General features: G+C 35.3%; 1 long non-coding RNA gene across 1 annotated transcript; it reads right to left on the bottom strand.

Moving 5' to 3' along the window:
* Window positions 1-41,330: 41,330 nt before the first annotated feature.
* Window positions 41,331-53,445, bottom strand: LOC131062706 (uncharacterized). Its single transcript, XR_009110932.2, has 3 exons — window positions 53,005-53,445; window positions 46,673-46,880; window positions 41,331-41,644 (listed from the first exon to the last, which is right to left on the bottom strand). It is a non-coding gene; the product is annotated as an uncharacterized LOC131062706 (long non-coding RNA).
* Between the last annotated feature and the right edge of the window lie 18,644 nt (window positions 53,446-72,089).

The following is a 72,089-nucleotide window of genomic DNA, read 5'->3' as shown; positions in this document are numbered from 1 at the left end:
TGACTCTGATGACTCAGACAGGAGCTCTATTTATAACAACTATTCAACAACACATTATGACTACTCTGTCATGAATGATGAGATACTGTCTACTGTCACACCATGGTATGTAGTCCAGTCTGAAGTAGGTGACGATGCTAGAAGTAGGTTAGTTGGGTTAGGTCCAATAAATACTAACATGAATTTTGATAATCGTGTCGTGACTCTTCCTAGTATCGAGACACATACGTAGGGTAGTCTTCTGGAACTCGACTGGTCGGTCCGAAGTCATGATGATAGTACTGTGCACTCCCTTGAGCCTGTTCCAACCTTATCTTTAATACATCTAGAACTGATTGATTGTTCTCTTTATAATCAACCCTTGAATGTCCCTACCTTTTCCAATGACTATACATTAGCCTACTATCTTAATGTTGTCAACCCATGTACTCTTCCACCAGCAAACAGAATGAAAACATGACTGAAGCAGATATCAGGTATCTTAGTCACAAAAACAAGAAAAATAAGAATAAAAAATCCGATGGCGAAAACCACATTGTGGAGGTGTCAGACACTAAAAAAGAGAAAATAAAGGAAGTACCTAAAGGTGAAAACCTCTCTGAGGCACTTGAAGATGAGATACTTTATATACTACCGAGTCACTTCTAGGAGAGATCTTCCATATTGATCGAGCCAACTCAGCCAGTGAACATTGGGAGTCAAGAGACACCACATATCATTCATTTAGCTCAATCACTCTCAGCAAAAGACTTAAAAGATTTCAGCAACCTTTTTCTAGAAAAGAAGATCAACTTTGCATGGACATACTCAGATATGCCAGGACTCGATCCTGATCTCATCATGCATCATCTCTCTATTACACCAGGTGTTAAACCAGTCAAGCAAAAAGTCTGAAAGATGCATCCCCATGTGGCACTGCTAGTCAAGGCTGAACTAGAGAAGGTGCTAAAAGTTGGGTTTATCAGAGCTATAGATTACGTAGAATGGATATCAAATATAGTACCTGTATCAAAAGCAGACAAATCTATTAGAGTTTGTATAGATTTCAGGGATCTCAACAAGGCATGTCCGAAAGATGATTTTCCATTGCCCAACATTGACATGATAGTAGATATGACTGCTGGATATGAGATGTATTCATTAATGGATGGATTCTTTGGTTACAATCAAATCAAGATAGCCCCTAAAGATCAGGAAAAGATAGCTTTCACATGTGCATGGGGAACCTTCTGCTGGAATGTTATGTCGTTTGGTCTAAAGAATGCAGGCACGACTTACCAAAGAGTAGTAACCACTATCTTCCATGATATGATGCATAAAAACATGGGAGATTATGTTGATTACACCCTAGTAAAGACTATGAAGAGATCTACACATATTCAAGAGCTCAACCTCATACTAGATAGAATGGAAAGATTCAAGCTCCGATTAAATCTTAAAAAGTGTGCATTTGGAGTCACATCAAGAAAATTGCTTGGTTACATAATTTCAAAAAAAGGAATTGAGGTTGATCCTGAAAAGGTCCAAGTTATAATGGACATGCCTCCACCCAAGAATATCAGCCAGATTAGAAGTCTACAAGGCTGTCTTCAGTCCATAAGGCATTTTATATCTCAGCTAGCTAACAAGGCTCAACCATTCACGAAGGTATTAAGGAAAGGGATTCAATACAACTGGGATAAAGATTGTGAACGACACTTACAACAGATCAAAGAATATCTCTCTAATCCACCCATATTAATGCCATCAATTCAAGGTAAGCCATTGATCCTGTACATATCAACTACAGATACTTCACTGGGGGCACTTCTAGCACAACAGGATGACGATAAAAAGGAACAAACTATCTATTACATCAGCAGAACATTGGTGTCGTATGAAATGAACTACACTATAATAGAGAAAGCATGCCTAGCATTGGTCTTTGCATCACAAAAATTAAGGCACTATATGTTGGCACACTCTATTAAGTTGGTAGCCAAGATCAATCCACTCAAATATCTTCTCAGTAAAGCAATGCTTACAGGAAGACTGACCAAATGGGTCATGGTTTTTACAGAATTTGACATTGAATATGTGGAACGTAAAGCCATCAAAGGACAAGTTATTGTAGACCAACTCGCTGATACTCCACTTGAAGACAATCAACCCCTGCATATAGAATTCCCAGATGAATCGATCATGCACCTTACTGAAAAATCATGGAAGATGTTCTTTGATGGGTCCTTCACTCAACATGGTTCTGGCGTCGGGATACTTTTTATTACTCCCCAAAAATACTCAATTCCAAAAGCTTGCAAGATTCTCTTCCCTTGTACAAACAGCATTGCAAAATATGAAGCTTTGGTAAACGGGATCAAGCTGGCCATCGAATGGAAGATTGTTGAATTACACATCTATGGAGATTCGCAACTCATCATCAACCAAATCAATGACCTATATCAGACAAGAGATGAGAAACTGATGCCTTATAAGAGAATGGTGGATGATCTCAAGAAATATTTTGCCTCTGTATCACTTCAGCAGATCCTTAGAACAGCAAATAGAGCAGCAGATGCAATAGCCACTTTGACATCTATACCATAGCTACAGGAGTCTAATTTTCATTTTGAATTCCTGATGGAAGAGTTACATTACCCTGCCTATGATTCTCCTGAGTCCCAGGTAGTTTGTTCTATTATTGGACATGACTCATCTCGTTATAGCCACATTTACTCTTACCTACGTGACCAAGTTGTCCCTGCCAATCTTTCCCGAAATGAAAAACGGAACCTAATACGAAATGTGTCATGGTACGTCATCATTGCTAACAACCTATTCAGGCAAGGTTTAGATAATACTTTGCTTAGATGTCTAGAAACTGAAGAGTCCCAACTTGCACTATCTAAGGTTCATGAAGGTGTTTGTGGATCCCATTCAAACGGTCTAACTTTAGCACGAAAACTACTAAGGGTTGGCTACTACTGGCCAGACATGGAGAAAGACGCTATAAAATTTGCTAAAACCTATGAAAAGTGTCAACTACATGGGCACCTTATTCATGCTCCAGCAAGGGATCTCATACCCTTTGTGACACATTGGCCCTTTCAGCAGTGGGTGTTTGATCTAATTGGTCAAATATATCCTGCATCATCTAACGGCCACAAATTCATTATCACTGCCACTGAATACTTCACTAAGTGGGTAGAAGCGATTCCGCTCATCAAAGCCATGGGCAAACAAGTAGGTCTCTTTATTCTTAATTATATCATCTGCAGGTATGGTATACCTTCATCCATCATAACTGACAATGGAGGACAATTCAAGAACAAAGATCTAGACAACCTCTGTGAGAAATTTAAAATCAAACAACATCGGTCTTTAGTATATTACCCTCAAGGTAATGGACAAGCAGAGGCATCTAACAAAAACCTACTGACTATCTTGCACAGAACAGTGAACAAATCCGGGAAGGATTGGCATCTGCACCTCAATCCTGCACTGTGGGATTATAGAACAAGTATCAGAACACCTACTAGAGCTACACCTTTCTCATTGGTGTATGGATCCGAAGCAGTACTACCTATTGAAGTGGAAATACCATCTCTAAGAGTTTCATTGCAAGGTCTTGTTACTGATGAAGACTATAGAATATCTAGATTGCAAGAGCTCGAATTGCTAGATGAGTGTCAGCAAGTGGCATTTGATCATCTCAGAGTGTATCAAAAGAGAATGTCTAGAGGATATAGCAAGAAAGTTCGACATCGCAAATTTCAGGTTGGTGACTTAGTTCTAAGAGAGAATCCTAAAAGTCAACAGTTTCGAGATAACAAAGGGAAGTTTGAACCCAAGTGGTTGGGTCCCTATATCATTACTGCATCTTTTGGCTCTGGTGCCTGTCAACTCTCAACATCGGAAGGAGAGCAACTTCGCGAGCTGATCAACACCATACATCTAAAGAAATTCTTCACCTAAATATTCTTTGCTCCAACAGCCTATACGGCGAAAATGTCCTGAAGAAATCCTAAAAATCATAAAAAGTCTTGAAGAAATCATAAAAAATCAGAAAATGTCCTAAAGAAATCCTAAAAATTAGAAAAAGTCCTGAAGAAATTCAAAAAAAAAGAGAAAAAGAAAAACAGAAGAAAAAAAAGGGAAAAAGAGAGAAAATGCCCTGGTGAAAACCTGGTAAACAGGTGCCTTGGTAAAAAAAAAAAAAAAAAAAATTGAATCTCTGCCAAGTAGGTGAAAACCTGGTAAATAGGCGCCTCTTGTACTCAAGCACTCCATCTATCAACGCAATGTTGGCATTCCCACTTTCCTACATATTTTCTTTCGCTTGTACATATTTCAATCACTTTTGTAACATCCTGGTTCGTTGGAACCCTCGTGACTTGAAACTGATCAACGTCCTAGTCTTAGGTTAATCGACAAAGCACATTACATGTCCTAAGCAGTATCAACCAAGTCAACCTTACGTCAGTGAAACCTGGTCGTCCACTCTGAGTCAGTCACCTGTCTCCTAACTACTGAAGAGTTTTATCACTGAGTAAACAAGCAAAACAACAAAACGGAAAACAATCACTAAACAATTTGAGCTGTGCATGGAAATTTTCTTTGTGTGTTGTCTTTTATATTGGCTTTTGATTATTATCCCTCTGAGTAACTCGAGGAAGTCTATCTTGACTAAGAGGAGCAAGGATTGGGGGCATAATATTTTCTTGTTTGCTGCTTGTAGGAATGATCCCAATGATCTGGAAATATCTAAATTAGCTGGGTGTCTGTGATAAGGGCCTTCACATCAAGGTGGAATCACCTCACATACCTCGACTCCGCTTATTTGAATGCTACAGGGAGGTCCATATCATTTCTTTGTCTGTTTTGAGGGGATTTCTTTATTGTGCAAAACACGTCCATGCGTAATCTGTCCAAGGATATGAAGAAAACAAGGGTCATTGCAGACAAGATAATTAATATTGCACATGAAAAGAAAGGAACTCTACTCTGCTTGCTATAATTGTAAAACGCTCAATGATGAAAATTAAGCTTTTCAAAATCCAGTGACTAGGTTTAGGTTGCATCTCATTTTGCATTCCATTCTGTATCTTGTGAATTTAGAGTGATTTCGATATGGTAACAATGCGTTCTTTATCTTCTGAATGAGAGTTGGAGCGTCATCAATTCTTTGCTAAGTGGCCTCTTTTCATCATTTCTCCGATTGAGTACTTGTGTTTTGAGATGTTAGCTGCATACATGGACATATTAATATAGATTCATACATTCATTATTACTCATTTATATTCATCTTATTGCATAGAAAAAATGAAAACATTGCATTATTCATATTGCTCATTTGCATTATCATTTATGTGGATATGAAAAGAAACAAAAATAGACATCAATAATCACTTGCATCCATTCATCCATGCTGAAAAAGAAATGCATACATATAGAATAAAGCATATAGAACAACATCTCATAACCAATCAACACAAGTACGATGAAGTCAAATTAGATCTCGTATATATATCATGTCAAGTGACATATACAAACCCCCATCGGAGTAAGAATTGTATAGGCTACAAAAAAATGGGTGTGTTTACAAAAAAATATCCGAGCTACAAAAAAAGGAATAGTCTAGCTCGCACCCTCTCCCTCATTGCTTGGTGCCCGGGAGCCTGTCGAGGTGCTCGTGCTCCCTCTGATCGGGCCATATACTGCGAATAGGGTTGCACCTGTTGTGTAACAGTAACTATAGCACTATACACTACTACGTAATAAGCTGCCCTACTACTCTAGAGAAGGACCTCCTATCGTAGAGCCTCTATCTCTGCTCTTGACTCTGCTCTCAATGTTGTTATCTGGCGATCACGCTCAACCCTCACCTCAGCCAGCTATCGGTCTCGCTCTGCCAGCTGAGTTTGCACCACTATCAACTGTGACTGCAGCTCTGCAAGATGTGCCCTCATCGACCGTCCAGCGTTTGTCCCCTGCCCTCTCGCAGGCCCCCCATCTCCACCACCATCTCCACCCCCACCGCCCCCTCCACCCTTCTCCTCTCTCCTCTGTCGAACCTGTCTAGGAGCTGCTCACTCCTCCTCAGTCCCACCCACTCGCCCTAGGGATCCACCCTCACCCCTCTACTACCCACCCTCAACTGGTACCCTGCTACTGCTAGCATCTGGATCACCACTACCTCGTCGTGGAGCCTCCGCTCTCTATGCCTAACCCTTCCTCTGGCCTTGTCTCTGGCCCTGTCCCTATGCCGGTGCAGGGGCATCCTCCTCAACATCCTCAATATGAGGAACCTGCTCACCTGGATCTGTAAAACATGGGAACGGATGCTGCTGAAAATGATCCCTATACTGCGGCAATACCCCCGCATCTGCTACATCATCTAAGTCATTACACCTCAGGTGATGTAACCCTGTCAACTCTTGCATCGCCAAAGCGTATGATAACCATGGAGACCATCCCTGTCTCTCCTTATCTGCATATCGAGCATAAGTTGTATACTCCTACAAGATCCCCTGAGGCCGGCCATACTGCCTCATCACTCGCAAAATGACGAATCGCTCCACAACAGTCTGTGACCTCCCGATCAGTGGGCGGGTAACAAACAAGTCCCTGCAAACTAGCTGCCAGTCATCCCACGGCTTTAAATCTCTGTATGGTCTCCATATGAAAGCTATCAGGTCATCGAGTTGCCGTCTCAAGAAGTTTGTCTTTCCCAGATGGGGCTATGTGATATATCTGGCATACCTATAAATGATCGACTGCCCAAACTCTCTATTGTTCGCTACTATCGGCCGACAAACGGGAAGGTGCTCCCAAGCTCACACCTGCAAAATATATACCCCAACGGCCATGCTCCGCCCATCTCTGTAGACGATCTCATGCATCTCCCGATACATGTGGGCCAATAAACAAGTGCCCCAACCAAGTCTCTGAGGAGTCTCTATCAACCTCTCTAGCATCTAGCCCCATCCGCTCTGGAAACCCTGCTGCCCTCTGTCCGGCATCAAAAAACAACCGATGAACCCTACTAGAACACATGCCAAGGGATACTCCTCACTATACCTGCTCATAAGTATGTCCCAACTCATGGAACGAGTCAAAATGTCAAGATCACCAAAGACGTGCCTCACTGCTTGCAGTCCAGGTAACAACGCGGTATCGTAATCCACCTTATCCCCAGCAAAAGGGATACAATGGATCCTGTACACATCCTCGGGAGTGATAGTCAACTCCCCAACTGAAAAATGAAAGGTATTATGCTCTAAATGAAACCGCTCTACCAACGTCGTGAGCATCCCGTGGTTCACACGGATATCAGGTAATCTCAACAAATGAGTCAAGCCGCACATATCAACATGAGCCTGCTCAACCTCAGATAAATCTCGAACTAATGCCATAGTGGGAGGATAAATGCATCTAAAGAGCACAGGAGGTAAACGCACCTGCAACAATCCAACAAGGAAGCATCAGAAAACATTCCAAATGAACCTACACGAGAAGTAAAACACCACACAAATCCAACTAAGTCAAATGCAAAATCAAATTTTCACATTTACACCTTCAAAAATGTTCATTGTTTCCCGAACGACAAAACATGGAGAAGAAGAATCTCATATGAGTCAAGAATGGGTGTAGTACGACAAAACAAGCTTAAACGACAATTTATTAGACCCCGCATGACAAAATGGTCTTTTTACAGACCTGTCGTACGACACATGGGTGCCCCTCGAACGACAAAACTAATGGGCTCAAACGACAAAAGATTTTTTACCAGTTTCTCGTACGAGACAGGATCCTATCTTGCACGATAAACCGAGACACCCGACCCAAAACACGTGGAAAACTTGAAAAATGCATTAAAAATTCAAAATTGAAAACATAAACAGGCTTAAGATCAAACACTTACCGTTGGCTCATAGTTTTGGGGTCGATTATGTCTTCTATGGCACTCGAATCGATGCTGACAAGTAGGGACCACCATTTTCTTCGTAGAAGGCTTTTTGAATTTTTAAACTTGGAGGGTTAAAATGAATTGAAAATGACACTTTTGTCCCATATATAGCCAAAAACCTAATTTTTCAACTTGCTCCGATGGACACGAAAATTGTACCCTTAGCTAATTTGACCGTCCTGAGTCCATTTTCGGGATCAAAATCGAAATTCGAGATCATTTTGCTAGTCAATTTCAGAATTTGGACCACTTAGCACTCTTTTTCATCCAAAGCTCATTCTTTCTTCTAAATTGCGCTCAATTTCTTGCGAATCAATGCTGAATCTCAATTTAATTTCTACAAATCAACTTTGCACTCAATTTCTTAACAATCAACGCAAAATTTTCAAAAATTCCTCTGAATCAATTTGTGCTCAAAACAACTTATTATTGCTCAAAATTGCCTATCATCATGTACCCTCGCTATCTTTCGATTTTGCTCCCGAGGGGGCATACTCGTGACCTTATGATCTGACATTCTTCAAATATCGAGAAAAGTTTCAAATCTTCATCAAAAGTCGAGCAAAATCTTTTCAACTAAAGAAAATCAATCAATCAAATCCTTATTGTTAAGGGGCATCTCATCTTCATCGCTATATATCAAGTTGAGATCTCTCGATCATCTGAATCAATCGCTAGGGTCATATCAGTTTCATCGCTTCATATCAAGCTGATATTTGTCTTTTATCTGAATCAATCTCTTAACGTTAATCAGTTTCATCACTTTTCATCAAGCTAATTATTCGTTTAAACTCAATCAAGGGTTTAAAGAGTTTCTTTAATCACACTCAATCTAAGTAGGTGTTCAGTATTCGTTTCTTGATCAAGCTGAACAGTTTATCTTCATCGTATCTTGATCAATCAAGTTCAAGATTGATTTTTATCATCACTCACTGTGTCTAGATCAATCAAGTTCTAGATCAGTAAGATCCGCTTCTTGATCAATCAAGTTCAAGTTCGGTATCTTTTGTTTTCTATCGTTCCTAATTCAATCAAGTTTGGGATCGGTATCGCTTTAATCAAACTTCATTCAGCTTTGTTGCTTCGAATCAAGCTAAACACCTTGCTTTCATCTAGTTCGTGATCAATCAAGTTCAGAACTGGCATGTCCTAGACATCAACTATTCTTTGAACCAATGCGCTGCTCACACATTAATTCAAAGAGGAGAAAATGTAATACCCTAAAAATGGTCATCTAAACCATGAGCCCCTAATCTCGACAACATCACCAAGGTGCTAACCAAAGGCAATTAAATCAATCTTGAGCACACAATTAATTCCTAAAAATCATCAAATGTCACATGGCAAAATCAATCACTCAATATTAATTAAATATTTATTTAATTAATTGATCATTCCAAGTAAATCATTTTTAAACAATTATCCTATTTATTTTAATTGATTATCCTTACATATTTAATTAAATAAATCAATTTGCCACAAATCTTCAAAAAAGAGGAATTAATTTAATTGAATAAATCAATTATGAGCACAAATCTTCAAAAAAGGGAATTAATTGACCAAGAAAGAATTAAAAATTGAGAAAAGAAATCAATTGGGAAACAATCTTGAAAAACAAATTAAAAATTTATAAATAATCTCAAAGAAAGCAATAAAACAATTAAATCCCAAAATTGAATGAAATAGAAAATAAATCAATTTTTTTCGGATTTTATCTTATTTTTAGTTCAAATTCCTTTAAAACTGATAAAAGCATCCAATCACATCAATTTACCTAGATTGTACTTCCTCTTGGAAAATCTTGACCGCTCATCATCATTTGATCTTAGTCGTTGGTTTCTTTCTGAATTTTCTATAAATTCATGCTCATCTCTCATTCAAAAAAAAGGTGGCTGGAGAATACATCGTTATTATACTGTTTTTGCTCTAGGTTTATTGAATATTGTATATTAATTATTTCATATTGATTTAAATCATTTAGCTTAATATTGCTTAAATCTTGTTAGATTAATATTGCATCCATCTAGCATTCATCATGCTTATATAGATTAAATCCTTCGTCTTGATGTTGTCTAGTCACTGGTATTGCTTATAATCTGAGAGCAATCTTATACTCGCATCTTTTAGAAGGCAATGGGTCGATTTGTTATGGTTTTAATATTCATGATTATATCTATCTAACCATGTATGTAATGACTTGATTGAAGTGTTGTGCTTGCAGATTCTTAATCCACTTTTCACACACACATCAGCAAGGACCATGTTGAGCTTGGTGGGGCTCATTTTTAGGATTTCTTGTCAAGAATTGCATGCAGAAAATATCAAATATATGCAGATAAATATTAAACACGGGAATGAAAAACACATAAATAATAACAGCAAAGAGACAAGATTTAACGTGGTTCACCCAATCTCAAGCTACATCTACAAAATAGAGAGTCCAAAATTATTATCTAGTAAATCAAAACCGATTACAACCAGCAATCCCTTTCAACTCAATACCACTACAAAATGCTATAAATTCTCTACAGAAAACACCTAACCCTTAGCCCTTTTATTAAGACTTATCTCGGTTACAAAATTAGGGTTACAACATCTCATCCAATATAAAAATAACACCTGGTGCATTTATAAAATAATAAATCTTTTTGGCCAGGGGTGATGCCTCTTGACCCCACCTTGGGGGTGTTTCCCCCAAACCCATATCGAAAAATATGGGGGGAAACCACACCGATAGAAGTAGGGACAATTTAACCTTCGAATCTTATTAGGCTCCATATAACAACAATCTCCCACTTGGAGACTGATCAGACTCCACAACATATCATCTCCCACTTGGAGACTAATCATAACACCGCTGACCCTATAGCTCCCACTAGAATGAAACACCCTGGGCTCTGATGTTCTGTTTTATTGTGTTCGGTCTTGAAGACCAACCGAAGCTGAAGGGGAGCGTAACTTCTCCCTTTGTCATTTCCCTTGCAAACATATCGGCTGGATTTTTCATCTGTATATATCTTTTCCAGCCATAATTTTCCATCATCCAACACTAACTGAATGAAGTGATACCTCAACTGTATGTGTTTTGTCTTTGAATGCAAGGCAGAATTCTTTGCAAGATGGATGGAACTCTGGGTATTTGTATACAAATAATTGTTAGCCTATCTTTTTTCCAATTCTTCCATGAAAGATTGCAACCATATCATCTCTTTGTTTGTCTCTGTTGTAGCTACATACTCTGCCTCTATGGTGGATAAAGCAACCACCTTTTGCAACCTAGAGAGCCAACTCATCATTGTCCCATCAACAGTAAAGATATAACCTGTAGTACTTCACCTAGTATCAATATCCCCTGCCAAGTCTGAGTCTACATAACCTGCTAAATCAATATTAGAGCCCCCAAAACATAAATAATTATTGGATGTACCTCTCAAATACCTGAGAACCCATTTTACTACAATCCAATGCTCCAATCCGGGATTACTCATATACATGCTTACAACTCCAACAGCATGTGCAATATCCAGTCTCATGCATACCATGGCATACATTAAACTTCTACAGCTGAAGCTTATGGTACCTTGGACATTTTGTCTTTCTCCTCTTGTGTCTTTGGACACATCTCCTTAGTCAATTTCAAATGACTAGGCAAAGGTGTGCTGACAGCTTTTGCATTCTCCATATAGAATCTCTGCAACACCTTTTCAACATAATCAACTTGGGATAGAGTCAATTTCTTGTTCTGCCTATCTCTACAAATTTTCATGCCAAGGATTTTTTTATTGCCCCCAAATCCTTCATAGCAAAATATTTTGCTAACTGTTGTTTTAACTCTCTAATGTGATCCATGTTAGACCCCACTACAAGAATGTCATCAACATATAAACACAAAATAATGTAGTTGTCATTATCCAACCTCTTAAAATAAACACAATGGTCAAAATTACACCCATTGTAGCCTTGCTTAGTCATAAAACTATCAAATTTCAAGTACCATTGTCGAGGTGCTTGTTTCAAGCCATATAAACTCTTCTGCAATCTGCACACCAATTTCTCCTTACATTTGACCTCAAATCCCTAGGGATGTTCCATATATATCTCCTCCTCCAAATCACCATGGAGAAAGGCAGTTTTCACATCTAGCTATTCCAAATACAAATCTTCAATAGCCACAATGCTTCAAATAGTACGAATAGAAGTCATCTTAAAAACTAGAGAAAAAATCTCAGCAAAATCAATTCCCTTTTTCCGTGCAAATCCTTTAACAGCTAGCTTGGTTTTAAATCTATGCTGCCCTACATCTTCTTCTTTCAGCCTATAAACCCATTTGTTTCGTAAAGCCTTTTTACTTGCAGGCAAAAAACATAATTTCCAAGTCTGATTTTTGTGTGAATCCATTTCTTCTTTCATGGCAAGCTCCCACTGAACCTTTGTATCCACCTGCATAGCTTCATCGTATCATTCTAGTTTACCAACATCTATTAACAAAATAGAATAAAAAGAGGGAGAGAACTTGTCAGGAGGTCTACTTAGCCTTGTTGACCGTCTACCATTCATTGGATTTTGTGGTATTTCTGGTTGTTGTTGCGGAGCATGAGGAACCACTGGAACATTACTATATGGAATATCATCCAGCACAACAAAATCCTTTTCTTTCTTCTCATGTTGTTGCAATTGATCTTTGTATAATACCTTCTCATTGAATACAATATCCTTGTTTCTCACAATTTTTTAGATTTTCAACATCCCAAAGCCCATAACCAAATTTATCAATTCCATATCCAACGAAAATACTTTTTTTTTTTTTTTTTTGCATCCAGCTTGGTTCTATTTTTAGAATCTACATGTGCAAATGCCTCACATCCAAAGGTTTTGAGAAAATAATAACTCACCTTCTTACCTATCCATGCTTCCTCTGGAATACCACAGCCCAAAGGAGCTAAAGGGCCACTATTAATTAAATATACAACAATATTGATAGCCTCTGCCCACATGTTTAAAGGCAACCCGACATGCAATCTCATGCTCCTTGCAGGCTCCATTATTGTCGTATTCATGCGCTTAGCCACTCCATTTTCCTATGGAGTTCTTGGAACCATTTTCTACCTACAAATTTAATTAATAGAGCAATAATCTTCAAATTATTTGCTGCAATACTTACCACCATTATCAGATCTGAGACATTTTAATCTTTTACTTGTCTCATTTTCAACCAAGCTTCTCCATTTCTTAACTGTTTCAAATACATCAGATTTTTGCCTAAGGAAGTAAACCCAAACCTTCCTCATTGCATCATCTATGAATGTAACATAATACCGAGCGCCACTGAGGGAAGATACCTGAGTCAATCCCCATACATCTGTATGCACAAGCTATAACTTTTTATCTTTCTTTTGTTTCCCATCCTTGAGAAAACTAACTCTCTTTTGTTTGTCATACTCACAACTTTCACAGAAATCCATATTAATGCATTTCAGACCTAGTAAAACCTTTCTAGAATGAAGTACCTCCATACCTTTTTCACTCATATGCCCAAGTCTGTTGTGCCACAATGTTGTCTCAAAACTTGCATCAACTGTTTTAGTTTCTTCCCACAAATCCATAGCAACTATTCCTGAATGTGCCTGGGTTTTCTCTGTAAAAACCAAAGTAGAAGGAACTATATGACTTGTAGAAATATATAAGGTGCCTATTTTCACACATTTTGCTACTATCAAGGTACCCTTTGAAACCTTCCAATTTTTATCATTAAAAGTAACTGTGCAACCTTCATCACCTAGCTGCCCTACTAAAATTAAATTCCTACTCAGCTTTGGAACATGCCTTACCTCTTGTAGTAGCCAATGATTCCCATTCTGCAACTTCATCTTACTTCTTCCCTTTCCAACAATCTGACAGGGTTCATTGTCTCTCAAATAAACCAGCCCAAAATCCCCTTGGACATAATCAATAAAATGACTTATATGGGGGGTAGCATGAAATGAATCCCCTATTGGTAATATACTAGATTTGGTTAAGTGTTGTCACTGATGTCAACATTGTATCCCAGTTGGAAGCTATCCCGATTGGACCTATCCCGATTATCCTTGGTGATCATCTTGGTTTTGGCTATGCTTCTGATCTGGTATGATCAGCTCTCTGGACTCGGTTTTGGATGCTTATTCTAGATGGTTATATGTTTGTCATATTTTGTAGGTTCATGATTTGGTGCTCCGGTTGCTATCACTTTGGTTCCCAGTTGGTATTTTCTGGTACCGGCTAACTTTACCAATAAGTGATATTTGGTGATTTGGTCAGATGATTTTGGTCCGACTTATGGGAATGGTTTCTATCATGTTGAAGGTGTTTCTTGATTGTGTCCTAACTGTTTGGTGGTTTTGTATTGGTTGGTGTGCTATTATGATGGTCCTATTTGGATCTAGTTAAACTTTATGTTATTTCACTGAGGGTTTCTACCGGTTAGTGAAGTGTGTTGGATTTTGGTCTTAGCGGAATTTCCAATGGATTTAATCGTTTGGATATTTGATTTAGGTCCATGTTATATAATGTAAATCATAATATTAGTCTGGTGGTACCGTGTGATGCAATTTTTGTAATTATGGGGTTATGGTTTTAGGGTTTAGCCAACTGTGTCAATAAAGTTGATGATTTGTATTTATAGATGACTTATTCATGTAATTTGTATGGATGGTATGGATGGATGGTTATGTCTGCATTATCAGAGAGTGGTTTATGTGCGAACAAGGTTATATCATTCAGTGAAGGTTTGAGAAAGGTTTTGTATTGCAGGGTAGACATGTGTGCTTAACCAGAACTGTATCAAGCATTAGTAGATGCTACTTTCAAAGTTCATTTCTTTCTGGATTGTAGTCTGATGTTTATGTAAGCAAGTGAGACTTCTTTTTGTGATGAGAAGTGAGCTCTAGGCAGTTGGCCTGATTGCAAGTGCAATCCCCATTATAATTATTTCACATACTAATGCAAAAGTATTATCTGATTGTGGGTAGGGTTTCCCACCATGGTTTTTCCCTTTATCAGGTTTTCCACGTCAAAATATTGGTGTTCTGTGTACTATACTTTCATGTTCTATCTTTCATTGTGTTGGTTTCTTTCTGATCCACTTTAAAGGTTATGATATGCTATAGTTTTGATTTCTAATACTAAACTGGTTCACCCCCCCCCCCACTCTCGATTTACTCCCGGTATTAGATCTGTCTAACAATTGGTATTAGTGCATTCCAATAATTGGTATCAGAGCAAGCTCCTCTCTACATAATATTAACCACTTGAGGAGATCTGATGGGATTAGCATCAAGTTCTACATTTAATCCCTATCGAAAGGAAAGTCTTACATTTGATGGTACAAATTAAAAAATATGGAAGGAGTGAATGAAGATTCATCTCAGATGTCTTGGGTCTGAAGTTTGGGAGATAGTGGAGAAAGGTTATATACCTCATGATCCTAATTCTGGAACACCGACACCTGTTGATGAACAGAAGAGAGCTGAAAATGATGTTAGAGCAAAAGAAGCATAGTTGAGCGCCCTATCTGATGAAAAGCTATTAAATTTCATAGAATTGGAGAATGCTAAGCATATCTGGTTGAACCTTGAAACTCTTAATGAAGGTGACTAGGCAGTAAAGATTGCAAAACTTGAAAGTTTCCGGGTAAGATATGAAACTTTGAAGATGGAAGAAGATGAGAAGATTAGTTCTTTCATGGATAGAGTAAATGAGATTGTCATGGGTATCGAATGTTGTGGTGGATTGGTCAATGAGGATGAGATAGTGTCAAAGGTTATGAGAGTTCTTCCTTCATCTTACAAGATGAAGGCTAATACAGTCAATGAACTCTGGAGTATGTCAAGTAACCATGTTACCAAAGATACATTACTTGGGAAATTGACTGCTTTTGAGCTTACAGAACTTGGAGATCAGAATGCAACTAAAATCGAGACTGCATTTAAAGCATCTGCCTCCAGTAAGTAGAAGATAGATTGGAAGGAAACGTATGCTAAAGCTATGGAGGACATTGAGAGAGAAGAAAGAGAACTTGAAGAGTTGGAAGCCCTGATTGCTAGAAGAATTTCTCAAAGACCAGCTGGAAGTAAGTATGAAGGAAAAGTCCCTTTTTAATGTTTTTCCTGTAATAAGATTGGTAATTTTGCTTCTAGATGCCCTGAAAGAGATGCTAGGAATCATGAAACATTTGTAAAGAGTTATAATCCTAATCCAGAATATCAGAGAAGACCTAGATTTAGAAGGAATAAGGACAAGTCATGCTATTATGTTGGTGATGATGATGATGATGAACCTGTGAGTGGATCCAGTAATGGAGCTTCCTCCGGTAAAGATTGGGTCTTTATTGCTATCAAGGATGATTCTCTAGAACCTCTCATTGAAGCAACTCATATTGAGGAAAAGGCTTTGGCTTCTAAAATTGAAGAAAATGATGAATGGGTTATAAACAGTGGATGCTCATATCACATGACCGGTGATAAGAGGAAATTTTTAACACTGCAAGAATTTGATGGCAGATTAGGGTAAAAGCATAAAAACTATGTCACACTTTTACAAAGGAAAAGGTTAACACAACAATAACTATTCAATTTCATTGCCATAAAAGTGTCATTTGCAATTTGAATTTTAAGATGATGTAAATGTTGGCATATGGACACTCCAATGAGACATTGTGTGTGATTGAAGGTTTTGTCATTAATGGCAACCTTGCAATCCTATGGCACTGGCAAGACATTCTACTGGCAAAGCATTATTCAAGCAAGACAGTGCACCGGCATCAGCAAGACCACTCTACACCGGCACAGAAGAAAAGATGTATACCGACACAGAGGCCGACAGGATTTTTGATATGTAATATTTTGTTTATTATTGTAAGCTGACTTGGCAAATTGTAAAATGACTCTTGTATATAAAGGAGATCATTATAGACATTTGTAGATATAGGGAAGCGAGCATAAAGAAAATTATTAGGTAGACCTAATGTGCGAATTGTAGGTCAAGGGTATATGTAAAGAACAGAGCAAGAACCAGTACTGAATCTGGCATTGAAGATGCTATTGTAAAGCAGTACAGAATATTGGATTAGCTTAATCCTCATTGTAAGTCAGTGTGACTTCTCACTGAGCAGTGTGCTCTAGGCAGTTGGCCTTCTTGCATGTGCAAGCCCCTATTGTAAGTAATATTCTCTTATTGGCCAGTAAGTGAATATTGTGGGTCACAAATCCCATCGAGGTTTTTCCCACACCGGTTTCCTCGTTAAACATCTTGTGTTATGGTGTTCTTTTCATGTGGATGTTTTTTATTCTATTTATTACATTAAATCTTGCATACCGGTACACTGTTACTTTATGTTCTACATGTTATGTCTTAAGAAAATCTCATTACCCGTCAGATACTGATTCACCCCCCCCCCCCTCTCAGTATCTATGGGAACCCTAACAATTGGTATCAGAGCCTGGTCCTCTATTTTCAGAAGCCTAACAGCTTGAGGAAGATCTTGACACCGGTAAAAATGGAAAATCTAATGAAGCAACTTGAAGGAGCTCTTACTGACTATGATACAGAGAAGTTGAAAAATATCAAATTAGAAGATGATTTAAAAGCAGCTCAGGATATCATTCAGGCACTTCAAGAAAATCTTACTGTTACAAGAAATAAGAGAAGAGAACTTTGTGAAAAATTGCAAAATGAGAATGATGAAAAGGAATCACTTAATGATATGATAAGCAAGTTGAAATAAGATATCATGACAATAAAAAATGAAATGCAGGATATGACTATGAGATTTTGCAAAGAGATTGAGGACAGAAAGAAGAATGAAGAAGAATTGACCAGTTTACTAAGTGATGCAGCAAATGAGAACACAAGACTTAGCTATGAAAATGACATGTTGAAGACAGATCTGATGCATACTCAGAATGACTCGAATGAACTAATGAGACAAAAAGAAATCTTGGAAAGGGAATTGGAAACTGCAAATCAACACAAAGAAAAATTCAAGAAAAGCTTAGAAGAACTTGGTACCTTATTGAAGAATCAAAAACCCAAAGGTGACACTTCTAGAATTGGATTTGAAGTTGGAGAAAGCTCCGATACTACAAATACTCAGGATCACAGCAAACCAGTAAGACCTCCTAATACTTATAAATTCAATGGAAAATGCTTTAACTGTAATAAATATGGTCATAGGGCAAACGAATGTAGATCTAGGAATTATCATAATATCAATCCTCCCACTGGTCAATGCTCCAAATGCAACAAAGTTGGTCATAACTCTGAAAACTGCAGAATGAATGTAAGATGTTATGTTTGTGGAAGATTTGGACATTTATCAAATCAATGCAGAACACAAACCGGCATAGGTTATGGGAAAGCTATTCAGAAAAATAATGTAACTTGTTATGCATGTAACAAGATTGGTCATATTGCTAAATTTTGTAGAAGTAAAGGTACACCGGTAGATAACAAAAGTACTAGCTTGAAAGGTAAAGAAAAGGTTGAAGAGGTTAAGCAAGAATTCTCTCAGCAATGGATTAGAAAAGCTGATCTAAATATTGGGAATACTCCTCCACCAGTAGAACCAACAAATGCTCCACCGGAAAGACAATGTGATGCTCCACCGGCAAGATAGAGCAGTGCTCCACCGGCAGGAAGTTCTTCATCTAATTGAAGAAAATTATCTTGAGGGTTTGGCAATCTAATGACACATGTGCTATTATTCCCTCGGTTAGAGAAAAGAAGTTGAAAATCACTCATTACCGGCAAATAAAGTTAAGCTAATACATTACCGGCAAGCAATTAATGTGGTAGGTAGCGAAAAAGACTTTATAAAATAAGGTTTTGGCTCCATTTCATTTCACCGTGATTTCAAACTTTCAGAGAGCGCGAAGATTTCCGAGCTAAGGCATTTCGAGCAAGAAGCAAGCACACTCCAAGCAATCATTCATCCAAGATAGAAAAAGGTATTTTATCATGGCATCCTCCTCTACAATTGAATACATAGCGAACCCTACTGTTGTGGAAGTAATTAAAAGACCTAGGCCTGTATTTCAGTTGGCCCCCGAAATAGCAAAGAAAGATGATACCTTAGGTGCATTCTCTCAAATCCCCAAAGGTGTTGTATATGTTGAAGACCCTAGAATGTATATTCACTACAATATTGAAGAGCTAGGAGACAAGGAAATCAAAACCATGTACAAAACCGAGATATGTGATGATACCGACATTATCAAAGTCGAACACAAAATCATTGAAACCCTAGGATTCACAGAAATCCTTAGTATTCCTGAATTTCCTAAGGATGTGATTAGGATAATATTAAGCAGAGTTCATGGAGAATTTTTCTAGTTAGATACAATTCATAAGATCACCAAGCAAGTGGTAAAGGCTGTCACAGGGTTACCGGCCACCGGTAAAAGACCAGATAAAAACAAGAAAGTTTCAAATGATTTAGTCATTGACCTAATAGGTGCAACATCTGATAAAAGATCTTTAAGGGTTAATGATGTAAAGGATACAAATGTGAGATTCATAAGCATGATATTAGGTTACAAAGCCACTCATGCCAATAGACTTAACTCAGTTTCAAGTTTATGCATTAAGAGTGCTTATGACATGATAACAGACAATGCAAAAATTGACATCTGTGAATGGTTAAAGGATGAACTGATAGACAACCTTGGAAAGATAAAGAAGGATAAGAAAGGAACCTTCAGATTTGGAAATCTGTTAGTGTGTCTAATGCTTCATATAACAAAACAAGTTCCCGGTATAGGATATAAAGATTTCGAATATGACATACCGGTAGGAAAGCAACTGACAGAATTGTTCAACACCATGGGCGACAATAAGGAAAACATCATTCATGACTTTTTCCAAGCACTAAAAACAAAAATGAAGAAAAGGACAAGATTATCACAGAAGATTGTAGACAAATACAAAGATGATATATGCTTTGTTATCAAAAAGGATGAAATATGGATGGAAGCAGTCATCCCCAGGACAATCTGGGTAACAGAAATGGGCTATGAAACAAATGACCACATAGTTGAAACTTATGCCAAAGCACTTCTGGAAGCCCCCAATGAACCTAAAGAAGAAATATTTGGTAGTGCTGAAACCATAGAAAGCCAAATTCAATCAAAGAAAAGAGTGAAAAAGGTTGAGGCATTTGTGAGGAAAGGATCCAGACAAGCAAAAGCCATTAAGGAAGATATATTAAAGAAAACCGGCATAACTGAAGATGAGTTGGCAGCCCCACAACCTGAAGCTCATCTATCACCGGTAGGTACTTCCTCAGAAGGAGATATGCCAGCAACTTTTAAAGAGTTGTTAGGAAAAGAGATCCCTCACTGGCAACCACTCCTTCACCTAGAAGGACAAGGCAGAAGCAACAAGCTGTGAGATCTCTGGTCAGAAAGGTCACACCTAAAAAGAAGCTGACCCCTAAGAAAAAGAAAAAGGCAAAAACTGACTTGGCACCTCTAAACATTTTGTTAAATGAGATCACAGAGGAAGGAAAAATGAAGAACATAGGGAAAATTTATGACACCCTATCGGCTGATGAGAAAGGGCAAGTTGAGGAGAGTATAATATTACACATGGACATGTTTAAAAAGTTTTTGATGCAAGTCTTAAATGAAATTCCTGATGACTTATACAAAAAACTTGAGGCCAGAAGGCAAGGAGTAATTGAACTGGACAAGAAAATAAAAGTAGAAAAACTACTTGCTGTATATCCAGTAAATTCCCCAAAAGAAATTGATGATCTGATAGCTCAGGCTAACCGGACAGTTTTTTCCACTGCACACTGGTAAATTTCACTGATGGCAGGTAGATTTACAGAGGTTTCAAAGGAAACAGAAGATGGTTGGGATATATTTTTGGTTGAAAAAGAAAAACAAGAAGAATATAGGAATCCCAAGCCTATTAAGGTATATCAGAAGGACAAAGGGAAAGGGAAAGTTGGTGGACCTCCAAACATAAAGGTTAAAGATAACCTACCTCCACCTGTAAAAATTACAATCCTTGAAAACCAACCGGCAGCTGAAAGCATGGATACAGAGGATAGCAATACAAATCCTGAAGTCCTATTCACTGTAAATGTTGATACCCAAAAGATCAACATAACAGTTGATAAAGACCCAAGTGAAAAATCAAATATTGTCAAAGAGCCTCCGGTAACAGGAAATACAGAGCAACCGGTAGCGAATACAGGGAAAAAGATGGAATCTGAAGCACAAACAGAGAAACCGACAGAGCTAAAGGCTCCAGAACAGATGCCACCGGTAAGAAATGAAACAGGAAAACCAGTGCTAAAGGAAATGCAGACACAAACTGACCTGCCAGAGGTCAATACAAGCATGGTCACTTCCACCAATATTCAGTTTGTTGGGTCACCATCAAAGTCAACAAATGTGACTGAGGTATTACTTGAATCCATCAAGAAAATAACTGACTATAGCTCACAAGCTTACAAAGCAATAGATGATTCAATCCCATTTTTGAAAATAATAGCTCCTAATTGTAATTTAGATAATAAAGATTCTTTAGGATAGTTAGATACGCTATGTAAATACATTTCTGGAAATATTGAGCAAATAAAGGTAGAATCTGTAAAGGACATTGTAGAAAAGGAGAAATAGAAATTCTTTGAGGAAGAAATTAAGTGTAACAGAGATTTTGACACACTTCTACTGGAACTGTGTAGTTTGTTAAAAGAGTACAAAAACCTGTACAAAGACACATGCAAAACAAACTTCCTGACTATAGATATAGACAAGAATATAAGCAAGACACGGGAAGAGATAAACAAGCTTGCAGACAATTTTGTCAACTCACCGGATTCATTATCTGTTTTTGAAGATAAGTTAGCAAATTTTGAGACAAAATTACTTAAACAGGAGAAAGAGAAAGAGACAATAATAAATAAGGCAAAATACTTGAGATCTAAACTGAGTCCAAGATTGGATTATCTAGCATCTCTACGGAAGGAAATCTCAGAGGCATTAACACCGGGAAGTAAAACACCGGCAGAGCAATTGCAGCATCTCACCGGCACTGTGAAGAGAACTGAAACAGCAATAAAAGATAGCAAAAAGTTTATGGATAGTATAAACTTAATTTTGGGCGATCTTTTTCAGATAATAACTACCCAACTACAAGGTTGAGGTTATGGACTGGTATAACTACAAACTGTACTAACATCTTGACAACCTTTGTCATTGATGCCAAAGGGGGAGTAATAGGATGAGAAAATTCAAAACACAGGGATCATATGCTCAGGGGGAGTCCCTCATTCTTTTGGTAAATTTTTGGTCTACACATTTTTGGACATCTTTTTGAAATTTCTCATGAGTGTTGCCATCAATGCCAAAGGGGGAGATTGTTGGCATATGGACACTCCAATGAGACATTGTGTGTGATTGAAGGTTTTGTCATTGATGGCAACCTTGCAATCCTATGGCACCGGCAAAGCATTATTCAAGCAAGACAGTGCACCAGCATCAGCAAGACCACTCTACACCGGCACCGGCACCGGCACAAAAGAAAAGATGTATACCAGCACAGAGGCCGACAGGATTTTTGATATGTAATATTTTGTTTATTATTGTAAGCCGACTTGGCAAATTGTAAAATGACTCTTGTATATAAAGGAGATCATTATAGACATTTGTAGATATAGGGAAGCGAGCATAAAGAAAATTATTAGGCAGACCTAATGTGTGAATTGTAGGTCAAGGGCATATGTAAAGAACAGAGCAAGAACCGGTACTGAATCTGGCAATGAAGATGCTATTGTAAAGCAGTACAAAATATTGGATTAGCTTAATCCTGATTGTAAGTCAGTGTGACTTCTCACTGAGCAGTGTGCTCTAGGCAGTTGGCCTTCTTGCATGTGCAGGCCCCTATTGTAAGTAATATTCTCTTATTGGCTAGTAAGTGAATATTGTGGGTCACAAATCCCACCGAGGTTTTTCCCACACCGGGTTTCCTTGTTAAACATCTTGTGTTAAGGTGTTCTTTTCATGTGGATGTTTTTTATTATGTTTATTACATTAATTCTTTCATACCGGTACACTGTTACTTTATGTTCTGCATGTTTTGTCTTAAGAAAATCTCATTACCGGTCAGATACTGATTCACCCCCCCCCCCCCCCCCCCTTCTCTCAGTATCTGTGGGGACCCTAACAGTAAACTGATTAAATGTGTAAATTTTGTTGAAGTTTAAGTCTACTATTTTTTGAAATTTTTTTGTCAATAATTTATATGTTTTTTTAAGCTTTAAAGTCCATTTTTTTATTGCTGAAAAACACTGAAAATCGAAGGGTTTAGTTCCCACCACAAACGAAAATGTAAATCAACTTATTTTTTTCTGATTTTGATATCCATTATAGATGACATATATATAGTGCATGAAAAAAAAAATTAATTTTTGATGTAGATTTTTTTATTTATAGCATTTGGAAGTCGAATATGCCGGAATTTGACGATTTTTGTCTCCCACCACAATTTGTCTATTCAATTTATGATAATCAAAAAACTAAAAACACCCTTTTTGAGAAGACTCTCTTCTAGTGAACCATATTTTTTTCAATTTTTTTTGAAGTGATTCGATATTTTTTTTGTTTTTCAAACCAGCTTCTTATAGAACAAAAGAATACCTAGTCGTAGTATTTTTAATTTTTTATATATTAAATGTAATCAAAACATTATAAAAATTATATAAGTAGAATCGTGACTTCAATCTCTACAAAAGGGTATTTTTATTTTTTTTAATAAGTTTAATTTACCTATTGAATTTTATTACAAAAGTGACAAGTTTCAGAAAATCATCATTTTTGTTGATGTGGCTGCCACTTGGCATTCCACATAGAAAATTCCGGTCAGAACTGTTCTGGCTGGAACTATTCAAAATATTTATGGTTTTCTATAGTGTAATTTATTGAAAGGATTGAAACATTCCGATCGGAAGCGTTCTAGTCAGAATGTTTCCGGTCGGTAATTCGTTGCCACGCGAGCGCTACATGGCCGCCAAGTCAGTCCAGTCGAAACCCTTCCGGCCGGAATAGGTATTGTTAGCCTAAAGTACGACACATATCCATACGATTACCCAAATTTGAATACAACAAGGCATGTAGGATTAAAGGCAAAGGAACAATATCATTGGATTGTAAGACTAATACTGACAATGTTTATTATGTTGAAGGCTTAAAGCATAATCTTTTAAGTGTAAGTCAAATGGTGGATAGAGGATTTCATTTGCAATTCAAGGGTGGAAAATGAAAGATCATCAATAGATCTGGATTGGAAATTGCTTCCAGAACTCAAACCAAAGGTAACATCTTTCATTTGAACTCCGGTGAGAAATCTTGCTTGATTGCTCATATTGATGAAAGTTAGTTATGGCATAAAAGGATGTGTCATGTAAACTTTGATTGCATAGTGAATATTTGTTCAACACGGGCTGTCAGAGATTTGCCCAAAATTGTTAAACCTCATAATCTGGTATGTAGAGAATTCCAAATGAGTAAGCAAGTTAGAACTTCCTTCAGAAGTATACATGATAAATCCAATGAAATTATTCATCTTATTCATATTGATTTGTGTGGACCGACAAGGACTAAAATCTTTCAAGGTGATATGTTACTTATTGATTACCATTCTAGAATGATGTGGGTAGCATTTTTCAAGGAAAAACCAGAAGCTCTTAAGAAATTCAAGATCTTTAAATCTATGGTTGACACTAAGACAGGACTGAAGATAAAATGTTTAAGATCAGATCAGGGAAGTGAGTTTACATCTGGAAAAATCAACAACTTTTGTGAGAGGAATGGAATTAGAAGATAACTTTTTGCACCCCACAGCAGAATGGATTAGTGGAAAGGAAGAACAGAACCATATTAGATGTGATAAGGAAAATGATGATAGAAGCTAGATTGTCTCATATCTATTGGAGGGAAGTTGTCAATACAATTGTATACACTTTCAACAAAGTACACATTAAAGTTGATACCGATAAGACTCCTTATGAATTATGGTTTGGTCATACTCCTACTGTCAGATATTTCAGAATTTTTGGAAGTAAATGTTACATTAGAAGAGATGATGCATTAGGAAAGTTTGATCCTAGAAGTGATGAAGGAATATTTTTGGGATATTCTATTGAGAGAAAAGCATATAGATGTTATAACAAAAGGTTGAATAGGATAATGGAAAGAATAAATGTGAAGGTGGATGAGCATGGCAGTAATCAGATCAAATCATATGATTATGGACCAGAAGATAAATTTATCAGACTTGAACCGGTAATGCAAGAATCAGTTCTAAACAATGAACCAGTGACACCAGTAGCATCAAAAAATTCAACAGTGACAAATAAATAACAGAAAGAGTCATAAAATCAAGAAAATTAAAAGACTCCTAGGTATGTGAAACTAAATCATTTTGAAGATCAGATCATTGGAGATAAAAAGAAAGGTGTGATGACTAGGAGAAGGTTAGTTGTTGAAGAGGTATGTTTAATTTCTCAAATTGAACCAAAATCATTTATTGAAGCAAGTAAGGATGAAAACTGGATAAAAGAAATGGAAGATGAATTAGATCAAATAGAAAAGAATAAGACATGGGAACTAAATCCTAGACCTAAAGACAAGAACATTATTGGAACTAAATGGGTTTTCGGGAATAAATTGAATGAGGAAGGTCGGGTTGTGAGGAACAAGGCTAGATTTGATTGCAAAGGTTATTCACAGGAAGAAGGAGTTGATTATGGAGAGACTTATTCCCCAGTTGCTAGAATTGAAGCGGTAAGACTTTTTCTTGCTTATGTTGCACACAAGAACTATAAAGTATATCAGATGGATGTCAAATGTGCATTTCTAAATAGAGATCTTGAAGAGGAAGTCTGCATTGAGCAACCTGGTGGATTTTCTTTATCACAAGACAAGGACATGGTTTGCAGACTGAAGAAACCTTTATATGGACTAACACAGGCCCCTAGAGCATGGTATGCTAGATTGGATAAGTATCTTTCAAAGCTTGGTTTTAGAAAAGGTAATGTTGATATTAACTTATATTACAAAATTGAGCATGATGACATATTGATTATTGAAGTCTTTGTGGATGATATCTGTAGTGTCATAAAATTATGACCCCTACAATTTTAACCATATTTGAGGTCCTCACCTTGGCGACGGCATCTCCCTCCCTAACCGAGACCTATTCCTGCATTCTCACCCCTTCAACCTTCCTCCTTCATGTCCCATGTCTGCTTTAGACCCTATTTAGGCCCCAAAATAGGGTCGGATAGGGGTGTGGCGCCCCTGTCCCCACCCCTTAGGGTGGCCCTATGTCAGGTCTACCCGGTCTCCTATGCACAATTCATCCTCGGGGTTTGCAATTCCTCTTCGTTGGCCTTCGGTGGTTGAAAATTAATCCTTGAGGCATGTATAAAAAGGAATTCAATACCCTCATTCATGGATCAATGATAAGGGATAAGAGGCATAAGGAGAAGATATGGGATTTCAAGGTCATCATCAAACATTCAATCATTCAAGTATTTTTCATTCATCCATGGGAGAAATATTACAACATTCATTTGCAAGCATGTGTGTGTGTTAGGGTTTTGTCATGTTACATGCCATTTCATACAACATTTATGGTTACATTCAAGAAGCAAAGAAATCATCATCTACAAGTTGCAGATCTACAAGTTATACATTTCCATTGCTTACATTCAAGTATTTTCAATTACTTTCTTTCAAGGTTGATTCTTCAATCGAGGTCTGACTGAGGCAAACCCCTATCCACAACCATTATCCCTCTCTTTTATGTGTGTAGGTTGCAGACCTGTGCGGCTGTAATTGCAGGTTTGGGCTTCATTTGCAGAGACGAAAGAACTCTTTTCGTTTTGCAGATTTTGTGGAGGACCATGTACATTCCCGCCACAGTCCCGACGACTTTTCTCCAAATTTGTAAGGCAGATCCGTATCGGTCTAATTAGCTCAGATCTAAAGTTACAGCGCGATCATGAACCGGTAGCTCCTCATTTCACCCATTTCCTCTCTTTTCTGCATAGTCAACACATCAACTTTCTCATTTATAAAAGAGGGTAAATCACATTCCAACCCTTGCAGTCCACTTGGAATTCACATCCTTGTTTTGCTTGGATTTGGATCTAGTGGATTCAAGCCCCTCTTGTGAATGTAAATTTTCTCCCAAGTGAAAATCATCCTAGTGGCTTCCTTTCTCTCTCCTAGGTGGGGAGTCACTAGGATCCAATTTTCCACTTTACATTCTGGTGAACCCAACGTCTTACACATTAATTCTGATTTCTCATTCTCAGATCTGATTAGTTGCAATTTTAATTTCAAATTTTCATTTTCAAGTTTGATCCATTTGCAAATTTTAGAGGTTAAATTCCATAAAAACCCTAATTGTTCATTTTAAGCAAATTAAGCTTGTAAGGTGTAAAATTTTAATTACTTGTTACAGATCTGATTTCTATTTCAAAATTGCAATTCAAATCTATCTCTTTATTCTGAAAATTTAGTGGTTAAATCATAAAACCCTAATTTTTAAGATTCTTCTATTTTTAACCTTTGACGATAATTTTGACTGATCTACACATCTCCAAATCGGCTGTTTTTTTGGATTCCACATTAAAATCATAATCTCTATCATCCTTGAACATTTTGAAAAAAGTTGGTCGGACCGTGTGCGTTCCCATCACAGTCGGCTTTTTTTCCTGAAATTTCGGGAGATGAAATTCACTTTATTTTTCTGCTCAGATCCAGAAAATCAGCATACTTTATTAATTTTAACATTCTCTAAGGTCAAACACAAATTCAAAATTCATCAAATTCAAATCTTAAAATTAATTTTCATCAAAAAGTCCTAATTTTAGATCTGCTTTTCCAGCAAATTTAGATTTCACTTAAGAGACTTTTAATGGCAATTAATAAATTGGATTTACTTGCACTTTCACATGTGATTACATTAATTTTTGCATATATTTATCATGTGTCGGATAAGAGTTTCTTCCATTTCCTGTTGCTTCTCTTTCTTCATAACACTTGGTCATATTGTGTTGTTAGGATTTCCAAATTATTTTCTTTTCAGTTGGATCTCAAATCTTTCATGTATCATTTATGTTGCATTATGGTGATGTTGTTAACAACGTGCATTTCCTATGTTAATCACCTTAAAGCTTTTGTAGATCCTAATCTGTGTACCTCTCCTAGGGTATCTTATGTGAAAGAAATGAGATCTAATGCTTTACCTAATGATCTTTCTACAAGAGAGAAAACATTGGAAAGAGTAATATGGATACATATTCTTCTTCTACACACACCCTTGGGCAAGGGGGGCAATATGAAAACATCAACATTCTTACATCCGTAGATCCTCCTTATTCTCCTAAGACCTATCTTCAACATCAAAGTCTATGTAGGGAGGATGATGTCATGCATTTTATTCATGACCTTTCCCCTCACATAGAACTCACTAAAAATGAGTTGTTAGATGATGAAGATGTTCCTCCCCAATCTTCCAAAAAGGATAAGCTTGATAAAGGCAAAGAGATTCTCATTTCACGTGATACTCCTCCTTCATCTACAAATCCTTTTCTGCCTCCTTACACATCATATTTGAAAGAAATTCATGATCCTGATCCTCCATCTAGTCAATTGCAACATTCTTATAGTCGTGGCTTTCATATAATTACAAAACAAGGTTTTTAGGATAAGGAATTGGGAAATTTGAGCATGGAATTTGTATCCTTATAAATCCTCCTACACAAACTACTACAAAAGGCCTAGAAAGTAGTACCCCTCTTTCTATGAATGAATTCCTTAGGCTTCAAAATTTTCAAGATTACCTTCAAAAACAACAAATCAAGAGAGCCCGCAAGAATGCTTCTTCTTCAAAGCATCAGTTTTGTTCATTTCATCAAACCCATGACCATAATGCCGATGATTGCCCTGATTTCGAAAATCTATTCAAGATGGCATAGATAGTGGCAAAATTAGAATTGTGGATAATGAAACTTCTTATTTTATCAAACCCTCTCCTTCATGGCAAGACGATATTTACCATCTTGACAGATTAGCTGCAAGAATCTATTGGAGGTTGAAATATGACAAGAACATTTCCTTTCCTCCTCAAAATAAAAACAAACATCTTAAGCAAGTGAAAGGTATTGAATATTGTATTTTTCATGATTCATATTCACATTCTCTTGAAAAATGTTATGCATTTAAGTAATTTGTTCAGCTACAATATGATCTTGCACACATTTATCTCACAGCAGATTTAGCTATATTTCTTGGTAAAAACATCGTACCTTAGAACTTCCTTTCCCTTCATATTGCTCTTCACCCTATGGCATAATTAGTTCATTTCACAAGAGCTCTTTATCATTAGTGGTGGTATTGTTTCACTTTAACATACTTTGGGGTAGCAACATGAAGTCCATTTTTCTACTTCTTTCTATACATTTATCTCTATCTTGGTGCATTATTCATTTTTAGATCTCTTTTCTTGTATAGGGTTATTCTTATGTGAGCATATAATTGTTCTTTGGTTTTCCTCTTTGCTTGGAGAGAGGCATCTTTAATGAGTACTGCACTTCTTTTCTTTCTTTCATTCTCTTGGAAATGTTACCTCTTCTATGGTTTTGATTATTCGCAAGTATGATATGCCCCTCAGTAGGGAATGATCTCTTGAGAAGTATGTATCCCTTCCTTGAAAGGATTTGTTCTACTAGGACGGTATATCACTTGAAACTAATCACCATTAGAACATGTGTAATGTTTCTCCTTGTTCTCCTCACTTGGGGGGCAAGGATTTTCACTTCTTTCCCTTTCTTTCTTTCTCTTGTATCATTATTTTCTTTAGGGGGTTGCATTTTTCATATGTGATTATCATTCCTTACAATGGTATGCTTTTATGACTAATCCCCCTTGGGGAATATATGATGTTTTTTCTCTCTTCTTTTCAAAGATTACCAATTATTGAGACGTGTATTCTAACATTACTAATGTCTTTTCTTGTGTGTGTTCATGTAAGATCATTGCACATTTGCTTATGTTTAATCTCTCTCTAGTAGGTTGTGTAAGCTCTTCTCATTGTCCCTTAGCTTGGGGGGGATGATCCTTCTCTCTCTCTTTCTCTAGGGATCCAATTTTCTCTATTAAGTGGATGGTGTGAGTTATCTTACTTGATGTCATTCCTTGTGCAGAATTGTTGGTTATTGGCTTACGGATTCTCTCTTATACAAGAAGTGTTAATCCTTGACTATGACCTATTTTACACTTGGTAATGTACATCTATGATAAATCCAACCATCCCTCTGGGGGATAAAAGTGAGTCATCCCTCATCAAGAATCCCTTTCACCTAGAAATAGGAGGAATGATTGCATTCTTGTTCTTTCCTTGTCTTGTTCTAGAAGATGTTATATTTTTCTAAGACAACTCTTGGGGGGTAGATGTCTTTTGAGCAAAGATCTCTTCTCCTCCAAGGATCACCTTTACACTTACAACAAGATATCTCTTTTCAACTATCTTATCCTTGCTTGAAGAGTATTCCCTCTCTTGCTTGGATTTATGGCATTGTTGTATAACGGATATCTTCTTTGTGATGAAGGTAGGTATCATTGTTCTACTTTCCTTAAGATATCAACATTAACCTATGTTGATATCTTAAGGGGGGGCACCCACACTGCTCCTTTGTACTATACTTCTCTCATACATTGTATAGTGAGACATTCTTGGAACCAAAGGGAAACCTCTTTGAGAAAGATGTCGTCACTTTTCTTGTATAGTGAGACATTCTTGGAACCAGAGGGAAACCTCTTAGAGCAAGCTATCGTCACTTTTTGTACAATGGGTCATTCTCAGAACTAGAGCATGGTCTCTTAAAGCGAGATGTCTTCACTTCTTCTTTTCTTGTACAGTGAGACATTCTTGGAACCAGAGGGAAACCTCTTAGAGCAAGATGTCATCACTTTCCTCTTGTACAGTGGGTCATTCTCAAAACCAGAGCATGGTCTCTTAGAGCGAGATGATGCCACTTTTCTTTTATGCGAAGTGATTATTCTCAAAACCAGAGCACAAACTATTATAGCAGGATGTCACACCTTTCTTGAGGCTTGCACTATACATTCTATATAGGTTGTAGCGTACTCGGGCATAGACTCCTATGAGGCGCTTCGAACCTCACTTGCACACATGTGCATGAGGTTGAGTGGAACTAACGGTGTTCTCACTCTCTCTCTTTACATGGATCACCTAGACAGGCTCTAGGGGCGAGATTTTCCATGTCCTTCTCTCCATGGATCACCTTGTTTTAGGGGTGAGACATCCATGGTTTCTTTCTTCTTTGCCTTTCTTCTCATGGATCACCAAAGTGTGTATTCATGTCCTCTCTCTTCTTCCTCTCATGAACTCATAGGTTTACTATTGATAGTTCATGGATGATGTCATCTTTTCTCTTTTATGTGATCGCTCGTGTTTATGTGATGGCATTTGTGTCATGATTAGTTGTTGAGACATTTGAGCTCGATATCTCTTTGGCTAGTTAGTTTGTCATCTTGTGTCTAGTTCTTGTTGTGTTTATTTTTGCACTTTGTCTTTGTTTTGTGTGTCGTGTGCCTTTTTGTTTTGTGTTCTCTTGCATATGTTGGCGTGAGTTGAGACCCTAAGATTGGGGGCTTGTTGCTCCTCAATATTAGTGGTGTCTTATACTCCTTGTGGTATTGCTCTGCATTCCTCATCTTCATCTCTCTCTTTCTTCTACTTTACCGATAGTAGTGGTGTTAACCATACTCCCGCTAAAGTGGGAGCTAAATGTAGTGTCATAAAATTATGACCCCTGCAATTTTAACCATATTTGGGGTCCTCACCTTGGCGACAACATCTCCTTCCCTAACCGAGACCTATTTCTGCATTCTCACTCCTTCATCACCCTTCCTCCTTCATGTCCTGTATCTGCTCTAGACCCTGTCCAGGCCCCAAAATAGGGCAAGACAGGGGCATGGCGCCCCTGTCTTCCTAGGACAGGGGTGTGGTGCCCCTGTCCCCACCCCTTAGGGAGTCCTTATGTCAGATATGTTTGGTCTCCTATGCATAATTTGTCCTTGGGGTTTGCAATTCCTCTTTGTCGGCCTTCGATGCTTGAAAATTAATCCTTGAGGCATGTATAAAAAAGAACTCAATACCCTCATTCATGGACAGATGAAAACGGATGATAAGGGATAAGAGGCATAAGGAGAAGATACAGGATTTCAAGGTCATCATCAAGCATTCAAGCATTCAAGTCTTCTTCTTTCATCCATGGGAGCAATATTACAACATTCATTTGCAAGCATGTGTGTGTGTTAGGATTTTGTCATGTTACATGCCATTTCATACAACATTTGTGGTTACATTCAAGAAGGAAAGCAATCATCATCAACAAGTTGTAGATCTACAAGGTATACATTTCCATTGTTTACATTCAAGCATTTGCAATTACTTTCTTTCAAGGTTGATTCCTCAACCGGGGTTTGACTGAGGTAAACCTCTATCCACAACCATTCTCCCTCTCTTTTATGTGTGTAGGTTGCAGGTGCGCAGCTGTAATTGCAAGTTTGGGCTTCATTTGCAGAGACAAAAGAACCCTTTTCGTTCTGCGGATTTTGTGGAGGACCATGTACATTCCCACCACGGTCCCAACAACTTTTCTCCAAATTTGCAGGGTGGACCCGTATCGGTCTAATTAGCTCAGATCCGAAGTTACATCATGATCCCAAACCGATAGCTCCTCATTTCACTCATTTCCTCTCTCTTTTGTGCATAGTCAACAAGTCAACTTTCTCATTTACAAAAGAGGGTAAATCACATTCCAACCCTTGCAATCCACTTGGAATTCACATCCTTGTTTCCCATGATTTAAATCTAGTGAATTCAAGCCCCTCTTTTGAATGTAAAGTTCCTCCCAAGTGAAAATCATCCCAATGGCTTCGTTTCTCTCTCCTAGGTGGGGAGTCACTAGGATCCAATTTTCCACTTTACAATATCATTTTTGGAGGAGAAGAAGGTCTATGCTTGAAATTTGCTGATGATATGAAAAATGAATTTGAAATGTCTATGATTGGTGAGATGAAATATTTCTTGGCTTTGCAAATTATTCAGACTGATAAAGGTATTTCATTTGTCAAAATAAGTATGTGAAGGAGTTACTTAAGAAATTTGGACTTGAGAATTCTAAACCTATCAGTACTCCTATGATTACCAGTTGCAAATTGTCAAAGGATGATGAATCTCCTAAAGTGAATCCAAGTAGATACAAATCAATGATTGGTGGTTTGTTGTACTTAACTCGGACTAGACGTGATATAATGAATTTTATTTGTATTGCTTCTAGATTTCAGTCAGATCCTAGAGAAACTCACGATATTGTTGTCAAGAGGATATTCAGATATTTGACAGGTACAACAGATTTTGGGTTATGGTACCCAAAGAATGATGACTTCACATTATGTGCATATACAGATTCTGATTGGGCAGGAGATGTGGATGACCGGAAGAGCACTATTGGCGATGCATTATTTCTTGGGAATAAGTTGGTTTCATGGCTTAGCAAGAAACAATCATGCACTTCATTATCTACTGGTGAAGTGGAATATGTAGTTGTTGCTACCAATTGTACTTAGATTTTATGGATGAAACAAATGTTGAAAGACATAAGGGTAAGTTATGATGAGCCTATTGTTATTCACTGTGATAATACTATTGCTATTGATATGTCAAAGAATCTGGTATTTCATTCCAAATCAAAACACATTTCTATAAGGTATAATTTTTTGAAGGAAAAGGTTGAAGCAAAGGAAGTCTAATTGGTTTATGTGCCTACTAAGGAACAAATTGAAAATATTCTGACTAAATCATTTCCTAAAGACACTTTTGAATACCTCAGAGATTAGTTGGGGGTTACCAACCCTCTCAAAGAGACTTAGAGATGCAGGAATGCATCAATCCGATGAGCTTATCAAACATATTTTTCTAATCCAGGTTGATGAGATGATGCTACTACTCAGGGGGAGTAGTCAGCTATTTGGTTCAGTATTTTGGTTTGGTATTTGTCCTTTGTCAAATGAGGAGAAGATATTCATGTGAAAAATTGTTAATCTTAAGGGGAGATATATATTTCAAATCAGTCTTTTTCTTTTTGGGAAGATTGTTGGCATTTCTTGGCACTTGGATGTTTTTCACATTCAGTGTTGCCATCAATGCCAAAGGGGGAGATTGTTGGCAATATGCTGGATTTGGTTAAGTGTTGTCATTTTGTCAACATTGTATCTCAGTTGGAGGCTATCCCGATTGGACCTATCCCGATTAGTCTTGGTGATCATCTTGGTTTTGGCTATGTTTCTGATCCGGTATGATTAGATCGCTGGACTCGGTTTTGGATGCTTATTCTCGATGGTTATATGTTTGTCATAATTCTATTGGTTCATGATTTGGTGCTCCAGTTTCTATCGCTTTTGTTCCCGGTTGGTATTTCCTGGTACCGGTAAGCGATATTTGGTGATTTGGTCAGATGATTTTGGTTTGACTTTTGGGAATAGTTTCTATCATGTTGAAGGTGTTTCTTGATCATGTCCTAACTATTTGGTGGCTTTGCATTGGCTGGCATGTTGTTATGATGGTCTTATTTGGATCCGGTTAAACTTTTTGTTATTTCACTGAGGGTTTCTACTAGTTGGTGAAGCGTGTTGGATTTTGGTCTTAGTGGAATTCCCGACGGATTTAATTGTTTGGATATTTGATTTAGGTCCATGCTATGTAATGTAAATCATAAAATTGGTTCGGTGGTACCCTGTGATGTAATTTTTGTAATTATGGGTTTAGGGTTTAGCTGACCTTGTCAATAAGAATGATGTTTGTATTTATAGGTGACTTATTCATGTAATTTGTATGGATGGTATGGATGGATTGTTATGTTTGCATTATCAGAGAGTGGTTATGTGCGAATAAGGTTATATCATTCAATGAAGGTTTGAGGAAGCTTTTGTATTGTAGGGCAGACATATGTGCTTAACCGGAACTGTATCAAGCATTAGTAGATGCTACTTTCAAAGTTCATTTCTTTCTAAATTGTAGTCTGATGTTTATGTAAGTTAGTGAGACTTATTTTTGTGATGAGCAGTGAGCTCTAGGCGGTTGGCATGATTGCAAGTGCAATCCCCATTGTAATTATTTCACATACTACTATAGAAGTATTATCTGATTGTGGGTAGGGTTTCCCACCGTGGTTTTTCCCTTTACTAGGTTTTCCACATCAAAATATTGGTGTTGTGTGCACTATGCTTTCATGTTCTATCTTTCACTATGTTGGTTTTTTTTTGCTCCGGTTTAAAGGTTATGATATGCTATAGTTATGATTTCTGATAGTAAACTAATTCACCACCCCACCCCCCCCTTCTTCGTTTACTCCTGGTATCATATATGTTTAACAATTGGTATCAATGCATTCCAATAGCCCCTGAATCTAAAACCCATGAATCATCAGCATTATCTAAGGAAAGAATCAAAACATCTTCTTCAGATTTATTACTTACCACATTTGCCTCCTTATTACCCTTGTGTTTGTCTCCTTCTTTATTCTTCCGAGACCAACAATATTTCTTCAAATGACCTAGTTTCCCATAGTACCATCAATTTTTTGGTCCTTTGGATTGGGATCTCTTGTCCAATTATTTTCCTCGTGACTTCCACGACCTCCAGAACCTTTTCCTCTCTCCTTTGGTCTACCCCTGCTTTCTACATTCAAAACATTACCTGATGTGGATCCACCCGATCTTTTCCTATGAATTTCCTCACTCACAAGAACACCAACAACATCATCAAAGTTTAAGGTATTTGTCTGGGGGTGAAGGATGGCGGGTTGCTTTTTGTTTGACAGTAGGGTTTTTAGTACCAGAAACAGAGTTACTAACCGTCATTACCAAACCATTCTAGCTTTCAGGCAAAGAAGATAATATCAGGAGAGCCCTAACTTCTTCATCAAAATTCACCTTTAGAGAAGATGACTAACTGGCAATCGTATTAAATTCATTTAAATGATTTGTCATAGATCCACCTTCAACCATCTTCAGATTAAATAGACGCTTCATGAGAAATACCTTATTTGAGGCTAAGGGTTTTTCATACAATTTAGCCAGTGCCGACATCAGTTCTGTAGTCGTCATTACTTTTGTTATATTGAATGCTATAGACGGTGCCAGGCACAACCGAATGGTTCCTAGTGCCTTTCTGTCCAAGATATTTCAAACCTCATCATTGTGCCTTGCTTGGTTGTTCCTTCCAACGACCTCCATAAATCCTTTTGATAGAGATAATCCTCCATCTGCACCTTCCATAACTGATAATTCTACCCATTGAATTTATCTACCTTCAATTTACCATCATTCGCCATTGCTCCCACTCAACCGTGAGAGTTTTCCTACAAACGATAATTGAACACAACCAACTCTGATACCACTTGTTAGGAATTGCATGCAAAAAATATCAATTATATGCAGGTAAATATTAAACACATAAATAACAAAAGCAAAGAGACAATATTTAACGTGGTTCACCCAATCTCGGGCTACATCCACCAAACAGAGAGTCCAAAATTATTATCCAGTAAATCAAAACCGATTACAACCAGCAATCCCTTGCAAATCAATATCGTTGCAAAATGCTATAAAATTCTCTACAAAAAACTCCTAACCCTTAGCCCTTTTATCAAGACTTACGTCAGTTAAAAAATTAGGGCTACAACATGTCAACCAATAGAAAAATAACACCCGATGCCTTTATAAAATAATTAAAATCTTTTTGGCCTTACGAGGCGTTGTCCATCGACCCCGCCCTGTATCGCGACAGGGAGCGTGCAAGGGGCGATGCCCCTTGACCCCACCTTGGGGGCACTACCCCCAAACCCTCGTCAAAAAATATGGGGGGAAACCGCGTCGATAGAAGTAGGGAAAATTTAACCTTCGAGTCTGATTAGGCTCCATATAACAACAATTCTTGGGCTCTTTGTTGCCACGAGGGCTTCACTAGCTAGGCAATATCATATCACTGGCTAGAATATTGGGGGATTTAATATCCCAAAAATGAGGATACAATAAATTGCCTATCAATGAAAATAAGGGGGTTTTTAATTCGAACTATGAAAAAAAACAATATTTGGCAAAAATAGGGGGCTTCTAATCCAAGCTATGCATTGGGAGGGGGTGAAAAAAAAGGAGTTTATGGCAATATTTTTCAAAATAGGGGGATTCTTTAGTATGCCATGAATGTACATGATATATTCTAGGTTCACTAAGTGAAGACTGCATGTTTGTTGCCCCTTTGGTATTCTATCAACATGGTTGTTTGTAGGATTCCTATTTGGACAACATTACAGGATGCCTTTCAAAACCTGGTGGTTTAATTTTATACTTAGAGTGGACCTATGGAGATGGTCCTTAATGTTGTGTTTGTAGGGTTTTTGTCTCAAAGGCTACTAGGTTCCTTCCAAAACCAATTGTTTCTGAGATCTTCGAGGTCTCGTTCCTTGGTTGAGAATGTATAGGTTAAAGGTGGACCTTTAGGCAAAAAAAATTCCACATGCCATTCAAAACCTATCATTTGTGTTTTGTCTCCTTGGCTAGTTTGTTTCTAGTGCTAAGGCTTTTGTCTGCTCCATTGGATTCCTTAGCTCCAAAACAAGGGGTGTTGTGAGGAAAGTGATTCAAGGTGCTTTCCAAAACCCCTATGTTCTAATTAGGTATTTTTAGTTTGTCAAGAACCCTATTCCCACCAATTCATTGCTCCAATCAAAAATCGCTTCAAAAAAAGGGCCTAGATCCCTTTTTTGGTTTTTGTGGTCTCAATGGTCTCACTACTTGTGAGATCCTCCCTTTTGTGCATGTGTGAGGCGATTTTCTAATGGTTCTGACCTATCCCGATTTTATCTAATCAAATCTTGACGACATAACAATAATTAAAAACTAAAAAAGAAGAAAAACAAAAGCTAAACAACTTTAAAATCAAAGACCAAATAAAAATAATAAGACAACATTAAAATGGATTTGAGTCACAAAAGTAGGGGCAACCACAGGGGAGAGAAGAAAGTCCCTATGTAGATCCCATGTATGACTTCCATTCAAAGTTCCAACAAAGTCCCCCATAGAATCATTCTTATCATATTTAGGAGAAGAAAGGGATTGATCCTTCAAATGAGCTATCAGCTCCATCAATGATCTTCCCACTCAAGGAAGGTTTGAAAATTCTTCTCTTACTCTTTCTCTTGCTTGTGGTTCTCACCTCCATTAATGGTTAAAAGTATTCACTATATATTTTATTTAACGTTTACAATTATGAAATAAATATTAGCTTTAAATAGTTTTATTTCTACTATTCTTCCACTAATCTAAATATAGAAATAAAATCTATAGAGGCCAAAAAAAATTAACTTAAACTTGATAAATTTGTTAGTTGTTTACAAGTCAAATAATTAATATTCAATAATAAACATAACGTTCATCATATCTTCATAAAATAAGAAGTAAAATAAAAAATATATTAAAGTATATTACAATTAATAAGTTTATTTTTGTGAAATGCAAACAAAAAAATCATTTACTAGATGTTAAGATAAATATTGTTTATTTCTTTACTAATTCATCTATCATCCTATTAACACAACTATTTAGTAGTTTAGATGGATGTTAAAGTGGTATTGTTATAGTAAAGAATTTATTTTTGTTTAATTTTTTTATATTTAGTCATAATTTATATGATTTGTTGCGTCAATATTGAAAATTAAAATAATCTTCAATTAAATTAAATTAGAGTAATTTTAACCAAGATTTTGAACATTAAATAATAGGATTGTGGATTGAAAAGATATCATGATGAGGTCAACATTAAACAAAAGGACTGAAAAGATATCATGATGAGGTCAACATTAAACAAAAGGACTATATACAGGGTGCATAAGCATAACATTAAATATTAAGACTTTAAGATCAATTGATAAAATTGACTATAAATAATGAGATAGTGCACAAAATTAAATAATAATAAGACTGAGAGAATGTCCCCAAGGTGATTCTGAATAACAAGATAGTCCAAAAATTAAATAATAAGATATAAAAAATTAAATAATAAGTTAGTTAGTCGATATCCTGAGGTGTTTTTGTAACGAGGGGAAGAGCTGAAGCACAGTAAAACTGAAAAGAAACATGCCTGCTGAAGCCCAAAACTAACTGAAGTTTGGAAACGGGCGATTAGAACTTCCAGATAATAGCACACAGAAGAAAATCAGAGCTGCATGATTTATACAATAAAAACTAACACAGATAATAGAAATAACGAAGGAAACAAAGGCAGAACAACCGCATTAACAATATTGGCGGTGAAAGAGGCGGAGAAAACAATTGGTAGTTCTCTTTAGTTAGCCTAGAGAAAACAATGCATGACTGCCTTAGTTACGGTGGAACAATGCATGACAACAAACATTTGCATGTGCTAACACAAGCAAGAATGATGCCAAGGATGCAGAGGAAAAAAGGTGAGAGTTCATCTTGCACAGTTAGAGGTCGCAGCTCAAACAAGCAAGGCCGTATATTTCATGGAAGAATCAACGTTCATAGATTTTATTCCAGAGGAAATCTTGAACATAATATTTTATCAAACTTCCTCTACATACTCTGTTCCAAATTGAAAGTGTTTGTACTTCATGGAAAACGATTATATCTAGCTCTCTTCACTTTCCCAATCTTTGGGATCAGTGTAATAGGCAATTATGGCTGGTGATGGATCAATATGATGAAACAAGTAAGTCTTCTACTGGGCTTGTACTGTTTGATGTGAGTAGAAGGCTAAGGTTCAATAAGATACTCAATGAGGAGTGGAAGTGTAATGACTCACAATGGATTCTCAGAGCTGGAGATGGGGGCCTCTTGGTTTATAGCTGCAAGAGAAATGGAACCCTTCGAGTCATCAATCCATTGACTATGCAATCACATTCTCTTGAAGATGCAACTCTGTCCACAAAATGCAAGATTTCCTTTTACTTGAAAAGATATCATAATAATGTGTTTGTGCACCTCAAGTATGATTCAATGGAAAAGACTTATCAGGTACTTGTTATAATTGGACGTGTTTATCAACTTAGAAGAGATACACTGATTGTTTTGATTTATAGATCTGTAGAAAGGAGATGGGAAAGCAGAGATGTTCACTTGCCTGAAAGAGCGAAACATCTCTTGGCTGAAATAATGAATGGCGGTATCTCTTTTCGAAGAACTTTTGTGCAGAACCAAAATTTCTATTGTTTTTCTAAAAACAGGGTAGATGTGGGTATGTATGATCTGAATGGAGATTGCGATAGCAGGTTTCTTTGTAATTTGGGGATGCAAGGTGTAAGACAGTTGCACCAGACTTTGGGAATCGTTATACATAAGGGAAGAATAATAATGGTTTGTAAAAGTAAACCAATGGATCTCCCATCATATACACATGATTTGATTTTTTATGAGTTTGATGAGCTTGGCTTGCAGTGGAGATCTGAATATAAAGCAGTTGTATCGCCCCATCATTTGCCTCCTAGAGTGATTTGCGTTGGGGGAGATTATATTTGGATAATTCAGGGAAGAGAGGGCCATGTCAGCAATATAATTTCGATAGATTTAGATGCTGGGAAGCTGAATGTATGGCCAGAATTATCCCCGTTTATGTTCAATGTGAGGAACTTTCTATCAGTGCCACTAAGCTTTTGCCCACGACCTTAGGTTTTCTTCTTGGTTTTTAGGGTTTCTTGATTTTATGTCTGCCGTCCTTTGCCGTATTTAATTATCTCTGTGCACCAATATTATTTTTTTCATTTTGTGTTCTCCATGTGCTGTATCTTCAATAAAGAGCGATAGTTCAGGGTTCAAAATAATTGTGTGGTGATATTAGAAATGTCCATATAGTAGCATGTTTTATCAAGTTTTCAGACAAAAAGAATATAATGTAAAAAGTGTCATTATTACAATGTAAAACAAGAGCTGTGATACAGCAGAGTCCCTGTCTATTTGTTAAAAACTGATGAATTACTGTTTTTTTGTGAGAATAGTAGAAGGGAGCAAGGTAATGGCAGGTCAATTTTGCAAGTTTTAGATTCTAGATGTAATGTACATTAGATTTGGTTTAGAAACTAGATGTAGTGTACATAGATTGTCGGTTCGATTAAATAAATGTTTTAAAAATCTTGTGCAATTTATTTACATCAACTTTTGGATCACACTCCATATTCTAAGACAATTAGAAACAAGGGAAAATTAACCATAGAAAATTATCAAATTATAGCTTGCAAATTCTAAGACAAGGTTCTCAAAGTTTTTTTACACTTAATATTTTTGGAGAAATTAAGTAGATTTAATAAAGTGTTAAATTTACAGTAATTGTCTAATTTCATTCGACTGTGCTCAGTACCGCATTTGCCTTTACTGAATCAGCTTCATTGTGGATGTCTTGATTGTTTCAAGCTTCCGGATTCAAAAACCTTTAAAATTAACAAAATTTACACCACTCAGCCTTTGACATGTGAATCAATCTGAACTCAACCAAGGATGAGCAAACTTACAACTTTGAGAGAAAGAATCACTTAACCTGTCCCATCAAGTTAGCTGATTAGTGTAATTCTTCAAAGAAATTTAAATATTGGGAAAAAGGGAAAAGAAGCTGGTGAGATAAAACAATGAACATGCAGAGAAGTAGCTTGCATTTTGGAAATTCTATAAAGTTGGTGATTCTTTATTTTTTGGCTCCCTATAGCGACTGGCATTCTAAATGATTGTGTAGCATGTATTGTTTGATAATATAAAATAGAAATAAAATCAGAACAACAACCAAGAAAAAAGAATGAAAAGAACACAGACACATAATCGTGTACACTGACAAGCAGAGTTATGTGGTTGACCAATGTATCACTACTGTCATGGTTGCTATGTTACTATTATGTTTCATTGGAAGTTCTATTGGTATAAAACCACGACTATTGAAAAGAATATGCTACATGTATCCCAAGGCCAAATCCTCCATTCATAGGTCCCTTGGATTGAATGGGTTGTGCTGCTACAAAGTCTGGAGAGAATCTCATCAACAAATTTAGAAAAAGAAGGTGCACAGACTTACTACCATTGCAAGACTGTCAAAACAATTATGATTTTACTATATGTGTGCATAAGCTTGGATTTCTAGGTTGAAAATAGTTGTTCTTACCAAAGTTCTTTTTTGACAGAGAGCAGTTGATAGAGAGATTTAAAGAGTGTAGTAACAGTCCTATCTCTTATCAAATCTGGACAATATGGAGAAAGTAATTTGAGATATAGCATTGTTTTTAAATCATGATTTTTTTAAATTGTGATAATAAGAAGAATGGTTCTGAGGATGTTACATTGCTGCCTTATTTTGCTATGGCTATAATGGAGTTGTTCATGGCAAGTGATACATTGAATAAGGCAGCAAAAATAATAAACCACATACAAATTTATAATGTAGTTGTTCATGGCTAGTGATAATACACTTAAACCACATACATTGAATAATACACTTAAAACATCATACATTGCTGCCTTATTTTGCTATGGCGATAATGGAGTTGTTCATGGCAAGCGATGAACACAGAGAACTCTCTATGTTGCTATGACGAAGAAATTGAATAAATATGGCTTCTTGTTATGCTCCAATGATTCAAGAAGGAAAGCAATATACATTCATAATTTTTCTTGTAAAGAATATGTTAGAACCGTTGCTGAAGCATTATCTTTGCATGCTATCTTTTTTTTTTGAATTGCCCATAGCTTGTACTGTTTTGAATGAATATGCATTGGTTGTTTATTACTGGACAAGTCCTGGTATTTCCTTTTTCTCATTTTGTCTGGATATTCAAGATCATTTATCCTTCTAAACTATGTCCTTCAAGAAGGATATGTAAGGTACTCTAGCAAGTTGGAACCTAGGGCAGGCAACTTCCAAGTCTGTCTAGAGAAGGATGTATACGAAATTCCATTAAACACAAGGCACATATCATACAAATGCAGAGTAATTACTTGTGAGTCCAGATCATACAAATGCAGAGTGACCAGATCATACAAATGCAGAGTGATTCCTTGTGAGTTATATAATGCGCTTTTCTGGAATATCAATGTACAATTTCTAGATACATATCCAGATATCCTTAATACTCTTGCTAAAAACTAAGGAGTAGATTTCCAGTTGGGAGAAAAATAAATTAAAAAAAAAGAATTATAAAGTAAAGTTTCTAATCTTATCTGGTGCAACTGGTTCACTTTCTTCTTTTGATGATTCGATTTGGTAGGAAGAGGGATTGAAGCTCGTAACTACCTCCCTCCCATTACATTTGAATATTAAGCCAATCGTTTTAATCAGGTAGCCATAAACACCAACATAAAATGGAAGTAAAAGACCCATTTTTATTAAAGATTTTGTACTCTAATCTATAGAACAATGTTGGAAAATGATCGCATAAAATAGCTTGCAAACAAATCAAAATCATTCATTACTCTTTACCTATGAATCGTCCCATCCTGGCTTCTCATGCAGTCAACAATGTCGATGTGACAAAATGTACAGATTTGGCAAAGAAAATATCATACCCAAACCTATCCACGGCTATTTCATTCTACTCACAATGAACAAAAAGAAGTTTTCCAGCTACTAAATTTGATGCGGACTGTGGAACCCCACTTGTATTTGTAAATGTACCCAAACAAATCCTAAAGCAATATAATAAGATGAAGTAAAACCTGGCGAGAAAATGGCAGCAGCCAATCAGGAAATAGTGATGAATATGAGAATTTTGATTTTATAGCAAAATTTTGACCGACCATAGGATAAATGGAAGTTGCACAATTCCTGAGAACTGTATTGATTGTTACAGGCTCAATGAAAACTTTAGTCTCCCCCTATAAATAGATAGGAAGTAATAATAGACAATTTGAGATTTGTGTGAGTTCATACTTTAAAAGAGAAAATAATAGACCTAATCTGAATTTATCGGAGCTCATAGTTCAAGAGAGACCTCATGCACGCTCAACGCTCTATTTTTTAAGAGCATCCCATCCAATTTAGAGCAAATGTGCATACAATACAATTATTTGGAATAAAAATAACAAAAGTATATTACTGCTGCCATTGCCATTTTCTCAGCTATGTCCAAAAGTAACAGCATTTGTTTAAAATGTGACTAATTTGAGTATAACAACCTTTGAGTTGCCTCATTTGCTAGGGTTTTGCAATTTTCTTAATTTAAATCTTTTCTTACATAAAGATGATTCATCAAGTTTTAGGCAAATTTCCCACAAATTCTTTTATTATCCTTGGCTTCAAATAATTTTTTTGGACAAAACGTCAATACCTGTTACACAACTCCAATTAAAGTGAAGCTCATGGCGGTCATGGGAAAGGTAGGTGAATCTGTTGTCCACCGGCCATTTGCATTTACTAGATAAGACTGCTCTAGCTTCATGCAGAAATAAACTATCAAGCCCAGAACTTTGCTTTGCTAAGATAAACCTGTCTTTGCTTATGCAGTGCCATGATTCCAAGAAATGTAGAAAAAGCTTTCAAGCAAATGCAACTGGGAGGTGTAACCAAACTCCACAACTTTAGGTAATGTCCTGTTGTCCTATGCTATAATGAGATCTTTGGAATAGGTATGGACTTCCATCAGTGAGGCAAAAAACTTAGGCAAAAGTACAACTAATGCTTAGCACATAAGATGCAATACGAAAAAGGAACAAACATTGTGATTGTGACATCAACCAGATAAGTTGTAGAGGAAAATGATAGTCGAATACTGGAAGTTATATATTTATATCTACAATCAATTTTGATTCAGAACTCTACAATAGAAACCAATACCAAACCATGATAGGGAAAATTGAGTGCATATATGTAGAAAACAAAATATACAAGCTAAATTAACCAAATACAATGCAGGAAAGGAACTTTGATATAATTTTCAAGCGTAAAAAATAAATTGGAATAGTATCACTTGTTGCAAAGAGGAAGAGACTAAAACATGGATGACAAAGCTTGTCAAATGGCAGCTAATAGATAATGAATAGATAACTTTTCAATTCCTAATAAATATCAAATCAACAATTAGTCAATTCTAAAGAATAAAGATGATAAGTGATGCACATATAAAACTAGATTAAAATCAATGATCATTTTCGTCGGTACTTTCATCTAGATGAAGGCAAGATTTAAATTATTGGATGGAATAAGATTAAAAAATATGATTTACTGCATTAGACAAGAGTTCTTTCATCTTACTAAAGACAAGATTTTAAAATACTGGATACAATAAGATTTTGTAGGGGATTTTTTTTATGTAAATCTCTTTTCTCTTCACCATGAATTGTGCACATATTCTAATATTTTCTGCTCCAAATAATAGGAGCCACTCAGAAGCATTATACTGCTATAAGAGACTTAAAAATTCTGAATGTGAAAAAAATAAATATAAAAGTAAAAAAACAGAGCAAATATATTGCATCTAACTTTCTGAAAAATAGTGCACACAACTCATCTGAACAATTATATCTTAATCCGGTTGAAGATAAATAAAACCCATTCGGCAAAGAGAAATGAACTGTAAAAATCATACACTCCAGATGAACGGACAGAAAAAGAAACATGAGATCATTCTAAGTTAGACTACATTGCAGAAATTAAGTCATGAAGGTTAAAATATCATTAAAGACGGTAAATTGACTAAATTTTTTAGCAATATCAGTGAACAGTTGTAAAACATCAAAGACTTAAAGGCATTAAGCATAAGGATCTTAAAACAATCAAATCATTACCTGCCTGCTTGTTAAGTTGGTGCTCCCCTCATTGCATTAAGTATTTAAATATATATGCCTTCTGCTATTCAATGCTTTAATAAAGAAATAACACTAAATCATAGGTTAAATTGTTTAACAGGATTGTCAAGAAAGAATTTTATTGCAAATGGCAAGTCCATTTAGGGCTTTAACTGATTTTTGTCATAGCTTTTTGTTATAGCTACACTCGTAGGCATGCACACCAAATTTAATGCTTGTGTTAGAACAACGGTTTTGCAACAACTTCTATGATGCATGCATGCCTACTACCCCAGTTGCCAAATTGTGACATAAGGCAAGTCTCTTGCCATTTTATTTTACTCCAGAATAGAGATATCAAGGCAATAAATCAATAGATTTCTAACTTCAACAATATTTTCCCTTCATTGTATGCTTCAATTCATGAAAATGATAAGCCTAATTTAGCTTTGTTAAATAGAAACGTGGACAAATTAATAAAGTTGAATCCAAGCATGGATAGCTTCATCAAATAAACAAAATAAAATTTGGATGCAAGATATACTGCATATACAAATAAAGTGGAAAAAATTCTTGATTATAGTGGCCTTCAAAAGAATTTCATGCAATACATTAAACAACAATAAATATGCAATATTAGAACTAAAAGTTTATTTAGACTTGCTGAAATTGTGCAAATGCAGCTAATCTGTGGATGACTAAAAGGAGAAAAATTGCATAATTCTAGGAGAAAGCGAAGCAGATAAAACATGCTATGTCTGACAGAAGAACAAGAGGACAGAAAACAAAAAAGATTACTCACCACCGAACCAAGAACTACAACATTTTTGTTCAGGTAAAGAGTGAAGTGAGAGGCTTGGTATTGACAATGTTGTCATCTCCTACTCCTCCAAACTCAGCAATTGAAACACTCTGCGACCAGCAAGAAAGTGCATTGTAGCTCCATGACCAGCTCTTTCTAGGCGACTCCACTTTAGTAAACATCCTAACAAAAGCAGCACTAGAAACCCCTGCAAAATAGAAACATAGCAAAAATCATGATTTCTCTTAATATCCTTGCATTCAGCAGTATTTGACCCTACAACCATGCATTGGCAAAATAAAAGATGAAAACGGAGAGAAAACCATTAAAGGCAAAAACACTTGCCTGTGTTCTACTAAGCTCTATGGTCTCCTCTTGAAATGAATTTGTTATCTTTAGCCAGTAATTTATACTTTCTCTAGGGTTGTCATTCTTGTAGCTTTAACTATGTACTCTGCACTTTACGCCTCTGATGGGGCAACTTTTCGTTATGTGATTCTGTTTATAGCAGCTTTAAAATTTTCAATTTGTGTATCCAACGAAGCCGATTGGCTCTTTTCGTATTTATCATTGGATTGATACCCGAAACCCTAGAGAATGGTAAGGAAATAGATCCAACAGCAAGCCGAACTTCTCTATGAAAAATTTCTGAATCACTCATACTTCCCTGTGAGAGCATTTGTTGCAGCACTATCCCCACCATGATTGCATTACTGTAAATATTAAAGCCTAAGCAACATTGACTAGAACCTTCAAAATGAAACATCAGTGAATGCTTAATATTTCTTTTTCCTCATTCCTCCTCATTGGTCAAAATATCTTTTTCTTCAAAATTTTATAAAAATAGAAAAACCACTGGGAAAAATAAGGAGGACCAATCAGGAAAAAGAAAAAATTGATTAAAATTGTATTTTTAAAATCGAAGTGCTGCAGACATTAGAAAAACTGATTTATTTTATGCTGGCATGCTTTTCAAGAAAGAATTAATAGAAAAGAACGAGCAAAGGGAAAACATTAGACTAAAAATGATCTGTTAATATTAATGTTTGTTTCAAGTCATATTATTGTAGTTTAGTAAGTTAAGTAAAACTTTGTCAAATATATTAAAAAAAATAAGATTAAAAAAATTCAGAAATTATTTGAAAAGAGAAATTTTTTAACCTTTGTGCAATGTTCTATTGGCATGCCTCATCATTTCAATTATTTTTGAAATCTCACAAAAAAATTTATGAAAAATGATCTTTGATAGAGAGAAAAAAAAAATTATATCATAGAAAAAGATGCTAAGCGATTCATATAAAATTATATATTTAATATTTTTTATTTTGTGATCTTTGTGAAATACAGATATGAAATTATTCACAAAAATTATAGTTCAAATAATATATGTTTTGTCAATAAAGTAAAAAAACTTAAATGAGACTAGGTATGTTTTAAAATATATTATATATTATTTTTAAATTATATCTTTTCACAAATCAAGTTATTATATTAGATTTTGCTACATCTGAAATCATTCTATTATTATAATATAATTATTTTTTAATATTTATGTCATGTTTTGTTTAATTATATGTCATATTCTATTATAGTCATCTTATTTCTACATTTAGAAAACCATCTTCATATAAGTTACTTGCACATATTCTAATATACTTGCCTTATCCAAGAGTCGTCCAAGGAAGTTTGGTGGGAAGATTGGTATGTCCAATCTGCTATTACAGATCAAAAGGGCATTGTTATCGTACCTGCAATGCTTCCCTGTGTTGTAGGATCTGTATTTTTTAGTATGTTTTTGTTCACAATTCAAAGTGCATACTCTTTTGTTATTTTATTTCAGTCAGTTTTCAAGTCTAGCAGTAGCATATCTTCTTGCTTGGTTTCAAGTTCTGAAGCATGATAAACTTGCTCTTCAAATGATGTAGGGATGCCAACCTTCTGCAGTGACCTTCTACATGTTGCTGTTCACAGATAGTGAATTGTATGATTTAAAGACCAATACCTATTTTTTATATAGGCATGTTATATTTTTTTTTAATCAAGTAACAAAATAGGGCAAAGCTATGGTATTGGAAAGCATTTTCTTATCAGAAAACCCCCAACAAGTTTACACTTATAAAGCAAATATCAATTATGAGATCCAACTTGAAATCCTTAGCCATCATAGACAAGATAAAATAGATTGACAGAAAAATCAAAACGAAAACTGAAAAAATGGATGATGAAAAAAGGAAGACAACTATGTGATGTAGAAGAAAAAAAATGTAGCTAGATCTTGACATATAAGAAGTATGCTACAAAAAGTGTTCAGAATTACCTAGGGTTTTAATATGGTCTGATATCAAGCCTCTCTTGAAAGGTAACATGGCCACTCAATTTACTACATAAAACCCTTTTACCAGAGCAATCATTTGAAGTAACACTGCGAGAGACATGCACAGGGATATTTTCTTTCCCTCGAAATGTTGTTTCCATTTGGTGTACTTCCTGATCAGGTTGTTGTTCACTGTTTGCAAGACATAAACTGGACAAAATGCCCTCAAGTTTTGCGTCATTCATGTTTGCCAGTTGCCCCTTATGCTTTCATCAATGTCACTGCATCTTATTGTACCACTACATAACTCAGTGTTATCTACTTTCAGGGCGGAGAGTCCAGAGCTATTTGTGATGGTGAGAACTTTAAGCTCTACATCTCTTACTTTGTCTTGTGAGACTACTTTCTGCTCCTTCTCCACATTTACCTGTGTCCCACAGATTCAAGATGCATCTGAAACATTGATTGCTGATCCTACAGTCGACCTTTTCTTAGTTTTCATTCCTTGATTTGTCTTTGCTTCTCTCTTTTCAAGCTTTCCATAACTCTCTACAACCTTAGAAAGCACTTTTCACACTTCCATGCATTTTCTCCAGTTAGTAACTCTGCCCTTGTGAAATCTAAGCAACCATCAAGAGAAATTGGTGTAACCATGGTATCCATATTGTCTTTGTTTGTTTCAGTGGCGCAATAGAGCTATCCGTATACAAAAAATCATTGCCACTTGCATTTGAGATTTCCTGAGAAGACACATCTGCTTGAGCATCACAAATGCCTGATCTTCGTTTCCCCATGGAATTTCCTTTCTTACTGATTCTGGGATTATTCTTCAACTTTGCTTTGGGAGATGATGAGCCTCTGTATCGGGGCAATGAGACCTTTTCAGCTGTTTGCTTATGTGCAGCGGTATTTTCAATGGGGGTTTGTGTCCATAACCAAAGAGGAGTATTTTTCAATTGGACCCAAACATTTTTTGCGGCCATAGATAGTGGTTGTCATGCTGTTGTGTGTGATTAGAGGTTTGCTATGTAGTGTTCATTGTTTGAATTTTTTAAGTTTATAGGATTACCGAAGGAGGTCTGCAATACATGAAATCAGATCTTTGCTCTTATGTTTTAGTTCCTATGTGAGTATTGCATTAGCTCTTTTGAAATGAGATATTTGCATAGTGAAGAAGATTTTGTTTTGTTTAGTTTTCTGTGTAATGCAGGTTCTGAACACTACAAAATTGAAGAAAAAAATCTCATATTTATGGAAAATTTTACCGACATAATCATATGAAGCTTTGTTTTCAATTTTTACCTTATTTCTTCTTCATTTGGCGAGTTTTTTTTTTCCCTCTAATCTTAGGCCGAGTTGCCCTGACTGGGGGGTGACTCATCCATCCCTCTGCCATCTAATTCTGTCTGTATTTTCTCCAGTCCATTGTGGCATGCCACTCCACATGTTCGATGCAACATTTTTCCACTTGACCTCATCCCATTTTACCTAATGGTATTTCTGGTCTATTGTCGTTCTAATGGTTTCTAGCATAATTAAATATGCAGATGTTTTCTTTTCTCTCCATTTTTTCCTGCAAGATGTTGTCATTTACCAGGAATCGCTCCAAGGCTCCCTGAGCCTTCCTATTCGACTGCAGAGCAGCGGGGTAGAAGCACAATCTAAACAAAGGAAACTCATAATAAATAACTAACATGTGGAGAAGACCTCCTACCTGCAAGATTATAAGGCGTTGCAACAATGATAAGGAATTATCAGCCAACAATTTCACAGGTTCAGCAACCCTCTCTCTCATGATAATGCCTTCAGCTAATAAAAGGACAATTCAACCAAAACTAAAATAAAATTGTGAGGGTGAATTATCAAATGAAGATTTTCATTATAGATAACAAGTACTTAACAAACAGTATATCCAGATAACTTATAAAATTTTGACAGCATTTCAAGCATGACACTGCTTGTGAAAGAAAACAGAGAATGAGCAAGTCATGTCAAACAACACGGCTTATACTTCTACTTCTAAGTCATTTTGCAAAAACTAAATGCCTTGCCCCAAGTTCTTGAGGTGTAATGGAAAGTCGTTTGAGGCTTTCAAAATATCTTCAATGAATTTCTCACATCCTTTGGGTAATTGTGATTGGCAGAATGCATTCCAGCAAACAAGTTGTCTGTATTCATGACGTAGTAGTCTCATTATCAATCCTGCAAAACTTCTCACATAAATCGTGTGAATTCGTGAAATTTGACCCTGACTTTGTTTTCTCAGGAGTATTGAAAATTTGGTCCATCTAGGTATGTCCTCCATAATTCTGCTTTAAAAAATCCTCCAAATTCACTTAGATTTTCTACATTCTTCTAAAATCCTACAAGATTTAGGAAAACTTGGCCTATATATCTATAGTAGGTTTAAGTATTCCATTGTTCATGAGGATTTCTAAATAACTTTGTAAGTTTAGTGAGTTTCACAGAAATTTATGAATATAATCGTCTTTTACCCCTTAAGTTTTAATACAGGCACATCCAGGGATAAGCCCAGATTCGCAGCTTACTCAGTTCTCTGACAAACTTCTTTACAATGTATTAAAATAAAAATTTCCACTTCTCAAATTTCAACTATCAAGTTGATTCATTCCAGGCAAATTATTATTTCAAAGACTTTTTACAATAATCAGTTATGCAAATATTAAAAACAAATTGAAAACAATTTTTAAATCTGGAAAGCAATTTGTTTTGCATCTCACTGAGCACTCTGCTCGTCTTATTTCCCAATCACTTGTCCTTCCCCTGCTCGCTCATCTTGATTTCAAGCTGCTCATTTCTCAGGCTTTGCATACTTTGTAATTTGCAGTTTATTTCGTTCTTGCATTTCTTGGTGCCTTCAAACACCTTTTCTATTTTTGTGCAATTTTTGTTAACTTTACCCAACCTTACTCTCTTTTCCTTCCATGCAGCCCCTATTCTTCCTATTCTTAAAAAGTATTTAGTCATTTCTTAGTTGCAATTTTAAACCTCTCCCTATTCCTTGAATCTACACAAGTTTTTTTTTCAAATTTCACCTATGCCTCCTCGTTTTTTTAACAAACTCCAATTTGTTTCCTATGCCTCCCTTATTCACTTATGCACTGCTCTTTTATTCCTCTGTACACTGCATTTAAGAAAAAGATCCTTAAGCTACTTCTCTATGTTCTGTTCAAATTTTCCCTCATACAGTAGCATTCCAAAAAAAAAAATTACACCCTACATTATCGATGACACTTGTTTAATCAATTATGTCCTAAAGAAATTTGAAGCAACAAGTGAGTTAAAAAAAAAGAAACAACCTAATCCTTTCAAAGCGATTTCATTGAGAAATAAAAGAAAATTTGAAAGATTAAAAGATAAAATGTATTCACAACTGAAATTAAAAAACCCTCACTCCTATAGGTTTCTTTCACAGAGACTAAGTTGTCCATGGCTGTGGCAGATTTGAAATGCAAATCACTCCAGCCTCTTGCTATCTTGTGCCGCCACACTGAGTAATGTTGCATTTCATTTATAAAACTGTAAATAACCTCTTTGTTAGTTGTAACTTGTTAGTTTCAGATTAGAAGTGGATTTATGAATTCAAATGCATCTTGCAAGTATGGTAGCTGATTCAGATTCAACCCCTCCTTGCATTCATTCAAAGATCAATAGTTATCTGAGATTGGTCCTGCAACACTGTTTCATGCTTAGGACCCCGAAGATTGTTAGAAAACCTCATTGAATTTCAGAGTACCATTTTGTGAAGGATATGTAGCTGAAGTTAGTTTCAGATTAGAAGTTGATCTTGTAAGCATGGTACTGATTTAGATTCAATCGCTTCCCGCATTCATTCAAAGATTATTTTTTTAGCATTTGCAAGAGGCACAAACTAAAAGGTTACTGAAACAGCCAAAGACTATGAGGTTTCTAAAATAGCCAAAGAAGGTGAAGACAGAGAAAGCATGTGAAAGGGTTGAAGGCAAGCATAAGGATTTTAAAACAATCAAATGATTACCTGACTCCCTATCAAGCCAGATAGTTATCCAAGATTGGTCCTGTGACACTGTTTCATGTTTAGGACCCCAAAGATTGTTGAAAACCTCTTTATGATACTATGGCAGAATCGCTTTGACATTTGGGCTGTTTGGTGAAATCAAGTAGTATTTTTTGTCTATGCAGTTTGAACATTACAACTTGAGATTTCAAAAATTGTTTGTCGATATTCTCCCAATGGATCAGTGATAATAATCCAATTCAGTCTCAGAGCAAATCGATGAAACCACTAGGCAATATAATATGACAGATTGTGCAGATTCTTTTTAGTATTATTTGCTCATACAAAAGTCGGTCCCTATTTTGCAAACCTGTCCTGCTAGCATTTGGCAGGAACTTCGCTAACTTCGCTACAGTGCAGCTCTTGTTTTTTTTCCGAAAATGATTAAGTATAAGTTGATGCTAAATCAGCTATTCAAAGCTTTTGTGGATGCATTTATGATGCTCAATTTTTTTCAGAAAGTGATCTACATGATCTCAAATGAGATTTGTTGTGCTTCCAATGGATGATTGAGAGTATAGAGAGGAGAGGCCAGCTATGTTAATAGGTATTTGGGTAATAAAAGAGTTTGGAGTGAGATTTTCTAACAGTTTTGCGAAGAGAGAACGATCTAGAAGAGCTCACCGGTGGGGTTGAGGAAGATAGGACAAAGTGGGGATAGCGAGCTGTCATTCAAGGAAAAGTAAAACCATGGGAGTTTTGTAGCAAGGGCACCATTTAAGTAATATTAGGGTGTGACTTTTAAGGAATTTGGGGAGCCACCAAATTGGTGAAGTTGAGTGTTGTGTGATCAACAAGTTACAGTAACATGCATGTCAGCAGCAATATTAGGATGTGAGGAAGTAGAACTAGTTGACCAAAATAAAAAAGAATTGGGAGAATCTGTAAAAGGAAAATGGGGAAGATTCATGTGCCTAGTTTTAAGCTGAGAAATAAGTATGTGAATGATATTTATAGTTTATAATAGTAAATAAAATTTAAAACGATTAAATTGTATAGAAAAATCATAAAAAGGTCGAAAATCGTGAGGGAGAAACACTCCATTACATATGTCAATTATCTTAACAAAGGAGATAAATAATATGACTAAAAAATAATAGTAGACGATGGAGAAGATTGCTTTAAAAAGCAATAAGCTGAAGGAAGTGCCATGTGAATAGCCTATATGTGTAGAGTTGGGTTGTAAAGCCGTAGAAGGCCTTGTAGATAAATTGATGAAGAGGAGTAGGGCATGACTATGGAGGATAATCAAAAGAGGTACTAACAACCAAGGAAATGCTACAAGTTAATTGTCTTGGGAAAGGGAGCTAGCCACTTGAGGAGAAAGGAAAGCGAGAGTGCCATGAGAAAGTTACAAAAGATGAGTACTAGTTTGACGCTACATGTGAGAATGAGGATTCTCATGGTTCTAAAAGTAAATGTAGTGAAGAAGTACTTTGTGTCTGAAGCTACAAGGAGTTACAAGTAGATGTGTAAAACATGTTACAAATAAGAACAAAAAAAGAAGAGTACAAGAAGAATGGTGAATGGTTCATAGGGGTAGTTGCAAGTGAATACAACTGGAAAGGCATCAGGAAGATGTCAGAAGAAGGTGTCACATAGGAAATGTGTGAGCATGTACTTATAAGAATAGTTGATATAGCTATAGAGATGCTCCTGGTTGAAGTGGTAGAACAAAGCAGAATGATGTTGATAGTAACAATAGAGAAGAAATATAGAGAGATTTTGTTAGTAGATGCATATGGAGAGTAGGAAGTTGCTTGTTGCAAGAGATGTTGCAAGTACATATAACAATGCAACCTAATTATGAATATATACAAGTTGATTTTAGGGCTTCCTTGGTGCTACAAGTGGGAATAGCAAGTGGCATTGAAATGATGTTGATAGTGGATAGAAAAAAGGAGGCTAAGAAAAATATCATAGGAGGAATATTGTAATTAGATGTAGTAAGCAATAAATATCCACTAAGGATGGAGACAAAAGAGGAGTAGATTCATGATGTTATGTGTGAGGTGTTGCAATTAATGGTACTCTATGATAGCAAAGAAGTACTATAGGAAAGGGAAATGTATGTGATAACATGATGATACTACAAGTGAATGAGATAGGTGATGGAAATGTACTAGACCTTGCAAGAAATAAGATTTCATAGAGATGGTTTTAACTCAGAGAACTTGGAGAAGAATGAAAGGGAGGTGCAATCTTTTGTCTTAACAAAGGAAACTTAGATATGGTTGAATAAAGAACATGAGTAGAACAATGAAGATGTGCTAATTATAGAAGAGGCACAGTTTGAATAATGCATTCTCAACTTGGACGGCACTAATGGGTGTAGTGATGCAACAAACATTTAAGACCACACCTCATTAAAGACTAATATAAGCATAAATGTTAAATACATCTAGACTAGTTAGAGTTAAACAAGTGGCTATGGTATTATCCCATTGGTTGTGTTTGCGTATTCACATGTATGTATCTTCCTTAATTATAATGAAATCAAATTAACTTTAACATGTATTTTCTATTATGTTGAATTGGCAATAATTGTATATGCACATATGAAGTATTTGATGTGACTTAAATTTGTGATTCATTAGAATGGACTTTTCATAAGTAGAATTGAAATTTGGATTATAACTAATATGATTTATTAGAATGATCTAAATATACTTGTGATTGTGTTATGTAGGAAGGCGAGTGTCCAAATAAGAGGAATGAGAAACAATAATGCCTAATCAGATACCTCTTGAAGAAGTTGCAAGAATAACCTTATTCACTTAAGAAGGGAATGAAGAAATATAATTGTCATGCTTGAGGGTCTTGTATTAAGGGCCAAGTTTATGTGTGTTGAGAAAGTATATATTTTTTAAAGGTAATGTTTTGAAAGAGCGGATTAGGGTTTGGAAACCCTTGGGTTAGGTCAAAACTCATGGATTTTTATAGGGGTTTTCAAAAGGTGTTGTTTGCTCAATTTTATGGATTCTTGTGCAAAAATTGGTCCCTAGGGTCAATACCTTGGGGTTGGGGACCTCTAGAACATGTGATATTATCCTTTGGTCTTGATGAGACCATACAAAAGCCCACTTGTTTGAAACTAATGACTTAGGGTTCAAGAGAGAGTGTTAGGGTTGAGATCCCTACATATCTTGTTGAGATTGAAGGCAAGGCCATTACCCACTTCTCCCTTTGGGGAACTTTTTATTGTGGAAGTAGATGGATAGTTAGAGGTGAAGATAAGGGAGATCTTGCTTATGGAGATAGATGTCAAGATAGAGCTTATAGAGAGATAAGCCATTTCTTCCTCCTTTTGGTTTTGGGTTATTTTTTAATTCATGTATTTCTCTTCAATTAAATTTTATTCGGAAGAATGCTAGGAATGTTGTTGTATCTGGAGTGAATGTAAAAATTTATAAAACTATTACCATAGATCATCATGGTGAGCAATGTGTCTTCTTTCTCAAGGGTATGGCTAGGGTTCATGAGACCTCATGATGTCATTAAGGATGGGAGGAAAGCAAGCCTTCATTTGTTATGTTTTGCTTGCCTCTAATGAAAAAAATAAGTTGTTTTAAAATGATACACCTAATAGAATGTTATGTAGAAATTTTACACTCAAGTGTAAAAGCAAGCCTTGGTAAATTTGTTTCTATTGTAATACTCTTATAAGAACATTAAAAAAATTAGACATGGTAGTTCAAGGAATACTTATTATGTTTGGATTGTAAGGAAGTTAAGTAGCAGAACTCGACCTACACTAACCTTGAGAGGAGGGTAATTAAAAACAATTATAGATCCTTACAACAATTATAGAAACTTAACAGAAATAAACATAAATAGTTGCATGCATACAACAACACAACGATTTAGGTGGGGAAAACCCTTTCAAGAGAAAAACCCCACACTCCAGAAGTTGACCAATACATTATTCAAAAAAATTAATAACATATAACAATATAATTATAAAGAAAGCTCTTTGTGGGAGTATCACCAACCAGAGATCTAGAGGTAACTCGATAGATAGTTATAAGACTTATACCCAACCTCCATCTCACACATCTCACATATAAGAGATACAATACATGAAATCATTAAATAGTATTACAAATCCATGGGTTAAAACTACCCAATAAAGTGGCACTCATCTTGTGTCTAGTCCTAAATTCCCTATGATGTGTCAAAAAAAACATCAACACATGTACCTCCCTTTTACAGCTCAATTATGTGGCTAGCGTGTTTCAATATTTCCTATTTCAAGAGACACAACTTTCAAAGGCCATAAATTTTGAATTCTATGTTCAATTGACGAACCATTTGAAGTAATGGAAATCATGTGACGTTCTCTATCAAGCTATAACCTACTATGCTAGCTATGGACAATTTCGATAGGTTCCAGAGCCTCTAAAGCCCTCAAAATTGACTCTAAAACTTTTGTTCACAACTTCCAAAAAACAGAAACTTTAATATCTTCAAATATAGACATGATCTTGCAAATAACATTTATCTACATGCTTATCTAGCAAATTCAAAGCTTTGGAGAAAATTTCATACCAATCCATGCTCAAATGAAAACTTAAGTTAAAAATAGTAACCTTATGTATATGCAAAGTTGAGACACCATTTTCCTAACATGGATTGAAAGGCTTTGTACTATATTAGGGAAACTTTTCTTTGTTATTTTCTCAATGGCATGTCATCCTTAAAGATAAAGGAGTCTCTGAGGTTTTCCTTTGCATATTTCTAAAGCATAGAAATTAAATTTACCAGTTTATAAAAGTATATTTGTACCCTCCACTTTAACTTCTAGGTATCCAATTGAAGTTGGAATCATTTCATTTCCTTAATAAATTAATTCCATAGTATACATGTGTTTGTTTGTAAATCTGAATAATAAGGAGAACAAATGAATAGAAAATGCATATAGATAGATTTAAGTGCTATCATATATCCCAATAAAAGGATTTAAATGAATGTATGTATTTTCCTAAATACACCTTAGATAAGAGTTGCTCAAAATAACTTAGATATGTGGCTGACATCTAAACATGTATAAATATGTTGGAGTATTATCTCAATAGATATATGTTAAGACAAATATAAATAGCCTACACTAAAAATTAAGCATAGTAAAATACATTATTATTAAATAAAGGCTTTGGGGATTGAAGGAAATGTGCTCAGCAGTATTTCAAGGACTAAATAATAGACATTAAGTATTATCACATAATGCACAGATATCATTAGTAAGATAAAACTCAGGCAATATTTAGATTGAAAAAAATGAGTTCTCTCAAGTATATAGGCAACATTATTGTGCAAATAGACATACTTCAACATGTAGAAGAAGAAATACTTCATATACAAAAGAAATGTATAAATATTCTGATCATTTGTATGCATAATAGTCTATGGTGAATTAGATAGGTCATGTATGTTATATATCTTGTACACAAAGGAAATATTAGTAATAATAATAAGTATTGTGGTCTTTCTGGCATCTCCTTGATAGGAAAAGTAAAATTAGTTATCATTCATACATTAAGAATTAGCTACATATTATATAGTTGACTATATGTAAACATGTTAGTTATATAGCACGCAGTTCAAATCTTTCATAAAATTGATATTTAAATAGAAACTCCAAATGTGCAGCCCCAAATATTTAGAATAATTACATTTATAAGATAACTTTAGCTCAACTAGCACTAATACAGTGGTGAGGAATAGTGAAATAATGATGGATTGCAAGGAAGAGTTGAAACTAGAACTTTAGACTTGCACTACACCACTAGAGGGCTTCAAATTAATCGGATTCATACAACATTCTATAGTATATTAGTTTGAAAGATCATAGATCAAAAAGGAGAAAACAACCAACTTCACAATATTAACCCTTCAATGAAAATCATAAAAAAGGTGTTATCCCAATACCAGAGAAATATGATAATAAGAACATGCATTAGTTTTGATTAATAAAAGTGGGATAGGCCCGTACCATTATGTATCTATAGAGTGGTACCAAAAGCGCATGAGAGATGCGCAACCAGGGAAAAAAACCCCCACCAAAGCACAGAAAAAACCTAGCGAGGATACTAACAAGCTAGCAACTAAACTAAAAGACTTACAAATAGAGAAATTCCAAGAACTCCAATAAACTAAACAACCACCCAACATAGACACAAAGTGATGGTCTACTACATGAGGGTACACTTTTCTTGCCAATATTGGCACAAACTAAGCACTTTATCAGAAATAAATAAATAAATAAATTACTTGAATCAATCACAAAACCAGAGGAGGCCAACACGAAGTCAAGGGTGGTCTTAATCAACAAAGAAGTGGGGCCAAATCCCATGGTCAGGGACTCTATGCTTCTTCTTTTTTCTGCTCTTTTCCTTTCCAATTCATCGTGGATAGCCTTTAGGGAGGAATTGTGCTTGCTAGCCACGTGCCTACAAGCAAAATTTACCTCCTCAATTTTCTTTTTAAGGGCCTCCTAGGTTTTCTTAACATCTTCTAGCTTGAGCATGTTACCCACTATCTTCATCCTAGATTCTATATCATCAATCTTTCCACTCACTGTTTCCCACTGCCCCATCATGCCAACAAGATCACTAGTATTTTCCACACCCTACCTCCTCCAAGTCACTCACCCAAGTGTTGACCCCAGCCTCATCCTTGGTCATTGCCTCCAGCCAATTGATCTTCCTAATGGCCACATCACCTATGTGAAGAACCATTTAATCAACTCTTCTTGTCTTTGAACATCATCATGTAGGTCCTTTAAAATTTTAGCCAGCACTGAGGTGGTGCTTTGAGGGTTGGACATCAACATTGAATATAGTAGATATGCAATCTTTCACATGTGCCCAGACTCAATTAAATGGTTGTTGATTCTTTCTTTTCATGTGCTTCTTGTTATCCTAAACTTGAAATTTCCTCATTCCATGGCGTCAAGAATAGTTTTATAGGGTCGATTCCATGTGATGTTCCCCAATGGTGTGAATCGACTCAATTTGCAGTCAATATTTGTTATCCCATGTTTGAAGATTGAGAAGGCAATCACTGCATTACTTGGTGTTGAGTGGTTAGTAGCTAACCAGTTTAGTCCACCATCCTGAGTGGTGTCCATATTTGCAACCATAATCATGGACCTCTCATGGTCAAATGAATTCACAAAGTTCATAGTCGACTCTGTCATCCAACTATCCTTCACCTAAGACGAGCTTAACCAGCGAATTTCAAGATACAATATGCTTGAGGGTTACCAGTGGGTTGGAGGTTTTCTAGACAGGGGAGAAATCCTAGAGGATTTGATGGCACGGTCAGTTTTTATATCCATCATCAATGGTCTAAGGTACTCTTCCTCTATACCATTTTGCACTTGGCTTAATAATAATGCAGAAATCCTTGGGCATCATCTAGTTTCCAATGCTCTTTCCAAATTTCACGGGATTAGGGTGTTGTTCAAACATGTTGACATTGACCCACATGTATATATGTGTTCTTTCCCCACTCCAATGGATATAGAGTCCTCTGAGGACTTCACTAACGAGAAATAAAATTTTCAAAGGTCAATTTTGTGTTTTAATTTTGCATTGGCCTCTACTTCATCATTTCATTGCAAAATCTAGTTCGTCCTTTGGGATAATCGTTCTTTTTAGTTTCAGGCATAATTGGCATACATTTTACCAACAAGGAAATATAGAATGGGGGTTATTTTTGTTATGTATGCCAAAAAAGCGAAGCATCTTTTGGGAACAAGGGTGTGCATTGGTTCTATTCAGGTATTCTGGAAGATGGAGCTTGGTTGTCTGTTAGGTCTCCATCCATCACACTGGGAGAAAACAGATTTTAACTAGCTTGCTTTATGCCCAACTCCCATGTTATAGCTAGCTATTGAATGGAGTTTTCACTAGACTTGTAGTCTTCGTTTGGATGGGTAGTAGATTTTGATGGCAATTTTAATTTCATGCTCTCCAGTTTATAGTTTCCTCTACATATGCAGTTTCTTTGAATTCACTATGGTGATTTTGCATTGGCACAAATATTCAGTTACACATAGGGACTCCATACCTCCAGTGAAGTTGCAAGCAATAGCAATGGGATTGGTTGTAAGACAGACAATTTTTCTTAGTCTATTATTCAGTCATGTATTCTATCAGTTTGCAAATGAAGTTTTTTATGTTTTCTCCTTCATTTGTATCCTCTAAAATTGATGATCAGGGTGATCATCATTTTGGGTAGTATTCTTAGGAGGGTCCTCATGATTTCTCTTCATACATATTTCTTTATGTTTCTTATATCTTGTATCAACCACTTTATTCTAATATTAATATATTATGGGTTGTGTCCCTTTACCCTATATATATATATATATATATAAAGATAGTGACAAAAGATAGGTTTTTAATTCAAAATATAATTATTTTTTAATAATTATAAATTAAATTAATTCTAGTAACTCTTAATTATTACGCCGAAGGTGTCTCCTATCTGAGAATGGACGACTTGACGTTGGCGATCAACGGCTTGCAATGCACGAGAATGGATGCAAGACGATTCAAATATTGCTAGTCGTTAGATATTTTTTTTAATATTTTTCTGTCGGTTTTGCTATTTCCCGTCGTCACCGTTCATTACTCTCGCCGTTTGTTTTTGTCCTCGTTGCTATGTACGTGATGTGACAGTTCTACATTGTGGTTTGGTGCATTACCGGCAGTTAATTTCCAAAACAAACTTCAATACAGCAGTATGACGATGTGCAATAATCAAGAGAAGACGATGTGTTTTAGTTCGTTCAAATACGCTATGATAATCTTGTACCGTTGATTTTCGTCGTACGTCATTATTTCTTTTATCATGTTTTCTTTTTCCTATTCGTATTCCAAGCTTTTAATTATACGTGTTTAGACGTACAATCAGAGGCAGCATTAGACAGACAGAAAAAGCAAAAAACCAAAAAGCAATTCATGTGGATTGAAAAGACTCAATTGTCCATCTACAATAATAATTTTGGGCAGCAGAAATGACAAAAATTACCAATAATATGAATTAGAGTTCACTCACAAATCGTCAGATAAACTAAATTAAGCAAACTAATTCATCTAACAAAAATTAAATAATTTGAATGAAAAACAAAAAGATTATGTTAGTTTAAAATATTTGTATTATTAATATGACTTTAAATTAATATGGTTAAAAAGTAAGTTAATTAATTGGAGGCTATCACTGTTTTCACGTTTATTTTCAGTAGAACGATCGCAGATTTTGCAGAAAAGTTTGCAGATGTGTCACATCAACCGTACGACATTCATCACTTCTAAGATTAGTTCGCCCTCAAATTGTTTTGCTCAATTACACTAACAACACTAGCCCTCAAATATGATATAAAACTAGCACTTGCAACCATAGGAGGTGCAAGGGATTTCCGAGGTGATTGATAGGAAAATATAAATTAATTTTAACATTAAGAATTGTATAAAAGTGTAGATCTATAAACATGTATCATTGTATAATATAATTTTGTACATAATTTTGGTAAACTTCATCATTGTTTTGAAAATGAATAAAAGTTACATTAGTGTCTTCTTTAGCTTTTTGTGCTACTATGTAAAAATCGTATCATTCAAATGCATTGACACACATTAGAAAAAAATTCATCATTTGTAACCATTTCAGTATATATGTAAATCTAAAGGAATGAAACTATTTTTTTGATAACGATGATAAATCTTGTTTGTTGCCTTTTCTTGATCATTGAGTATCCACTTGCTTGGCTTTTAAGTTGCTCCTCTTTTAATATTCATGTCATTCAAATGCATCAAAACAAATGAGAAATACATTATTTGTAAATATACAAACAAAATAATTATGAGCATATGTAACTAATAGTACATGTTTGAACTTGCTATTGTAAATATTTTTTCTTCATTAAAGAAGAGAATAATCATGAGTCTAAAACTTTATGACAATTAATTGCACATACCTAATCTTGATATCGTAAGAGCAATTGTAGGTGAGCTTGTTTTTTCTTTCTAATAATGTTGTATGGATTCTTTTTAATTTTGGAATAGTGCTCCAAAGAGAATGTAGGCTATATCAAAGAAGACAATAATTAGAAGTGTATAACTTTATGAGAGTGTACAAGTAATTGCACATAATTGAACTTGCTATTGGAAGTAATATTTGTCTATTGAAGAAGAGAATAATTAGAAGCCTATAACTTTATGAGAGTGTACAAGTAATTACATACATACTTGAACTTTTCTATTGTGAGAACAATCCTATGTAAATATTAACTAATATATACCAAAATTGAATAATATGTACCATCTTATAATTGTAGTTAAGGTTAGGATTAAGTTTAGCTTAATGTTAGCATTAGGGGTTGTTAAAATTGAGATTTTTATTTTATGATAAATTTAGGTAGGATTAGTATAAGGAGTCAATTAGGTTTAGAATTAGTGTTATTAAAATTCAAATTTAATTAATTATTATAATAAAAATAATATTTTTTTGTTTTTAATACAATTATTTTATGTTCATATCTACAATTTATAAGTAATAATCAAGAGGCTTTTGATAATAATTATTTTACTATAATAAATAAGTAATATACTTTTTCGATTTTATTTTTTAATTTTAGTAATTATATATAATATATAACTAATTGATTTACATATAGATATTAAATTTTTAAGAATATTTTCTATTTAATGGTTTTTTTAAAAATTTATTATTATATAATATATAAGTAAATGATTTACATATAGATATTAAATTTTTAGGAATATTTTCTATTTAATGGTTTTTATTAAAATTATTATTATATATTAAATTATATTATAATTGAATATAATTATAAATACTGAATATAATTTTTAATCAACTTTATTTTAGATATGATATTATACTATAATAAGATATATATAAATAATTTGTAAATAGTTAATTATATATTTACAATTTTAAGTTTTTTGCTTTATTTATGAAGTATTAAAGCAATTGTAGGAACTTGTTATTTTGAGTTTCCATAGCTGGAGAAATGTCGTGATCTGCCTCTGCACCTATGTCAAAGGTTGACACTGCTCCTAATTTTGTATCTTTTGTAATCAAAACTATAAGTTTTGATGAGCTGACCTGATCTTCCTCTTCAAATTCTTCAATTTGAACCATTTGGCTTGATTTATCAGATTCATGCAAGCTTGACTTTTCCTTCTCATCACTGGATGTTGTAAATCTCTTGTTGATTCAGGAATCTCATTTGAACTGTGCTCAATCCCTACAGAAATATAGGTTCCAACCATTGAGTCTTCTACACAAGATGTTTGCTTGAATAGAGTAGCTCCATCCTACTGAGTCAGGGCAGTTTCCATGTTGGTTGTTTCAAGTAAATCATTATTCTTTGATTCTATTACATGAATATTGTTTTTATCTGATACTACAACCATTTCAAATGGGCCTGCCTCTGATTGTTCAATTTCTGCAATTGGAACTGCAATGTTGGATTTATCAATTTCACACATGCCTTTTTCCTATGCAAATGAAAGTTCTGAGTCTCTTGTTGAGTATCTCAAGAGTTCACGAACTCGCAAATCTCCGTTTACACCCTACCTTCGCATACAAAAGATATTCATCCATGCAATCCAACCCATATATTGCTCCTCGAAAACAAGAGGAGTTGGTCCTTGAAAACAAGAGGATGAGCAATTGCTAGCACTACCAAATACAAAGTCTACAAACACAAATTAAAAGATCTTCACTCAATCACTTCTTTCTATATATAATATATACATTAAATCTATACATTTTCAACAAACAAACCACTCAACAAATCGTTTCTTTAAATTTAATTTAATCACTAAATCTACAAATATTCAATAATCAATATCAAACAATCAAACATGTAACAAAAATTGCACAATGTTTCACATACTGATTATATCTCTTTTTCAGATTGTGCAAGTACAAAATCTACACAAGGAATATTAAAAGATCTCCAGGTTTGTTCACTCAATCACTTCTTTCTCCAGGTTTGTTCACTCAATCACTTCTTTCTGTATCTTTATAAACACTCAACAAATAGTTCCTTAAAATTTATTTTAATTACTAAATCTACAAATATTTAATAATCAATATCAAACAATAAAGCATGTAACAAAAATTGTACAATGATTCATATTCTGATTAAATATAGTTTGCAAAATTAATTTGTACAAAAAATGGAACGTTATAACTTACAAACTCTTGAACTAGGAGTCTTGTTTCATTCTCTCTATCATTCGCAACGTAATACACTTTTTTTCCTCTCTGTTTCTACAATGCTCATATTATTTTGTACTTTCTATTCTTCAAAATTTGTAATGTCTGCTATATCTAGCTAACAATAATTGATACATCAAAATTTTGAGGTCATTAAACTACAATTTATACATTAATATATGCAGAAAAATAGACCAAGATATTATCTTATTGACATTTCAAAACTATTCGGTGTACCCATTGCACACCAAGGTGCGATTGCTACTTATTAATAATTTCATTAAAAACATAAATAATTTAAAAATATTTTTTAGCTTAAAATAAGAAGAAAGCGGCTAATTATTTGTTTTTTTAATATTTTTCATTTTTCATTTTTTAATCGAAAAAATAAAGATATAATATTTTTATTAAATAAATTAATATTAAAAGATAATAGATTCTAAAGAAGAAAATAGTAAAACATAGATTTTTCTTTTACGATTGAGATCAATTCAATCATCTTGCATCCTTCTCCTGAATTATGAACCATTGATTTCAAAAAGTAGATTGCATATTTCATATGGGGAATACCTTCCAAATAATAATATTACTAGCAATTGTACTTTGGTGTGCAATGGGTATGTTGAATAGGTGTAGAAGGTCAATTAGGAAAAATTTGGTCTTTTTTTTGCATAAATTTGTGTATTACATAAGGTCAATTAATAGATCATGATATTGCTTATGCAACAAAGGTCTCAATGGAGAAGTGATAGCTTAAAATCAACTATGCACACTATTACAATTATCCAATCATAACTGAAACAAAACCTTTGAATCAAGAAGATAATCAAGTTTCATTACCAATAAGTTCATGTTATGTTTTCAAAAGGGTAAGAGAGTGAGAGGTTGAGATAGGGCTAGGAAGAGGGATTTATAGAGGGGGAAGAGTGAGAAAGAGATGGATAAAGAGATGGAGATAGAGAAGAAGATAGAGATATAATAGAGTTGAAGATATAGATGGAGAACGAGGAGAGGAAAATGGTGATAAGGAGAGAGATATGGAGAAATAGAGGGGAATAGATAGAGATGGAAGAGAGAAATAAAGAGTGGGAGAGAGTCAAAGAGATAGAAAGATAAAGATAGAGATAGGAAGTGATAAATAGAAAGGGGGAGAGATATATTGGTAAAAAGAATCTATATAGATAAGTAGATAGAGATAGAGGGATAGATGAAAGAAATGATAGGGAGAGATAGATATAGAGAAGAAAAGAGATATCGATATAGAGGTCGAAAAAGAGGGAGAAGGGGAGAGGGAGAGGGGGCAAGAAATGAATGGATGGAGGGATGCTTTTCTAGAGATATAGGGGGAGAGAGGAAGATAGAGGTAGAGATGAAGATAGAGTGAGAGAGGAAGAAGGAAAAGATAGATAGAGAGATAGAAAGACCTGTAGAGGGAGAGATAGAGAAGAAGAGATAGAGATGTGTGTGTGTGTGTGTGTGTGTGTGTGTGTGTGTGTGTGTGTGTGTGTGTGTGTGTGTGTGTGAGAGAGAGAGAGAGAGACAGAGACAGAGACAGAGACAGAGAGAGACAGATTGAGAGATAGGTAAATAGAGAGAGGTGGAGAGGGACGGAGATGAAAAGAGAAAAATAGAGATGGAGAGAGTGTGGGAGAAATAGAAGAGATAAAGGGAGAGATAAACATATATTGGAAGAGAAAGAGGGAGAGAGATAGAGATATACAAGAATAAAAAGGGAGAGAAAAGTAGAGATAAAGAAATAGATAGGGGGATAGGGAGGAAATTAGGGAGGGAGAGAAGGAGAGCAATAGAGAGGATCGTGAGAGAGAGAGGGGGTAAGTGCACCAAGATGGTGGACAGAAAAGTGACCACATGCAAACAGAAAAATGAAATTTTTCATAACCCGCATGTGTTCAGGAAATTCAAAAATGTGCTAGGCTTGGTAACACCAAGCTTAGCCAAAAACAATTAAAATAACAAAAAAAAATATTTTATAATTAAAAAATCAAAAGTTCCTCAAAACCCATACAGGTTTTCATGAAGTTTTGGCCTTAGTTCTGCATAACCCATATATAAGATTGAGAGAGAGAGAGAGAGAGAGAGAGTAGGGGGTAGGAAGAGGGATAGAATAGGATAAGGAGAGGGGGAGGGAGAGAGAGTTGGAGACAGAGAGAAGGGGATAGGAAGAGAGGGAGAGAGATATGGAGAGAGAGAGACAGAGAGAGAGACAGAGAGAGAATAGGATAATGAGAGGGGGAGGGAGGGAGATTGGGAAAAGGAGAGGGAGAATAGGATAATGATAGGGGGAGGGAGGGAGATTGGGAAAAGGAGAGAGAGAGAGAGAGAGAGAGAGAGAGAGAGAGAGAGAGAGAGAGAGAGAAGGGGGAAATGGGGTAAGAGAGAGAATAGGATATAGGAAGAGAGGGAGAGAATAGGATAAGGAGAGGGGGAAGGGAGAGAGAGGAGATTGGGAGAGAGGGAGAGGGAGGGCGGAGATGGGGAGAATAGGATAAAGAGATGGAGAGGGAGAGAGAGAATATGAAAGAGAGAGAGAGAGAGAATAGGATAAGGAGAGGAGGAGGGAGGGAGATTGGGAAAAGGAGAGGGGGAGATGGAGAGAGGGAGACTGGGAAAAGGAGAGAGAGAGAGAGAGAGAGTAGGGTCAAGATAGGGGTAGGGGGAGAGAGAGTAGGATAAGATAACGACGGGGGTATGGAGAGAGAGAGTATGTCAGAGAAGGAGGAGAGGGTGAGAGACATGAGGTAGAGAGAGAATGAGAAGGAGAAAAGGGTGAGAGACTCAGCAAAGAGAGAAGTGTGAGGGGGAGAGATGAGATGGAACTCAAGGAGAATAGTTAGGGCTCAGAATAGATAAAGACAGTGATGGGGGGAGGAAGACGAGGGAGAGAGGAAAAGAAGAGAGACACGCATGTATACAAACATATATACATATATCTATATAAATATATGTATATATAACTATAGATATGCATATATACATACATAAACACATATGATATATGTATGTCTATACATATGTGTAGTAAATGCTAAGTTTACAAACATACATTATTATGTCTTCATAACTCGTACGGGTTTTGTGAAACACAAAAATAATGGTTTTAGTTCTACATAACCCATACGGGTTATATAGAACTGTGAATAACGGTTTTAATTCTACATAACCCGTACGGGTTATGTAGAACTGTGAATAGTATTTTTTGTTTTTTAAAACTCATCTGGTTTTTGGCTTGGTAAGAGGGTTGGAAAACGACCCTAAGGCTTGCAAGCCCATTTTCTCCCCATTTTTGTCCCTTTACACGTTTTTTCATCTTCCAACATGATTTCTCAACTTCGTCGTCATCAGGTTTACAAATGATCAAGTGGGTATCTCTAAAATTACCACCATAATCTCACATGTCTTCTCAGTTTTCTGACCATATAATTTTTTCTATTTTTGGACAACATTAGCATAGTAAACTTCAATTTTCTTTACCAGTGCTTTGACACTCCTCAGAGACATATGTCTACCATTTTTTTTATAATTTTTGATATACTTGACCAAATTCAAAATAAAATGCATATTAAATTTATACACTAGATTATGTACACTTTTTAAAAAAGAAGTTTGTATTTTCAATCATTTTGATGCAAGTTATGCCCAACGCACGAACAGGTACCAAATTTTCAAGATGTGGTCACTTCAAAAAATCATTAAAAAAAAATACTAAACAAAAAATTACAAAAATATATACAACTTATAGATCTCACTCTTACCTATCATCCTACCAAAGGGTTTTGTAAAATACTAAATCTAACTATATATTTTGTGCAGCGCATGAAAACAGCTATGTTATATTTTTTTTTTTTAAATCAGGAACAGTTTTTCGTGTGCAAGAGGTTTGACCCTCTTAATCTTATCCAATTTTTAAAAAATTTAGTATTTTAGAAATTAGATTCAGATTACTACAATTCTTAGTCTTTTCTCAGCTCCTAGTTTTGAGTGCATAACCTTCAAATATCTCTTTGAAGTTCAGGTTTACCTATTATTTTTTAAAAAAAGTGGCCACTTATACCCCCCTTTTTTTCACCATCTTGACTTTTTGCTAGCATTGTCACCTGCAAAATAATCTCAACACAACCCTATGATTTGTTAGCCCAATTCTGTATAAACAGACAATTTTCATATAATTCAAATATAATTTTACTATAATAATTGAAATTTTAATAAGATAAATAATTATACATTAGATTAATTATAATGATTTTTAATTATTTTTTGTAATTTCTCTATTGTAAATTTCTTTAATTAATATATGTTAAGGCAATCTTTGTTTTAATCTATAAAAGAATTATTATTTGTAACTTCAAAGACATAAATAATTAAAATAAATTTTTTAAAAATTTTAATTAATATATGTTTAGGCAATGTTTATCTTTTATCTATTAAAAAAATATTATTTGTAACATAAATAATTAAAATAAATTTTAAAATTAATGAAAAATTAATCTTAAGATTAGAATAAATCTAGTTCTTACTTTTTCAATATTTTAATTTTTATTTATACAAACTTATAATACATATATAATAAAATACATATATAATATTTTTTCTAGTGAAATGAAGTTAATAATAAAAAATAAGAAAGACTAGAATAAATCTAGTTCTTACTTTTTCGATATTTTTATTTTTATTTATACAAACTTAAAATACATATATAATATTAATTCTAGTGAAATGAAGTTAATAATAAAAGATAGGCTTTTTTATGTATGTTTTTTTCTAATTAATAATATTAAAATATATATTTTTTTAGCATTTTTTCATTAAAAATTTATTTTTCAAAATTAGTATACAATTAAATATACAATTGAAATTATGTTGAATAGATTAATACTACTTATGGATTGTAAAAATCTCTTTAAGTTGAACTATTATATAATGAATTAATTCATCTTCCAATGTATAACAAGACTCACTCTTGCATTCATGGTGATCAAAAAAAATTCTTTCTTTATGATTTGAAAAAAAGGATCTAAAATTTTTTATGATAAACACAACGGAAAAACCTAGACGCAACTTTGCTACCATCGTCACCAGAATAAACTGTAAACGAATCAAATTATATGCATGAAGAAAAGTGTTTAGTCATTGGATATACTCAAAGAGAATGGCGAGTTATGACAGAAAATAATGCACAACACACCCAATGACACAGTATAAAGCAGGGCTGGTAGATTAGAAATTTCCATATTGCCTAAGTTCTGGAAATTGCTCAAAAATTCCTTAATTCTTTTGAAAGAGATATGATGGCTTCCAGGAGAGAATCTGACAATTCAAGTATCATCCATTCTTTTAAAAAAATGATATTTGGTTGGAGTCTTAACAGTGAAGAAAAAGGAGGAGAATTCAAGAAGCCTCATACTAGCTGGCTCACACTTGGACTTGGGCCATGGAGAAAGGATGGCTCAAAGAAAGATAGTTATGGCAAGTGTAAAGTAATGGATGCAGAGAAGAAAGGTGATTCTGGATCAAATGGAGGTTTTTTCAATTGTCTTGGGTCATGCAAAGAGGATAGATCATGCAAGGATATATATTGCATGGATGAGGCCAAGGATGCAGAGAAGAAAGGTGAGATTTCATCATGTAAATTTACACCCATTGGCATGTCATGCAGACAGGATGGCTCAAAAAAACAAGTAGTAGTGTTGACAGATCTTATTCCAGAGGACATCTTGAACATGATATTTTGTAAACTTACTCTTCATACCCTTTTCCAAGTTCAAAGTGTTTGTACTAAATGGAAAACTGTTATTTCTAGCTCTGTTTACTTTCACAATCTGTGGGAGCAGAATCACAGGCAAAAGTGGCTGGTGATGGATCAGTATGATGAAACAAGTGGATCTTCTAATGGCCTTGCACTCTTTGACATGAGTACACTGCTAAGGTTGAAGAAGATATATAATGCCAAATGGACATGGAGTTGTTCACAATGGTTTCTCAGAGCTGGAGATGGGGGACTTCTGGTTTATAGCAGCAAGAGATATGGAATTCTTACAGTGCTCAATCCATTGACTATGCAATACCATTGTCTTGAAGATGCAAAACTGAACAGGAAGTCTAGGATTTCATTTTACATGAGAAAATTTCATCATGATGTGGGTGTGCGCCTCAAGTTTGATTCAAAGGACAAGACTTATCAGGTAATTATTATAATTGAAAATACTTATCTTATTAGAAAACAGAAAGTTTATATCTTGATTTATGGATCTGCAAAAAGGAGATGGGAAATTAGAAGCCTTTACTTGGAACAAAAAGTGAAAGGAAGTATGTCAATTAGCTATTTTCCTAGCATTTTAGTTAAAAAGCATACCATCTACTGTTTTTCTAAAGATGGTAGAGACATGGGTATGTGCTATTTGAATGGAGATAGGGGTACCAGGTTTCTTTACATTTTGGATATCCAAGGTGTAATGCACAGGGCTCTGGGAATTGTTATGTACAAGGGTAGAATAATAATGATATGTAAAAGTAATCCAATGGATCTCTCAACATTTACACATGCTTTGATTTTTTATGAGTTTGATGAGCTTGGCTTGCAGTGGAGATTTAAAAATCAAGCAGTTATATTGCCCCATTGCTTGCCTCCTGGAGTGATTTGTTGTGGGGGAGATTATATTTGGGTAATTCAGAAAAGCGAAGCATGTATTAGCTATATCCTTTCTATAGATGTGGATACTGGGGAGCTGAATATATGGCCAGAAATTTATCTGTTTATGTTCAATGTA

This window comes from Cryptomeria japonica, chromosome 3 (genome assembly GCF_030272615.1).
Source record: "Cryptomeria japonica chromosome 3, Sugi_1.0, whole genome shotgun sequence".
Classification (NCBI taxonomy): Eukaryota; Viridiplantae; Streptophyta; class Pinopsida; order Cupressales; family Cupressaceae; genus Cryptomeria; species Cryptomeria japonica.
Note: the sequence above shows the minus strand (reverse complement) of the source record. Positions and strands in the feature narration are given on the sequence as shown.